The following is a 71,446-nucleotide window of genomic DNA, read 5'->3' as shown; positions in this document are numbered from 1 at the left end:
CACTTCTCTCTCACTCCTTCAAAAGAACAGGGGAAGAAAGCATGATGGAAAGAAAGAAAGACTCATAGGTTGAGATAAGAATGGTTTAATTAAAGGAAAAGAGAAAAACAAGTAAAGGCAGCTCAAAAGCAAAGGGAGAAAACAATTATTCTCTACCTGTGATCACCTAGTGTTAATCAACCATATCTTTGGAAGCAGGCCTTTGATACATGTAGTGGTTGCTCAGGAAGACAGATGTTTCTGTAATGAGAGCCTCTGTTTCTCCTGTCCCTTTCCCAGATTTTACAGCTGAGTGCAATGTCATACAGTAGGGATATACCTTTGGTTGGTTTAGGTCAGCTGTCCTGGCAATGTCCCCTCCCCTTACTGATTTTTAGGTGGGATGTTGGAGAGAGTTGTCATGTCGTGCTAACTCCGCTATAGACAAAACATTGGTGCAGTGTCAATGCTGCTCTAGCTACAAATGCAGAACACGGCCCTATATTGGCAGCTGTGGGGAAAGTTAGTGCCATCCCAGTCAGACCCAGTATAATAACAACTCCCTGTCCCCAGAGCTTTCAGCTTCAAACGTTAAAGCCCTGTTCAGTGAGATACGGAAATGAAGAGACATTACATTCCATTCTTTTGGGTTACAAATTATAATGATATAATTTCAGAAGTAATTGAGTTTTCCATCACACTAATTAAAACCAGGAAGATAGATTAAATGAAAGAAATCAGATTCTTTAGGGAGCTGAAAGTTTATTATGTGTAACATTTATAATCCAGTTCATGTAAGTAGAATCAATTACAGTTTTTGAGCAATGTGTCTTTGCTCTTGTGCCCTCTTTCTTCAGGACTTTATAAGTTGGGAAAATTGGAACTGGCTCAAAATACAATACATTTAGAACTGGATTCTTTGCAGTTTATTTGCTAATCTCATAACTGTATTAATTGTATCTTTGTAAAATGGATTGTTGTGGTTTAACTAGGCAGGTAGCTGAACACCACACGTTTGTTCACTCACCTCCTCCATCTCCCAGTGGGGTTTGGGAGAGAATTGGAAAAAAACAAACTATAACTTGTAGGTTGAAATAAAAACTATTTACTAAGACAAAAAAAAAAAAAAAAAGGAAGAGGAAAAAAGATAATAGTAATGATAATTAAATATGTATATATATACAAAACAAGTGATACACAAACAATTGCTTACCACCTGCCAGCTGATGCTCACCTAGCTCCCAGGCAGCCACAGCCTGCCCTGGCCTATTCCCCACAGTTTTTCAGGGTATTTTTGTTCACATGATGTCATATGGTATGGAATGTTCCTTTGGCCAGTTTAAGTCAGCTGTCCTGGTTCTATACCTGCCCAGCTCCTTACGCCTGCCCAGGTCCCCTCGTTAGCAGGACAGTACAAGAACATTAAATGTCTTTCCTTGGCTTTGTGCAGCACTGCTCAGCAACAACTAAAGCATCACTGTATTAACAACATTGTTTTTCTCCTGAAGTCAAAATGTAGTATCACTCCAGACTCTATGAAGAAAATTAACTCTGTCCCAGCTGAAACCAGGACAACATCCACCCCTTACTCCATACCATTTATGTCATACGCAGATCCCACATTTTCCCATATATCTCAATTAATTTCCACCACCTTTCTGGCCTTTTGATGTATACACACAGACAGTGTTCCTGTAGTCTATCAGCTATCTCTCTGAAATGTCTGTGGACTTCATTTAGTTCACAACTTTGGGCTCCATATTTCATAACACTCCTTCAGGGCAGGAGGGATGATGCACAGCGTTGTATTACTGCATGCTGAAGCCAGTTCTCATTCCTTCAGAATTCATTCTTCTTTAATCTGTGTGATACTTGCTGTAATACCATTCATAAAGGATATAGCAATCACAGTAGCGATGATATGCATTATTATGTAGCAACTAACATCATGTAGTTCAAATTATTGGCTGTTAAATCCTCTTGAGGTACACACCAAACTTATACACCAAGTGCACCCATGTCCCTGAGCAAAAGCAATCCCATGGATGGGCTTGCCTTTCCCTGAGGCAGGAATAACCCAGACCACACTACCCTTCATTTTTTCATGTGCATTACAGGGACTTTATCTCCTTCTACAGTATGTAAGAAGTTTGACTGGGCAGGATCAGCTTGACTGGCAGATCCCCAAGTGTTATCTAACCAGTTGCCTTTTACTAAATATCAGAGACAGCGTTTGAATGTCCCAGCACCCACTGATCTCAGTGTAGTCTTTAACAGCCCACTGAATCATTTGATTTTCCCAGAGGCTGGTGTGTGATATGTAATAGGGCATGTGATACAACCACTCAATGCCGTGCTGTTTGGCCCAGGTATCTCTGAGGTTATTTTGGAAATGAGTCCGGTTGTCTAACTCCATTCTTTCTAAGGTGTCATATCATCACAAGACTTGCTTTTCAAGGCCCAGGATAGTGTCTCAGGCAGTGGCATGTGGCATGGGATATGTTTCCAGCCATCAGTGGCCTGACTCTTGGGTGAGTGGGCATCTATGTGATGTACTTTTACAATCATATCCTCTACTCAGGCAGCAATATCTTTACACAATGCAGTGGCCCAAATGGGTTTGCCTCTGTGCTCCCAACTGTTCCTCTTTCATTGCTGTAACCAACCCCACAGGGCATTTGCCACCATCCATGAGTCAGTGTAGAGGTAGAGCACTGGCCACTATTCTCATTTAGCACGATCTGAAGAAAGCTAAGTGGCCTTCAATTCTGCAAATCCACTTCATTCACTTTGTGCTTCAACAGTTTGTGCAACTCGTCATGTTGGTCTCCGTTCAGCAGCCTTCCACCTCCAAAGCTTTCCCACAGTTCAATAGGACCCATCAGTGAACAAGACATATTTCTTCTCATTCTGTGGTAGTTTATTATACAGTGGGGCCTCTTCAGCATGCATCACTTCCTCTTCTGATGGTATTCCAAAATTTTTGCCTTTGAGTTATCTGATGGTCACTTCCAAGATTCCTGGATGACTATTCAAGCCCATTGTGCAATCAGTGTGATCTATTTACTCCACGGAGCATCAGTAGTATCAGATTCCCTGTGCAGCTTTATGGCACAGCCAGTTTTCAGAAGGACTTGGATTATTTTCTTCCCGATCTCAAAAACTTCTGCTGTGTTGCCCCACATGCAGATGTCCTCCATGTATTGCAGGCATTCAGAAGCTTCCCCCTGTTACAATGCAGTCCGGATCAGCCCCTGACAAATGGTAGGGCTGTTTCCACCTCTGGGGCAGTTGATTCCAGGTGTACTGGATGCCCCTTCAAGTAAAAGCAAGCTGTGACCTGCACTCTGCTGCCAGAGGGATTGAGAAAAATGTATTGGCAGTCTCAGTTGTGGCACGCCACTTGGCTGCTTTTGACTTCAGTTTATATTGATGTTCTTGCATGTCCCGCACATCAGCACTCAGCAGTGGTGTGACTTCATTCAGGCCACAACAGGCCACAGTTAGCCTCCACTCTGTATTGGACTTTCTCACTGGCCATGTGGGACTGTTAAAAGGTGAGAGAGTCTTGCTGATTCCTCCTGAGTTGATGAATCAGTTTATGGATGGGAATCAAGAAGTCTCGGTGCGATATTGCTGTAAGTGCACTGTTGCGGTAGTGATCGTCACCTGCTGTTCTAGAAACCCCACAACCAAAGGGTCCTCTGAGAGACGAGGCAACGTAGGCAGTTGCTTAATGTCTTCCATCTAAAATGAATTTGTGTTTCAAAGCACAGTAATTCCCAAAGATGTGAAATATAAGAGAAGTTTTTAAATTGAAAACTGATGTGGATGAGTAATTCACAGAGATTAATGTAATGAACCTTTCCACCCTAACATTCCCCCTGTAGTCAGAAAGAGGAAAATCAAGGAGAGAGATCTCCCTGAATAGAGTTTAAAAGGTCACGTTCAGCTTTCTGAATCACCTTGATGAGATCAGCCTCACCCTGTAGCCACAACAGAAGAGTCCTAAAGTGACTGGTATAAATAAACTAAAGTTATTAGCCATTTTGAGCAATCATCTTTCCCATATTCGTTTATCATCTCTACTTACCATTCTTGACCATTTTCAAAAATCAGTCTAAGCTTCCTAGCAACTAAGAGAGAATTTTTATTGTCTCTTTTATGTTCATATACATCATCTGTATCTACATATGCATACACATCTACATCTAGAAAAAAATCTGTGTGATAGAATGCTTAAAATATACTTTATCCATTTTAAGGAAAGTAGTATTTGAGCATGCAGTCAAAGGAAAATATATACAACATAAGATTTATGCCAGCATAAATTTTTGGATGTATATTAATTGTTTAAATAATCATCATCAATAATAAAAAATCAAATATTCAAAAAATACATAACAAATAATACGATATAGCAGAATATAATTCTGTCTTCCCATGTATTTCTCCTGTCCCTATGAAATCGATTTTCTGAACCATTTTGACTGTTACCCAGGGATGCCTTTTGCAAAGAGATGATAAATGAGAGAGTCTGCTAATGAACTGTTTCCCCACAGGAACTTTTAAGTCTGATTCAGGAGGGTCACTGCCTGATAAGTACTGAATTATTAAGTATGCTAATTAATTTAGTCAGATGTACCTATTTGAATATTTTGAACTTTGAGATTACCAGGCTTTAATAAACTGCACTTTGTTCAGCTGTAGGTGAAGATGAACATGAATTATTATAGGGTGATAAGATATTTAACTTAGGCCATGATAAGTGAGTTGATATTTTGGTGTTTTCACTACATCCAAGAAACAGTTTCATCTTTAATTTACTAAACCAGTTAAGGAGAGATGCGTGTCAGATGTTCTTTTCAGAGTTTATTATTTGTAAAAGAAATCCAACAAGAGATCCTGAATAGTTGTCATATTTCATTCTAGTTTGTAATTCCCCAAACATCGCAAAGCAAGGTTTTATGTCCCTCAATCCCCTGTCTTTCTTCTCCAAGTTCTTTAGATCCTGGAAGACACTGAGCAATTGTGTTGTTAAATTTGTAGAATTAAGGACTTTTGGGTAACAGTTTATTAATTTAAGAAATGCTAGATGATGAGCATTAGGGATTTTTAAGAGCACACTCCATTAAGACTTGTATAGGCCATTAATTTCCTTGGGGGTGCTATGAAGATTAATTAGTTAATGTTTCGGCAGTGCTTTGAAGATACAAAGTTGTTATTTAATTGCTGAGTTGTAATTACTATTTTCAAATGTTGTGGTTGCACAAAGTTTTATTGACAAACGTATGTTTTCAGAAAAGCTGGGGAGGGACATTTTATCAGGGCATGTAGCTACAGGACAAAGGGAAATGGTTTTAAACTGGAAGAGGGTAGATTTAGGCTAGATATTAGGATGAAATTCTTTACTGTGAGGGCAGTGAGACACTGGAACAGGTTGTCCAGTGAGGCTGTGGATGTTCCCACCCTGGAGGCATTCACGGCCAGGCTGGATGTGGCTGTGAGCAGCCTGGTCTGGTGGGAGGTGTCCCTGCCTGTAGCAGGGGGTTGGAACTAGATGGTCTTAAAGGCTCCTTCCAACCCAAACCATTGTATGAGTCTATGATTCTATCATATTTTGTTTCAGTCAATTTTCCAAGCACAGAAAAATAAAACAAACATCCCGCATTTCAAATAATCATTCCTTTATGTGTTGGATAAGCACAGTCAACTTAGAAAATAGAGTGTGTGCGAGATACGATAAATGCCTGTAAATTCTATTATAACTATCTATTAATAAATATTGAGGTAATACCTTATTGTTGGCCCTAATACATCCAGAAGCAGGTATAAAAACTTGAGGGTCTGAAAGCTGATGCTGCAATTCAAAAATAATTGCTTGAGATATAAATATTAATGAAGCATGGACAGAAAAGAGATCGAAAGGAACAAAAAAAACCGTAGAAAAATGATAACCTTTAATTGCCTTGAAGAAAAAGATATTTTTAATTTTCTAAAGTTGTATAAATATTAGAATATATAAAAGTTTTATTTTATATATGTAGAAAAAATTAGACTACAAAAATTATGTCTAAAATCTTGATATTTCCCACTGAAGTGGACAATAGATCTCCTGCTAAAACTACTGGAAGACCTAGCACCTACGTTTTTCCTCATAAGAAGATTCTTCTACCACCAGCCAGCTGTTTGTAGTAATAATATCTTATTTAAGGGTATTACTAGAGCCTCATTATTATGTATATAGAGGGACAGATGGATTCATGAAGTTCCATTGATATGCTTTTATGTGTTTGGAACATTCCACATAACAGTTTGACAAGTATTGAGAACTTTGCAAACCTCAAATTAATTTACTACATGATCCAACTTCTGAAAGATGGCTTCCAGAGGTCCCTTCCAACCTTGACCATTCTGTGATTCTACGCAATGCTTTTAGAATTTAAACTGATTCCTTTTTGCAGCCTATCATAACTTTTAAATATTTCATATGCTCAAATCTGAGTGAATTACTCACCCTGGATGACGAAAATGATTCAATTTTTTATTTCATTTCAAACAGTTGTCCCACAGTGAGTTCAACTCTTCCTAAGCAATGTTTATCAGAATATTTCCCATGTAAATGATATAGCAAGTGGACATACAGGATTTTTTACTCTCATTTAAATACTTTACAACATTTTTTTTTTCCAAGGCAATCAGCACCACTGCAGGAGCAGGAGGATCATCTCTGCATGGGGCAGAAGAAGCATCTCCCTTGCCCATGAAGTCCGCCTGACAAACAGATATGAAGCTCTGGGGCTGGAAAGAGAAGAATGTATGGATAGTGGTTCAGAACCAGAAAGGGACGTTGAGATGGTCCAGCTGAGGACCTGGCACAGAAGCAGTGCTGACAAAAAAAGATGAAGGTTCTCAAAACGAGGTGAAGTTCTTAGTAAATGGGAACTCTGCGCTGAGAGGCACAGAGGCCCCCATTTGCCACAGTATTTTTGGATACTACTTTTCACTATGAGAGAAAATTTAAATAAAAATGGCCTGAGGAGAAGACAGTATTTTCATGTGTGATGGTAGATGTAAAAAAAATACAGATACATTTAAAATACTTTTTTTTGTGTGTTGAGGTGCAATACAAGAATATTAGCATTGCCTATTAAAAGACTGTCCATTCCACAAGCAGCCTCCATTATAACAGCAGATAAAAAAGGAAAGATAAAAAAAAACCCTAAATCTGCCTTCGTATACATCCATTTTTGATAAAAACCTCTTTCAGAATTTCTGATCTGAAGACACCTCAGACAAGAAAGTACCAATAATTTGTCACATTCTCAAATACACATATGTAGATTTGAATTTTAAATGACTTACTGAAAACTTTTTGATGCTATTAATAGTGGCATCAAAAAGCATTTAATAAGCTGCTTATTTAACAAAATTATCAGAACAAATAATTTATTCTGTTTTAACAGCCCAGAATAAACACTATTCCACATTTCCCCCTGCAGCCCACAGTGTACCATGGCAGAGCAGATAATCAAGCTGCAGCCCATGGAGAGCCTACACCACTGCAGGTGGATGTAGCCTGAAGGAAGCCACAGCTCAAGGAGAATCCCCCAAGATCAGGCTTATTTCCACCCATGACATTTTTTATCATATTTTCTCCCCCTTTCCTGCGGAGAGGGAGTGAGGGAGCAGTGAGAGTGGTGCATGTAACATACAAAAGGAAAGTAAGATTGATAAAGTATAAAAAAACAACCATCAGCAAGATTGAACATTATTCAAGGTACTACAAACAGACTTTGAGAAAATGATTTTGTTTGAAAAGATACATAAAAGAAGCTTGAATAGTTGAGATCGAGGGGAGAAGCTTTGGATTGAGAAGTAGTGTAACAGGATAAGTCTTGACATCTGATTTGATATTTCCAGATATCACTAAACCAGTACCACTCCCCCTGCGTAGGCCAGGCAGAACATCCTCCTCGCTGGATGCTGGGAGTCACCATCACCCATCTTACACAATTTTCTTAGTATTTGTCAAAATTATGGCAATTACCTTTAAATTTGGATTAATCAAAAATGATTGTATATGCAGTTACGTTAGTAATATTCTTTTCCTGCCATTTGTGCTTGACTGAACTGTGAAATTCTCTGATAAACTGTCTGGTTTGGTAGATGAGAGAAGAGCAGTGGATACTTTTTACATTGACTTCAGTAAGGCTTCAGAAAGGCTTTTGACATTCTCCCATAAGATCCTATTAGAGAAGTCAACAAAGTACAGGCTGGATGAGCAGTTGGTGAGTGTTAAAGGATGCTGAGAATGTGGCTGCCTCCTCCAGATCCTCTTAGAGCCCTGGCTGGGATCTTTCTGCCAAGATGCTGGAGGCCAGCCTAGTGCCCAGGGAGCAGGGGTCTCAGCTGAGGCTGTTGGATGTCACTGCTACTTTCTTGTTTGAACGTTCGGCTGGTAGCAAAGCTGCACATGTATCCCACAGCGATGGGCACAAGCATGCAGGACATCAATGGCCAGTCACACAGACTGCCACAGACACAAAGCTGCTGTCATCAGCACCCATGCACAGGATCCACATCACACACACACACCAACAGCCACATCCTCCCCTACTCTGGGGCTGGCAGAAACAAGAGACTGGCCATGCAGGCGTATCCATTATGCTCTTGGGTCCCTCTTCCCTCCAGGGCCTTATTCCACATGACTGTACCAAACAGATCCTTAAAAAGACCGAAGTCTGCTTTCCTAATGTCCAAAATTTTGAGCTTTAGGTGCACATTCCTCACTGTTCTAAGGATCTTGAACTCCAGCACTTCATGGTCATTGCAGCAAAGGCTGCCTTTGACCTTCACATTCCCAGAAGCCCCTTTTTGTTGGTGAGTATGAGGTCCAGCACAGCAGCTCTCCTTGTTGTCTCCTCTATTACCTGGAGAAGGAAATTATCATCAGTGCATTTCAGAAATTTCCTGGTTTGCTTATGCCTTGCTCCGTTGTCCCTCCATCAGATAATGAGATAGTTGAAGTCCATCACAAGGGCCAGAGCCTGCAAACTTGAGGCTGCTCCTATTTGTCTGTAGAGGGCTCATTCTTCCAGGCCTGGTGGCCCCCACTATAATGTCACCTAACCCTGTACTCCCGTTAGTCTTATACCTTAAATTCTTGGTTGGCTCATTGTTCATCCCCAAGCAGATTTCCATGCACTTCAGGCAGTCCTTGACATAGAGGGCAACACCTCATCCTCATTTCCCCTGCCTGTCCTTCCTGAAGGGTTTGGATTTTTCAATGGTAACTCTCCAGTCACGAGATCCATCACACCATGTCTCCATGATCCCAATGCAGTCATAGCCCTGAAGAAGTACACACGTCTCAAACTCATATTGCTTATTCTCCATACTGTATGCATTAGTGTACTGGGACTTACAAGGAACACCTTAGCACGTAGGGTGCTGTCTCAGAACAGAAAAATATAAATACACAATAATTCTTCATATACATGATTTATTTACATGAAATGATATATTAGCAGTATGTTTTGTTATAGCAGAAAATAATACTAGTCATTCTAGATTAAAAGATATAACTTCAAGTACTTAAGTCCTTAATGAATTTAGCAATAGTACTGCTCTTTATAAATATTGATAAATAGTTTCCAAAGTATATAAGGTACTGAAGATTTCATGAATAAGAAAGCTTATTAAGTTAAATGATAATTCTTTCTCTGGATGTATTTTACAGAGAGAATGTGAGAAAAATCAGTAAGCTAATGGAGAGACAGACTAGATCCAGGTACATCAGTTGTAAGTAAATAGTAAAGACCATACCAAAATTAACAAACAAACACTTTCACTAGAGCTATTTATAGAGAAAGTTAAAATGATAAATAATTATGAACAGTACTCTACTTGGCTCAAACAAACTTTGTTGTAAATCATCTGGAATACCAAATTCCTTAAATTAAGTCACTCCTATGACATGCTCATTTTATAAGCTATTTAATGGACTTTTAAAAAGGTGAGAGGGGAGGGGGAAGAGTTAAAAAACAAACAAAAGAGGTTGACACCTTCATTCATTTTATCTGTAATACTTCCTAACCTGGGGGAAGATTTCTTTCCAAAATGTGTGACATTCAGTACACAATGAAACATTCTTTGGAGGAACTGAAAAAATACCACATTTACAAATAACATGTACCCTACAGTAAGGACTAACATTTAGGAGAGGGACAAACTGATCTCGAAGTCCAGAGCTGTCAATCAAAGATGAATAACAGCTTTTCTATTAAGGAAAAGGTTTACCTGTACTTACAGATGAAGGGGTAAGCCACAGGGAAAAGTAAAGGTACTATGCAGAATTCAGCTTGAAGGCTTAGACTGCTTGAGTTATTCTAATCTAAAGAAACAAAGAAAAAAAAAACTCAGTTTAGAACACAAATATTTCTTTAGTAGAACAATATGTATATGATATACTCAAATTTAATCAACATGTCAATTTTCTTTACTAAGAATTTTCTGATTTTGTAATAGGACAGAATAAAATAAGAGAAAAATCAAGACTATTACATAAGGACTGTTTCTGTGATAGTATGGCAGCCCTTAGAATATGCACAAAGAGACACAAGAGAAATGTTAACCTCTAGGTTTTTGAAGTCTTCAGTAAAATGTTCATAGCAAGAATAAGCAATCAAGCAATCACTGCAATCAAGCAAGCCAAGATGTTAAGTCCTCTGTGGTACAGAGGATGAGAGCTGAAATAGCATTATGGGTTGTTCTGGCAGACTGATTATATGACACTACCAACAACCTGCCAAGGCAAGACTCATGTCCTTATAATGGTGGAAGCAACCACCAGGCTGTAGGAAAAAGATCCTGTGCCCCATACCACCACCTGAAACAATATCCTGCAAAGAAAAAGAAAGGAAAAAAAGTCTTTTAGGTCTTATGGCAATATGACACTCCAGGAAGAGTTGAATCAGAAAGCAAGATTGTGTGTTTGACTTGCTTTTAGTTCTTAGTGCTCTAGTCTGATATTGGCTGGCAATAAAGTATATTAATCTTCCCTATTTTATTATTAATTTTCCCTGTTTTATCCATGAGAATAATCAGTGGGTGATCCTTATCTCAACCTAAGAGATCTTCATCACATTTTCTCCCCATGTTCTGTTGAAATGGGGGAATGATGAGAGAGTGGCTGTATTGTTCTTAGCTACTGGTGTTGAACCACATCGTCTGCACCAAGGGTAGACTTCTCCAGAGTCTCAGATATAAATATATCATTCTACTTCCTGCATAGGATGCATTGAAGCATGTCTCTGCACTTTCCTAGTCTTAGTGAAGTAGGTATAAACAGAGAAAAATATGTCAGAAGGAGGACGTTCAATGAATCTGAAGGGAGGCAGGGGAGAAATGAATGTACTGCAAAAGGAAAAAAAAATTCCTTAGAACATGTAGATATTACCCAAAATATGTAACTTCCAGCTCAAATTAAGACTCTCAAGCCTGTAAGACAGTATTTAATCTACTGATTTTCACTAATTACTTTGATTAAGGGAGGGGAAACTGGGTCCAAATCATAACAAGTCATTCTGTGAACCAAATTGTCACATTCAAAATAGAACCAGATGTTGAGAAAAACAAGACAGATAATTTGTCAATACGATCTTATATTTAATATAATGTATTCTACTTCAGCTACACTAGTCAATATACTTGGATCCTGCTCGACCACAATACTTGTGGCATTTTTGTAAATCATACAAAAGTAATTTTCTTGAGGTCAATTCTGTGTCTTGCATACCATGCCTTTAAAACAAAATTGATTATGATGACAATCTTTAAAGTTTCAGAGACAGAGACATAACGAAAGCATCTGCAAGAGCTGGCAGAAGGAGTTTTATGAATAAGCATGGCACAAAACAAAGTAACATCACTTTTACCCAATAAAAATGAAATCTGAGAATGCATGTCACAGTTCTAAAGCAGTACATGAATATTTTTCATTCACATCAGTCACAAATTGTGAGTTATTTGGGTAATTTACTAATTTCAAAGAAATAAATTCATTACATAGATCACAACATAGGAAGTTAATTACGGATGTGCGTTTAGCATGTTTTTGCCTTTCCTATTGCTGTATGATTTTTAACTGCATCAATAGGCTTATTAGATTGCAAATGAGTTTCCCAATCTCTCTTTCATGTCTTAGTCGGTAAATTGACCAGTCTTGTTTTGTTCTGTGAACTTAAGATTTATCAGTACACTAGATCTTACCTAACACATTTCAATAGTCTCTTAAATTGTATAAAACTTTACAATGTAACTGGAAATCCACAAGCTGTTCACCTTTAGATTTCCCATTCGTAGTTTTTATGCTACATAAAGCACGTCACTTTGCAGGATGTTTGGAATTCTTTAAGATCTTATGAATTCATTTGGTTTCAATTAATATTTTAAAATCAATTATCAAAAGTCTTTTCAAATACTTTCACGGACAACCACTTTGCAAAATACGTACTTTTTCAATTACTTGAATATTGTCGTCGTTCAATTCTTGAAGGCTATAAAGCAGTGAGCCCCCAGCGTGTTTAATAGGGAAAGGTCTGTTTGTGTTGAAGAACTGTCTCTTAGAGAGTTTGAGTGAGCAACTGTGTGAGGCACTGCTCCCTGCTGGGGTGGAACTGCAACACAGAGCCACACTTCATCCAAAACTGGTCAGAAGGAACTGCACTGTCTGCAGCTGTCCTCTTCTTTAAACCGGAGCAGAACACATCTGCTGAACAGTAGATGACCATTTCAGGATGGCCATTTAGAAAACAACATCCAAGAATTTCGTTTTCCTGCTTCTCAAGCATTATAAAAGAAAAAAACAGCAGCAAATTGGACGCTGACTGTAAACTCACAGCTTCTCAGTTACAGGACCAGGAGCTCTGCAGAAAAGACAAGAACACAATCTTGATCTCATGACCAAACATGTTAATTCACCTGGTCATCAGCATCACTTGTCTTCGCTCACTCCCAGACTGGTTTCTACTCTGCTCGGTTAAACACTGCTAATGTACTATGTACTATGCAGCAGCCACCAAAGACAAGCAGATGTAACAGATACAACTCAACAGAACAGCAACAACATTGTACCAAAACACTCTTATCAAAGTTCCTGCCAATGTTTCACGTACCTTTCGAGAAGGGTAAGTGTACATTCACAAGAAAACTCTCATGGCCAATACCATAGTACTGATAGCACCCTTGCAGTATCTCAGTGAAAGAAAATAAACACTGAAGAAATTCTTGGCTCTAAAAACTTCCAAAAGTCATCACGGCCTGACAGAAAGCACTTATGTGGAGGCAGTATGTGTAACATCGAAGATTTTTTCACAGAACAAAAATGTATCTTTTTATTATACACATACCTCAAGTAAAAAAGGATTAAGGAAATAAGAATATTCTGGATTCTGCCAAAGTTCTCTACCCTACTTTTATTTTTTCAGAACGAAATTTTAGAGTCCTCCCTGCATGAAGTCAATGCCGTTTCCACCAGAATGGGACACTTACAATCACCACAGTCTCAAATGTATTTATCTCTTCTTTTTTTTCTAGGGAGGAGAAACCCAAACTAACCACGCAGGTTATTTGCACAGTCATTCCATTGTTTTGCAATGCTAAACCTGAAAATTCAGTCATAAAATGAAGTATATTTCTGGTGCACTGATACAGCTCTTTGTTAACGTATATGGGAGAGATAAGCTCAGGGTTTTGAGTTCTGTGACCTCAGACACATCTTTGAGACACTGGGCATGTTGATGCCAGAAGGGACACCAATGACCAGGTGGGGCTGGAGTACTCTGGGCAGTAAGCTGTCTGTATTTATTAGCTGAGTTGCCTCTGAGAAACAGCCATGAAGAGGTTGAGAGCGTATGGGTAAAAATTAAGGACTGCGTTAATAAACGACATCTAATGATCACGGTCTAATAAAAGCTGCCTGATCAAGGGGAGTCTGCTGACGAGGCCTTCTTGATCCAAACTACAAGAAGCATCATGCCCTCAGGCTGTCAGCCTGATGGGGGATTTCAACCACTCATATGTCTCCTGGGAAAGGAATACAGGAAATTCCTGGAAGGTGTTGAGGATAACTTCCTGGTCCAGGTACTAGACAAGCCAAGGAGAGGTGAAGCATTACTGGACCTGGTGCTCACCACTGCAGATGGGCTCGTGGAGGCAGCATGGGCTGTACCAACCACGCTCTGGTTGAGTTCATGATCTTAAGGAACACAGGCCTGGCAAAGAGCAAAGGACACTGAACTTCAGGAGAGCAAAATGCCATCTGTTTAAAGGATCAGTGGGAGAGATTCCCTGGGAAACTCTCCTTTGGGACAAAGGAACAGAACAGAGCTGGCATTTTGTTAAGGAAGCCTTTCTGAGAGCACAAGAGTTCTCAATCCCATGTGTAAGAAACCAAGTGGGAGAAACAGAAAACCAGCATGGTCAAACTGAGGATTAAGAAGGAAATGCAACAGGTGCTGGAAGCAGGGATGTATGGTTAGGAAGGGTACAGGGATGCTGTCTGGATGTATGGAGATGGAAATACAAAATACAGATGGAACTAAACTTGGAAAGGGATGCAAATCCATCCCTCATACTACAGTTTATGATTTATTCAGACAAGTTTAGTGCTTCCATGCCCAAAGAGAATTCTTAAAGATACTAGTAACTACAACCTCCTCACAAAGACACAGATAGGAAAGGCTGTGGAAAAATAGATTATTCTGAACAAAAAATAATCTGTAATAAGTAGAGATTGCTTTTAATTTTTCAATGGCCATAACAGAGAGTGAATAATAAGTATATTTCTGGATGGTTTTGTTCACTTCCATGCAAGTATATTCTGCCAAAACTGAACTCTTATAAAGATACTGGCTCATTCACATGCAGATAAGGTCTCTTTTAGGAGTATGTGCTCTTTTTTTTGTGAATACTAAAAGCCAGGCTAGTATAATTTTTTTCCAGTATAAAGCTCAAGATCATTTTAATCACAGCAAGACTGTCTTTGCTCCATGTGAGAAAAATACAGCTCACTGTACCTACTAACCAATTCATGGAGTCAGCTGTCATTTTAACCTTTTAAACCTCCTGAATCCAAGTTACTGTGCAGTTCTTGTCAACCAAAGTACACAATAACTGATTTGGAGTAGCAGGTATAACGACCTGGACAATCAGTCTGAGTGCTTTACCATTGCTGAGGCTGGGCATCATGCCCATCCTCACCTCGCTTTAAAAAAACAAATTCCTTTCTATACTGAAAAGCTACCTCTACAGCTTACTGTTTGTGCATGCCTCACTGCTTCTTTGACATTATTTCTTCTTATAACTTAATCAAACTCAATGGGCCTTCTACAGTTTAGACCAGCTGACAGATATGGCCTTTCATGTTAGAGAACAGCTTCATTTATGCAGTGTGAGACATTACCCAATTTATTCTGACATCCTGTAGGAACGGTTGGTGTAAAAGAGCTCTTGACAGGCAACACGTAGTTTCAGAGCCCATGGAAGATCTTAAAGATTTGAGCTGCAAAGTTCTCTATTTATCTTTGAGGTCAAAGAACCCAACTTACCATGACATACATTGAATTACTTTGCCATAGCCAATACCATCTTTGGTTTCATTTTTAAAACCATTGCTAATATATATATATTGTGTTGATCTTACCATATAAAACATACACTTGCTGCCTTTTTATCCTCAGCCTACTTAATAGCCATCTAGCTTTGATAATCTACATTAATATCTAATTTCAGCAGCCAGGCAGCTAATCTAAGGTGAAATATTCCTCTCTGCTTTATTAGCTCCCTTTATCACAGTTCTTTATCACAAAATGTCCTGAAAGGTTACCTACAACACACAAACCCAACAGAGGAAGGAGGAACCAAAAGAGTTAAATGTGCTTAAGACCATCTGGCTGCCATCATCTCACATTAATAATAGTAGCTGAAAGGACAGAAGGTTATGAAATAAAGCAGTATGTCTCAGCTTGCAAAAAGCTAATGAGAAGAAGGCTGAAGTGTCCCAGAACGGCTTTGTTGCTGACAGCATTCACGCAGATAATCTTCATCCATTGTCAATGGGAAGCTGTAGTCATAAAGACAGAAAACATACACTGCAAAGCATACATCTTGTTAGCTGAACCCTTCATAAAGTAAGCGTACCAATGCTGATCTCTTGCGCTAATAAAAAAAAACCTTTAATCCATTGATTATGTACATTTATTACAGTAAGCTAAACCACATATGCATAACTGTAGTCCAGAGAATATAAGTTCTAATACTAATTTCAGACTTTATAGCTAGTTTTTTAGCCCGTTACAGCTGTAATAGAGGAAAAGATTCACTTGTAATCGAGGCAATTTCTCTTCCTCTTCTTTTATAAAAAAAGATTGTCATATAAAACAAGGTCTCTGAAACCAAATGCATAGTAAAACTGGGTCACTGAAGTGAACTGATTGGCTAACAACAGCTCCAGTTGTATCAATTTTCCTATTACAAATAGCCCTGGCTATACAGAATAAATGAAGTATTTACAAAGTCCTTTCCCTAATCTGTACTGAATAAGGATTTTCTGCAGGAGATATTTAATATATTAGTTGCTAGTAGTAAGACATGATTCCAAGTAGCAGCTGCCAACTGAGTGCACTGAGTGAAATAGCTGTTTTCCTCCTTCACTGCACTACTACTCTCATCAACACTGTTTTGCCACCATAAAGAAGCCTTTATGATCTGCTTTCTTGCTTTAAGCTATTCCTGTAAAGGCACAGTGACATGGACAAAAACTGCACTCCTACACAGTTGAGCTGTTGCCCAGTTGAAATCCACACTGGAGTGAAAAAGTACTTATCTCACCAGAAAACCACTGATATACAAAAAATGTACAACGTAATTAAAATAGGCCTTCTTGCATCCTGTTATTTCTTCATGATTAGATCAGAAAACACTGGTTTATAGTTTTTTGTTGATGTATGTAATATGCTGCTTGTCTGGCTAGACAGTGACTATTGATTAACCTTTGTGGAAAGTCAAAACAAACCAAAGCAAACCAAAACAAAGCAAAATGACTAAGACCCATCCAAATTTCTGTAATAAATCTTTGTGGACAATTAAAGCAATTTATAGAGAATATATATATACATATCTGAATTCTTTAGTTCAAATACTAAATTGCATGTCCTATCTCATTTTTTACTTAACAAAGCTTTTTATAAGAGACCATTTGAAAAGCTATATTCTTAAAGACAGTATTTTTTTCCGTATAAATATCCATTCTAGTTTATTCTCTAAGTGCTAGTTAGGAAGCTAAAGAAATCATGGTGGAAGTCTAAAGTACCCTGAGTACGTCCACCACCTCAAAACAGGTTCAGAGTAATGTAAATGAAAACACAAAAAAAAGCCCAAACTAATAAATTAAAATTAGAAGTTTCTACTTTTTTTTTTTTTAACAGAATTTATTTAAAAGAGAAGTTTATTTCCCATACCCACCCATAATTGCTTAAAACCTTGTCTCGAGACCCTACAAGCTATGAGTTTTCTCATCTTCTCCATTATTATTTTTTTTCTCTCCCAGGTTTGGGACACCCTCCTAACAATAGTTTGCTGGTGTGCTGATTGCCATATTTCTGAAGATTCAATAGCTTTCTATTTTAATTAATGCATAAAAATTTACACAAGCATCATTTTCCTTACCTGAGTTAGGTTCAGTTGTAAATTAGGCCTCGTGGAGTTGTTCTTTGTCTTTGGATACGTTACAGTTTTCTAGCACCTCCCTGTTCAGAAATGGTGACAAAAGACACCTCTCCAAAAACCAGTTATACTTCCAGTTGGGGCTGTAATATTAGTAAGGACTAAACTGCTGCTTTGAGCATCCCAGACAAGTCCTACAAACTTTACCGAATTCTTGATCCTTGAAAATATTCCATACCCCAATTGCAACAAACAATAAAATGCTGTCTTTATAAACACTTAAAAAGGTGAAATTCTGGAGAGAAGGAAAAAAAAAAAAGAAAAGAAAAGAAAAAGGAAAGATTGTTATATGCAGAATAAAGGAAGGCTTTTGTAAGAGGGAATTGCTGAAGAAGACTGCGGTACAAGCATCTGCTGGAGCAATTTTGTTCAGTAGATTGACACTGACATCTACTGGCAGAATTCTGAAAGAGGAATTTTGTGTCTGAACTGAAATGAGTGAAGAAACTTTTTTTCTCAATATTCTGATACGTGCTGGCCTGATTCGCTTACGTCTATTTCCAGCAGATAATAATCTGATTCTTAATCCATAAAATTATAAAGTACAATCTTTCCAACATTTGCAAGCTCTCATAGTCTTGTGCATTCATGTTACAGACACACTAAGTGCTGAAGAAATACAAGAAACATCTCAAGCTACACAGCTTTAAAGTCATGTAAATACAAAGGAAAATAGCCCAAATCCATTCATCGTGTTTAGTAGCAGAGCATCATCAGAGGATGCTCTGCTACTGACAAAGCATGTTTGAACTTTCTTCTGTGAAGGAATTCTGATGACCTTTTCCGCCATTTTTACGTTCTCTCCATCCAGACATCTTATTTCATCGAACTTTCCAGGAAAAGCTAAGACTTTTCACTGACGTATGAAAGCTCAAAGTTTTCTATCCAAAGATCAGTTTTTGCTGTTGCACCTCACAGCTGTCACTCTCTTTTCTCCAGCAAAATAAGGAAGAAAAATGGGAAGTTACAAAGCGAGCAACATGGTGGGTTGGGATAAAGACAGCATGACACTCTATGGCAATGGAATAACCATTTGCCCAGCTGAGTTCCACTGTTCTACCGGTGTCCTCTCCAGACTTCTCATGCACCCCTGGTGGTGGGACAGCGTGGTAAATAGAAAAGGCCTCAATGCCTTGCAGGCTCTGTTCCACAATAACTAAAACACCATCAGAAATCCAAATCAAAGCCCCACGGGCTATAATGGACAAAATAAATTCTAATGCAGCTAAACCCAGTACAATCTGCACCCCTTATTCCATACTTTCTATGCCATGATCAGGTGCTCAAAAATCCAATACATTATAATTAATCACCACCCTGTTCCTTTTGATATGTACACAGATACAGTTCCCCTAGCCTGGGGGCTACCCCTGTGAAAGTCTCTCAATGCCCACTGAGTTTGTACAGTCCATGACATGGGTTCTGTCTGTTACGGCTGTGTCTCAGGTCAGAAAAGGCAATGCATTACACACAGAATCACAGTCGCAGAGACTGGAAGGGACCTCTAGAGGTCATCAAGCCCAACCCCTCAGCTAAAGCAGGTTAGCTACAATAGGTTGCACAAGAAAGTGTCTGGGGCATCTTGAACATCTCCAGAGAAGGAGACTCTGCAACTTCTCCGGGCAGCCTGTTCCACTACTCTCTCACCCACACAGCAACGAAGTTCTTCCTTATGTTGGTGTGGAACTTCCTGTGTTCCAGTTTGTGCCCATTTCCCCTTGTTCTCTTACTGCATACCACTGAAAACAGCCTGGAACCACCCATGTAACTCCCACACTTCAGATATTTATATACAGTGTTGAGATCACCTCTCAGTCTCCTCCAGGCTGAAGAGTTCCAGGTCTCTCAGTCTTTCCTCATAAGGGGACCCCTAATCATCTTCGTGGCTCGCTGCTGGACTCTCTTCAGAAGGTCCCTGTCTTTTTTAGAATTTTATTTTTAAAATTTTCAATTTTATTGAATTTAGAATATTGAATCAACAAAGTCAGCTCAAATCAGGTCACAGCTTCACTTGCACCACTTCTTGTGATGTTCATCCTCCATCACAGAATCATAGAATCATGGCTTGGGTTGGAAGGGATCTTAAAGGTCATCTAGTTCCAGCCTTCTGCCATGGACAGGGGTGCCACTGGCATCAGTTGGAGTTGAGTTTAATATTAAACCCATTGGGTAATGAATTCCAGCCTTTGTCCCTGCTCCGGAGTGGACTTATCCATGGGCTACAGTCCCTTAGGGGTGTACCTGCAGCAGCATGAACTTTTCCATAAGGCACAATGCCTTCAGATTTGTACCTGCTATGGCAAGGACTTATCCATGGTTAACAGCCACGCAGAGGTGTACAGGGGTTTACAAGGGGAATGTCCTTTTTAACAAACTTAATTTCCAGTTATGACAAGGTTACCCATCCGGTTGACCAAGTGAAGACAACTAAGGTAAGCTTTACGGATTTCAGCAAAGCTTTCAGTACTGTTTTTCACTGTGTTCTTCAGGACAAAGAGCCCAGCACATAGGCAGACAAGTACATAATACATTATTATATAATGTATCATCAAACATATTATCAAATATGTTAGGCTCAAAGGGTTACTGTAAACTGGGTTACATCAGACTATAAGCTCTTCAGGGGTTTACCTGCTGTTTTATGTGAACCTATCCACGTCCACAGATGCTTCTAGATGTACTTGCTCCCACACTAAATAATCCACAGGACGCAATCAGTTTGATCTGGGCTCACACTGGAGTTCTAGCCTATCCAGAACAGCAGCAGCAGAAGAGCAGTGCCCTGCTCATCCATCAGCCCAGGCATACGGGCATTTTTGTTATCAAAACATTCCCTGGCACAGCAGAGTGAGACAATAAGGAGAAGAGCAAAAACAAAAAGCAGACACTAACAAGCACTGAACTTTAATATAGAACATGACAAGTAAGCTCCTTGGCAAGCACAGGAGCCTGCCAATCTGTAGCTAACAGCTAACAGCTATAAATTTGGTCCAGGATCATCCAAAATCTGTTGTTATCTTAAATCCTTCGAGGCCCATGTTGGTTTAACCCTGGTAGGCAGCTAAGCACCAGACAGCTACTCACTGACTTCTATGCACATGCACAGTGGGATGGGAGAAGAGAAAAGGAAGAGTAAAAGCAAGACACTTTGTACACAAAGATAAGAAAACAAACAAAAGCAGTGATGGAAAGGCAATTACTCACCCCCTCTCATGGGTAGATGAATGCACAGCTAGCTGCCAAGCAAAAGATGACTAACTTCTGTAAACCTTCTCCACTCCCTTTCCACTCTCATGCTATTGCTGAGCATAAATTACAAGGAATATCTCTCTGGTTAATTTGAGACGCCTGCCCAGGCTGTATCTTTTCCCATACTTTCACACACCAGTTTATTCACTGGAGAGCAGATCAAAAATCAAAGGCCTTGATACTGTGTAAATGCTGTTAAGCAACAGCTATAAGGTTTGTTATCAACACTGTTTTGGTCACAAATCACAACAGCATTCAAGTTGTCATGAAGAAAATTAACTCCAACCCAGTCATACTGAGTACATCTGTGGAAAGCCAACAGTTTTCATATGCTCAGAAAAATCTTTCATCAAATCTCATCAACAATAGTTGAAAGAATTTCAGTCCACAAATTCCAGCTGTTTAAGAGACAACATTAACAGGTAGGAGTAATACCTTTTATTAGATCAACTCTTACATTTGAAAAACGTACACAAGCTTTTCAACATGCGTGTATGAAAGCACTGGAAGATGTAACCCACTTCCAGCAAATTACTGCAGTTGTTTTGGGGGAGTCCTCTCCCCTTTCAAATTAAAATTGTTATTATGTTTTTTTTGTTTGTTTGTTCTATTATTGTTAGATTAGTCATTTTCCCGATAATATTCTTCAGTTACTTTGTAATGCAGGTTTGTGTTTGTAGAGTACTCAGAATATCTTAACTGCACAGCATATTATTCAGTGATGGAATCCTCTGATGGCTGTTTTGTGTATTTCTGTGAAGTGTAATGTAATGAGATTCTGTTCCAAGTTCCTGGAGAGCTGGCATCTATTCTGTTAATTCATAGTCAAAAATAATCTTTGGCTGGCAATCAGACAAGGCCAAGGCCTGAATGGGCCATGTAGTCTACACTAACATCTTCACACCAGGGACATTTATCCAAATACAGGCTGAAGGATGCTGCAGTCTGACAAATTAAACAGGAAAGCGGTCACAATTCTTGCCATACTCTTCTGCGAGCAGATAAGAGGGATTTACTTAATGGAGCTGTCAATCAAGCACTAGTATCTATTGATAAGTATCCCATAAAATGCAAGAGCAGTGTGATTACACATTCCCCGTTACTCTGTGTGCTATACAGAAAGCTCATGTTTATTAGCACACTTATATGGCTGCTACAGTGATTTAGTACGCAATTAATTTCACAGTGGAATAGCATTAATGATGCTTATAGTATTTCAAACTGTGGAAGGCATGTGTTGAAAAAAGAAACCAGCATGCAGTGAGAAGCATTAACCCCCAGAAATCCTTAAAGGACGTGCTTAGACAGTTAGGCACGTGGGTAATTTTTTTATATTTCAAGTAATCAGGAAAACTATTTTTAGGAATTTATGCACGTTGAAAGTCCCTAAGGAGCAGTTATAGCTCTATCATTCAGACACCATGCAATTAGAAGCTTTTAAAATAGATACCTATCACGGTATTTGGAACATTTTAGTTTTTAGCCTGTATCATGCTAAATTCACAGCTGTTCTGGGCTGACTGAGGAGAGAGGCAAGGATGCAAAGTATAGAGTACAACAGTAAATGTTAGTTCATGCGATGGCGTGGTGCTTTTGGTGGGCACACCAATGGGGTTTTGGTACCTTTCAGGTGTGTGCTTAGAATATGAATTTACCAGTCACTAATTAACACATGCTGCTGAGTAGAACTTAAGGAAACATCTTCTAATCTATTTCTCCATGCATCCTTTGAGTCGTTCTTGCAATAGTTACTTTGACAAGTAGACTCTGAGGGGTTTTCAAAGATACGTAAAAGAGCCTAGGATACCAGAATTACACAGTTTGTCTGCAAGGCTAATTCTCTGATCATCCAAGGAGCAAAGTCCTTGTCTCCAGGGTTGGGCTGCCCTGTACTACTACTATAAATAAACTACCCTGTAGTTTATTTACTCATGAACTAACAAGAACAGGTCTACAGAGAAATTCCTCAAATCAGTGTATAGTGTAATCTAATACATACATTAACAAAGTTAATACACTTGCATACTATAAGGACTGATTTGTAAAACAGTTCAGGAGATCAATTTTTGCCATAATGGCCAGATTTACATCATCCTTCTGCACCTGAAGAGCTTCACAGAATTTAACAGGACTGCTCTGATGTGCAATGTCTATGCAAGTAGGCAAAAGCTGGTGGGATTAATCTATAAATATATTAATCACTAAACTAATGCCAATAGTAGTAGAACAAGCATACTCCTAGTAATTAATGTATGAAATACACTTCATATGCTGAAGGAACTCGGTAGAAGAGTAGTCCTTTGTGTAACTGAAACATAAATGTATTGCTTTCCAATGGCCATCACCCAGCTATTTTGCCCTATTTTTTATTTTTTTTTACAAAGGAAAATATGTTTTGATCAGTTGTCCTGTTGATTATATATCTACACATCTCCAGGTTTGCACGGCTTGTTATGGACAAATGTCTATCTTAAGAATTAGGCTGTCTCACCAAATAGAAACTGAAATGATGCAGTTTTGAAACACAAAAATGATTAAAGTTATAACGAGCTATCTGGAAATGTGAGATTTATTGAATAAAGACCATGCTGCAGTTTATGGAAAGGATAGTTTTCTGATGTTTCAGTAGAAGGCATCAGGTGCTGTACAGCAAGAATTATAGGACATGCTCAAAGATGTCAAACTCAAAGATGTCAAACTGGTTAACTTATAATTAGAATGCCTACATGGGAAAACAGTACTAGTAGCAGGATTAGACATACTGCTAGATATCCAGACAAGTGAATGGAAATAGAGAAGAAAGAAGAGAGAAAAAAAGAAAATAGAAAATGGAGAAGAAGTATTTCTTGATAAATTTATTGTCATTTCCTTATGACTGCCTTTGGAATTTCAGTGCCTATTTTGAACTGCTCCTCATCTTTAACTGTTTGTGCAGTAAGAAAGGACTTAAATGTTATCCCTTACTTAGACACGTAACTGGAAGACACACAAGGGCTGCTCTGAAAGTAGTGCCTTCTTTTGTTCTGTTGGCCCGTGACATCAGAATTGGATGTTGATGGTATAGCAGTAGAAGTTGAACCTTCTTGCCAATATTCCATTATAATTTGTTGCCATACAACAGAAAGCAGCAGAGGAGCAGTCTGACAGAATGGTGTCTGAATTGCTTTCCCAAGAGGTCCAGCAATTTGATGGGAATATACCTTTCTCTCCACCTGCATGGACAAGACTCTCACCTACACTATATACAGTGGGCACACACTGCTTGCCACCCTGTGGTTCTGCTTGTGTGACAATGGGAACACAATGAAGCAGTGGGATAGAAAATCCACCTTGACCCTAGAGGCATGGTATGAAAAGTACAAGGAAAAACAATCACAAAAGGGAATTCTTCCAGAAAAAAAACAATGGGTCCAGTTTCCTGTGCACATTCCACAGGCAGAAAATATGGCTTGATCTTATTTCTGAGGTCGATAATGAGCATTTTGGTTCACACTCAAAACAAGCGAGTAACGATTAAAAAACAGTACAAGAGTGGCCCTGCCTCGAGTCAGCTTGAGGAAAGGGAAAATTGGATTTATTGGACTGCATTGATTAGATGGTCTGGCATGTCAGAAACACAGGGACATAATGCCATTGGGGACACTGGTGCACAGGATACCCCGATGCCATCAAGACAGAAAGGGGCCGAGTCCATCTGAATCACTGCAGTGATGGAGGGATCCCAAGAGCTAACTGGAAAAGTCATAAGTACCTCAAAAAATTGAGAAAATAAAAATAATTGCAAAGCCTCAGCAAGAAAAAGTACAGCCTTAGAGTATACAAGAAAAAAGAAAACATTTTATTAATTTTTTCTTCTTAATATAGCATAAGACTATTCAGTTATGCTGTCAATCAGGTCAGAGAGTTCCTGAAGGAGCTCATCCACATCCTTCCCTGGCTCCAAGTCCATTGCTCCTTCCAGTTCTCCGCCTGCGATGTCCAGCATTAGCTTCTCCAAGTCATCCTCTGCAGAGAAGGGCGCTGTCCCTGCCCCAGTGCAGCACAGCTCTTGTGTCTTTGCTGCTGTTTGTAGAGAAGCTGAAGCAGTGCTCGAGTCCTCTGACTGTGCCCAGCATCCCAGGTGCAGGTCGGGACATGGGAGAACAAGTAAGAAAAAAATCAATAACTGACCATTCTTGACTGGAGACACATTTACTTCAGCTCTAAAAACTGAAGTTAACCCCTCCTGCAACTCCTACCAATACAGAGGTTGTTATTACTTAAACCTGAGGCTACAACTGGGGTCCAATCCAAAAGCAGGCACGATTTTCAGTGTGGGGATTGATCAGTGAAGACAGAGCAGTTGGGGCCTAGCAAGCATGGTCCCATTTTTGTAGCCAGAAGCCCTTTGGCACCTTCGTTAGTTTGACTGCAGTAACATTCAGAAGTCAACCTCCACAGATATCTGTTCCCTACTGCAGTTCTCTTTCCCATGGCATGCTCAGCAGAGTTTGATTGTTGGTCCAGGAGTCTGATCTCCATCCATACCCTCTTGTTGTTTTCCTAGCAGTGTGGCCACAGTCTCTGCTTCTTGAGGTGGCATTCTTGAGCACCAAAAAGCATAGCTGGCCACTCCTCATTTAACACTTCACAAGGAACTGGAAGGACTTCGCCTCACCTTCATTCAGGTGTTCAGAGAACCCAAGAAGTCTCTGGAATGCTGTATCAACTTGTGGCACATTAAGAAAACAATCTAAATAAGCATTCCTGCTCACTGCTAGGACAGAATTTCTGATGACAAATTTGACAGTTCTTGGCACAAATTACATCAAATCCCTCAGTTTTCCTAGGCATGGAAGAACTTAGGGTTCATGGAAAACATCATGACTAAGAAAAAAAACAAGTTATGCACACCACCTCTTTGGAGGTTTTTCTGCTTCAGGTATGGTGACCAGTGTGTCCTCTGACCAGGCTGCAACAACAGCCTAGGAAGAAACAAGACAGCACAAATGATGCACAGGGAAACATTCCTGAGCACCTTCTTCCTCCATGCTGCCTCCCCCCTAGCACTGCTGGGCCTTAACCCAAATACAGAGCCCTAGTGCTCCTGAACAGACTTCATATCCATCTGAAGCTTACTAAGGACCTTGCGTGTTGTAGAGAACACAGCACTCATGGACAAAATCCTTCACACCACAGAGAAATCCCAGAAGGGCGGAATCACAGAGCACTATGTGAACGCTGCCATTCCTCTCATAAGCTGGGGAAGGTTACTGCAAGCATCCTGCAGGCAGCTCCTGGCTTCCAGAGACAGAGAAGGCCTGGAGAACGTTTGAGCCTTCCACTGTTTCCCCATGAGAAATGTAACACGTCCGTATCACTATGACTAGGGATCCACGGCTGCTTCGGCCACTGTCCTTACCACAGCCGCAGTTTTAGCTGCAGGCTCCTCCGTGGCATCAGTGCTGCTGGGACGCACAGTGCAGCGACACATCTCAGCTCCTTTATGCTTCCGTGCAGGAGCACAGACAGCTTCTGGAACAGATGTGCTCAATTCCACATTTTTCTTTTCTTCTTTTCCGGGTGCTTTAAGAGAACCAGACAAAAATTCTCATTTTTCAGCAGCAAAACAGAAGAACCCTGACTACCTCTGTTTCCTCCATGTGTCTATTTCCTCATGTCCAGTGCTGAGAGAAAGGCTACAATGTGCAATCCACACAGCATTTGAGCTCTTCTCATCCATTATGCAATTGTCTTTAACAAAGCTGATCTGATCTTAACAATGAGATGTTCCGTTCCCTGCTCTTTTGTACAGAAACTGGCCTCCACATTAAGGAAGGTGATGTATGATTTACAAGTACGTACATATATATAGCTAAGCAAAGAGGAAGGTCAACCTATACACAGCAGAGGAACGATTCCCCATCACAAGTAGATAGCAGAAAACAGAGAAGATAAATTGGAGTGTAGAGACGCTCATGGAATGCATTTTCCAGTGGGAAATTCCAAAGCCCATCATAATTTCATAGGAGAAGGACGTGTTTGCATGCATTGGCGCTTTCTTGCTCTGTAGCCTTAAACTTTTTCATCCTCTACAGAAGAAGCAAACCCAATGCAAACTCAATTTGGGGATAACAATAGTATTTCCCCAGGGCAAGTACTACAGCAACATAGTACCTATTAGCTTTGGGGTCTGTATTAATTTCCTCCGTGCTGGGGCAGGTGCAGGTGGTGCTGGAGGAGCTGACACGCTTTCTTCCCTCTGCTGCAGCCGCAGAGCCTTCTCCCTCTTGATTTCTTCCAAGGTTTTAATATGGATTTCTTCGAGGGCCTTGATTTTTTCTGCTGGCTCTTCCAACTTCACTTTGGCAGACACAGACAGAGGAAGTGTGCTCTGTGTCTTGTTTTCAGCCCTGTAGACTGCCAGGGAAGGCCCTGCCTCTGAGCTGCGCCCTTCAGTTTTACACTGCCCTGCAGCTCGGAGCTGAGCTGGAGTTCTGCCCTGTCGATCAGCTTTCTCCTGACGGATTTCCTCCAGTGTTTTCACTCGGATGTCTCCTGTACAGTTCGCAGCCATCATCAAGAAATGAGAAGCACCAAAATGTAAAGAGAGTCCAACAATATTTTCAGTCTCCAAAATTTGTCACAATACAAAGGAAAACTAGACTGTCCAGTTATTATCTCTCTGCGTGCTAGTCTGTACTGAGGGCAACCCTAGTCACTCCTTCTGAGAGCTGGGGACTTGAACTACAAAACGGATTGGAACAAAGGAGGGAGGCTGCATCAATGTCAGCTTGGGGGTCGCATTTCAAGACAGAACTGGAGAGGGAACTTCAAATCCCAGGGATTAAGAGCACAAGCAACGTGCAGGAGAACTATCACCAGAAAGAAGAAACAGCCTGAGTAGAAAATCTGAGCATCAAATCCTGATGTCCACTGAGCACCTGTACCACTCTTTGGTGCTTTGTCAACCTCCCCCTTCTTCCCCAGTCTTTCAGCGAGGCTGCGCTTCACTGGGATGCCCCTCCTGTCAGCTTCAGGCAGAGAGAAAACAAGGAATACTTGAAGAACATCTCTTTGGAGGAAGATGTCAGAACAGGCAACCACAATCTTTAAATTCTCAAGCATGTTTTCTTACATTTGCCCCTCAGCTGCTGATTATTTTTCTGCCAGTTTTGCAGCCAACACAGAACTGCAATTTTCCTCTCTCAAACATCAAAAATACCTTTTATGCAGTCATATTTAGAGGAAGGCTCCCCAGCAGTAGCTTACAAGTAGTTCTTACCTTCGAAGGCTTTCCATTTTCCCCATGTCTCATCATGATTCAATCGAATCTTAAAAAAAAATAACACAGAAGAGTTCAGCCTGAGAATTGTCCATGCTATTATGTCTCGTTCTTAGAACCGAACGCAGAACCTAAGAGGTTACTCAGTGAACCAAAGAGCAGTAGGCCTCCTCCTACTCAACCCCTCCCTCTTTAACACTAAAGAGAAGCAAGAAAAACAAAGCAGCAGACACCCAAGCATACCTTGCGAGGTGCGGAGTGGAAACGGGAATAGGAACCATCTCCCTGGTTGGCCATGCTGGAGAAATTCCTAGAACAAGCTCAGGTTCTCAGAGATCTCTCCATGGGGACTTCTGCCATTCCTGGAAAGAGCTGCCTTCACTCTTTCTTGGACTGGAGGTCTTCTCCTGGCTTGATCAGGGAAATAAACTAACCCTAAAGAAAGTATCGAGAGGTGAAAAATGATGAGGAATAAGCATTTTCCCTGCTTTCTTCTGTTACTCAAATTAGTTTCTTGAGGGGGGAAATGAATCAGCTGCGTACAGAAACTATCCCAGCACTAAAGCAACCTTCTGTGGAACATGGAAGAGTGAGCTGGGAACACGTGTCAAACTCCCACTGCCAACAGCGCTCCCTGAGCAGAGGGCTGGCGCAGCCACGGGAAAGGCATGTCCACTGAGCTGCACAGCGCTTCTGTGGCTGTAAGGCTCACGTGTGTCACCAGGGCTCACAGCGCTGTGCTTGGTGGTGTCACAGAAGAGTCAGTGTGACTGTGGAATGCTCAGGTGGAAGCCGGTCCCAAGTCATTAATAGTTCATTTTTAGGTATCCCCTGTTTACAATGGGATGCCTTTCCCTTAATCCTTAATTCCTTCTTTCCTATATTTGTACCGGGAGGACCTGCTCTCCTGTTCTCTCTGTCATTTTCTTCCTTGGTGGCTGACAAGGCACAGGGAGTCCCTGCTAGAGGAAGGCTACTGCTACAGCTGCTATGTCTGCTCTTGGAGCAGAGACGCATACCAGGAGAATACGCTCTCATTCTTTATTTCTGAAATCAGTGCTCTTACATAATCTGAAATGGAATCAAATACCCCTGGCAACAATCATTGGGAAGGGTGTGGTGTGCGATGGCAAAGGGCAGCGCAAGGACCTTTACCCAGCCTGGCTTTTCTCCTGAAACACCTTCCAGCATCCATCCAGCAACCAATTCAACTCACCTGTTCAGCCCGCTCAGTCTAAGGTGCATCCAGGTCACATACACAGCACAGTGCTGGTTCTGACGTGATCTCACAGTGTTATCTTCTCCAGGGAAGGCCCAGAGCTCAATCTGCGAGTGCAGCACAGACAGCAGAGCACCAGCTCTGGCCACAAGCTGTAGGCCAGGCCTTCCCATCCAGCAACCATGGTGACCCAGGCAACCGCACGCATCCCTTCTGTGCTTTCATCATAAGCTAAGGAAAAACGCACCTACTTGATCCAAATTTGAAGAAAGAAACAGAAAGAACACCCAACTGCGTTATTTTAAGCTGACCAGAGGAGAAATTAAGATGACTCTGGTGCAGTCAGATCGGGTCACCCTCTCACTCTGGCACTGCACGATCAGACCTATGAGGTCTTCCCTTCTTGCTGCCTCCAGCCGGGAAGTGCTCAGGAGGTGGAAGGATTTTGGCTTTGGAAAAATCAGTGACATTTAGTTGAGTCAGTCCTGTGGTTCTTTTGAGGACAGACAAGTGCTTCTTGGGGAGCCAGCTGGGCAAAGGCAGAAGAGCCTTGGTGCTCTGTCTACCTGCTGGCAATGCCGAGGAGCTCTCTTCTTGGGCAAGAGCGCTCCGTTGGCAGGAGCTGGTCAGCCACTGGGGCTGTACTTCCTGCAGCTGTTGTGGTTTCCTGCTGCTGTCTTGACTGCAAAACAGCAGGCCAAGTTGTCACTGGCCCTTTGTTGAATGGAAAGCGCTGGATCCCTTCCTCTAAGAAAAGAACAGCAAATTCCAGTTAGAAACACTCTGTAGAGCAGTGATATTGCTGGCTTTTAACATGACCTATCTGGAACACAGAGAAAGGAAATGGTTGAATAGCAAGATCCCAGATTTGGTAAATAACCTCACTTTTCCATGTACTAATTCATCATGGCAGAGGATTCTTGAAAGTACACATTCCTGCCTGTGCTGACAAGGCTGACACGGTTTGCACCTCCTTCCCTGCTGGCCACCCCATGGGGCTGTGAGCATCACAGGGCATCTTCTTTCAGGAGCTGCTGCTTGGGAACTTGGCACCAGAGGGCTGATGACCCAACAAGACAAGCCTCTGCACTATTTCCCGTCATTCTTCTCTTCCTGTGTGGTTAATGAGAGAGATTTCACGAGTGTGGCCTAACTGAGAAAATTTTGAGAATAAATTACATCAAATTAAGATTTCTCCCTTTCCCAATTTTCTTAATTTTTCTGCTTCCAGCATAAGCAATATCCGCAGTCTCTAATTCATAGTGATCCAGAGCTATTTCTAATGAAATCTGAATATGCAGTAACAGCCTTTTCTTTCAGAGAGTTAATGGCAGTCTTCATCTCAGCCCCTCCCATCTGCTGTTCTTCTCATCACTCACCTGGGACTTCCATTGCTCCTCCTACACTCTCAGCTTTTCCCACACGAGCGTAGCACTGTATGTTTCTGCACTGGTGAAGCGCGCCGGTGTTTTGTGTGGTGATGAAGATGGGAATGAGTGGCAGGTTGGAAACTACGAGAAAACAGAGACGATTCAAGGAAACACCAGAGAAAGAAAACTCTGCCATGGAAGTTTATTAAAAATAAAAAAAATGTCACTTCCACTGCTCCAAAGACGTAGCAGTCCCAGGCAATTTTCATCTGGCAACCTGAGCATATGACACCCTCATGACATCAGGAAAGCCCTTTCCAGAGCTGCTCCAGGGGCCTGGCAGGACACCTGGAGCCATGACAGCAGAGCCAGGAGCTCCAGAGAGCTGGGCCATGGGCTGCAAGGGAGGGATGCAGCCAAAAGGCAGCATCCAGCCCCAAAGATGACAGTGAGCTGCCCACAGCATTACCTCTGGGGACTGGATGCAATACTGGGTTGGGATCAAAGGCTTATAGTAAATGGGGTTACATCAGGCTGGCAGCTGGTCACTAGTGGGGTTTCTCAGAGCTCCCTCTTAGGGCCTGTTCTCTTTGATGTCTTCATAAATGACTTGGACTTAGGACTAGAAGGTGCTTTGAATAAGTTTGCTGGTAATACTAAACTGGGAGGAGCTGTTGACTCCATTGAGGGTAGAAAGGCCTTGCTAAGAGATCCAGACAAATTAGAAAGCTAGGCAGAATCCAGACGCATGAAGCTTAACAAGAGCAAGAGTTGGATTCTAAACTGGGGAAGGGGAACCCCGGCTATACATGCAGCCTGGGGGATGAGGTGCAGGAGAGCAGCCCTGCTGAAAGGGATCCTGGAGTCTTTGTGCCCAAATCACACGTATGCCAAGAGCATATCCATTTAATACATGCCAGCAGATCCAGCACTTGTGAGAAAATACAGGCAGCAATTAAAGCACTCAGTCTGGAAGACCAGAGATCAGTTCCTGACTTGGCTACACATACCCTGCATTGCTTCACCTTCACATCTTGGTATACATCCCAGTAGCCGCAAAACAAATGGAAGGACGTTTCTGGAGGCTGTGCCGGGGCACAGCTACTCTGGCAACAGGGCACCAAGAGATCCTAACATCAGAGGCGCTGCAGCGGCTCTCCTCTGCTTCCATTCCACTGCATCATCCTATAGACAGCTAACAATAACCTTCACTTCACTTAGCAGCAACTCTTGTACTTCCCACAATAGGAGAGAAAGGAAAGTTGCCATAAAGATAATTACCTTATAGCCATGTTTCACTTACGCCTTCCTGAGTCTTTTTTTCATGCTTGTAAATTGCTGTCAGCATTGTTCCTATTCTCAAAGAAGTACAGCAGTGGGATCTGATATAGCCTGTTATTGCCACAAGGAGATCCCTCCCCTACTCCCACACAAGAATGAAGGCATCCTTTCCTGGGAAACTTATTTACTCAGTTACCTCTTGCTATCATGAGAACTCTTCTGTAAACCCAGCTTGCTGAGGACACATTTCTGCTCAGAGACTTCTTGCCTCCTTCCACATGGGAAAATGAGTAAACAGTTAGTACAAACCAAGTCAAATCATTTGTGATTTTCCAGAAGAGCAGCAGCAAGTCCTGCAGTTGTCAAGATGCTGTTCCAGTGGTACAATTTGTCCAAATCCCTATTTTTGCTGAAAAAAAAAATCAATTTCAAAGGAAGCAGCTTCCAGTCTCAATGCAAGTGTGCAGCACCTTATCAGTTCTGACCCCCTATTAGCCATGATTAATGCAGGTGCAGAAGCTTGTAAGGCAGCAAGTGCTAAACTCATACTGGATTCCAGTCTGTCTTCAGCACATTTATAACTCACCACTTGCTCTCTTCAACCACTGACAGCTCCTGCACAAAGGGGAGATGGCCCATGGCACAACAAAAACACTGTGGGAGTACCTGTTCTTCTTAAATCCAAAATGTCACTGCCGGGATGGCAGCTGGAGGTTACTAACACATTCATATTTAGCTGTTAGAACTCTCCTGCAAGATCTGAGTTGGATGCTTTAAGCAGGTCAGCACTCTGCTACAATCCTGCAAGTAGACAGAGTAATGCAAAATGCAGCACCCAGAACATGGCACTTACTCAGCGCCTCACAAGTGGTTTGAGCTCAGAGCAGCACACGTGGCTCAGGGCACTCCTGCCACACATGCACATCCCATCATCTCCTTAAGCACATCTCTGATTTCTGACAACATCCTTCTCGATGCTTCCACTGCCCCGGGTCTCAGTCATCACAGACATCCACCTCCTAGCTTCAGTTTGATGCGTTTTTGGTGGAGTTTTTTGTGGGATTTTGTTGTTGTTGTTTCGGTTTGGGTTTTTTTTTTGTAAACACACAGGTAGAAACAAATAGTAGCATCCAATGTGATTGCACTGTTTTGGTTTCTTTCCAGAAAGCAAGCAGTCAGGCAGCAGCCTGACTCACCGCACCCCCAATGCACTAAGCAGAGCCTTTGCCTGGAGACGGAGCTGTCATGGCAGCAGCTGGCGCTGCCGCAAGGCATCCTGGGAGTCGTAGTTCCTGCCGGTGCTGCCTCGCCCCTCCCCACCAGGGCGGGGACTACAGCTCCCAGCAGGCAATGCGGCCCCCATGAGGGCAAGGGCAGAGGTGAGGCCTTCGTGGCAGTGACTGGAAGTGCGGCCTGACTCGAAGCTGTTCCCCGAGGACATGCAGGCACCAGGTGTTTGCCTGCTTCTCTTTTCCCTCTCCTCCCTGGGCTGCTCTCTGGGTGCTCCGTTGCCTTCAGGACATGGTGCGTGGCATGCTCTGCACACACCCAGACCTCACTTGCTGCAGCTGAGCAGCGGGCACACGGGTTGTGAGACTGAGCCTCAGAGTTGGCATTAAATCCTTCCACCATCTTTATTCTCAGCTGTTCTTGCTCTACATCCTGACCCTGCAGAGCCCAAAGGCCTCCTTGACTACTGTCATTCATCCAGGGTTTGTAGGGTGCTGTGGAGTGCTTCTTACCTGTACCTGATTCCCAAGTGTCATTTGCAAGACACTGTAGGTCCGCCTGGTTGGAACTGAAGCCAGCTAACACAAGAATGAAAGGAGTATGAATGTAATCCTTTTTTTATTCACAGGCTTTAATCTTCATTAAACCTTGTTCTGCTGTGGTTTGGGTCTATATGATATGTTGCCAGTTGCAAAATATTCACTTACTCAAATCTGTGAAACCTCCCTCGATGTCTATCGAGATTGAGGTAAAATACCCCATGCAAAAAGAGTGCTATAATCCATGATTTCTGGGAATCTGCAGAACTGAAGAATTTTTTTTTTAAAAAAAGAGCATTTCTCTACAGCAGAGGGAAATTAGTCATTTCAAGATAAAAATCTGCCATGCAGAAAGCCTACACATGCACTGCTGAACATCCTCACTGGGCACTGAGAACCATTTTTTGTTGCAGATGCTGATCACGTTCTTAACTCCAGAAATCACAAAACTCAGCTGCACTGCTGCAGTCCCCGTGACCTTTGCAGGGATCAGAGACAACTGTGCTAGAAAGCTTTAAGTTAAAAAGATGATCACTGATTGGCAGCAGAGATGTGGGCTAGCACTTCTGCTGGATAAGCCTGCAGCAACACCAGTGTGCTCACAGACTTCCTCTACTGAACAAATATATATATATATATATATATATCATTCTGACTAATACTGTCCTAAGACCAAAATTTAGCTCTTAAAATCCCATGATGTTTGTTTAAAAATATTGGAGTCCTGATAGTGTGTTCAGCAGAGCTACTTGCCAGTATGTTGTCTCTCCGATGCCTCATTTCTCCATACTGCTAACAAATGCATTCAAATCCCCAGGAGGAAGCACATTTAGGTGCTGTAGGACTCCATCCTACTTGTGTACCTACTGAAGTAAGAACTGTGGCTAAAGCAGTCACGGATCCCTAGTCCAATTAATACATACATTTTACATTTCTTTTGGAGAAAAGGTGGAAGGCACAAACATTCTGTGCACAGCGGACTGGAAAGCCACTGCTTATCGCTCCAGAGCACAACTTCCCACCCTTGGTCTGGGCTGCCATGTTCAGTCAATACCCAGGAGACCTTGGAGCTCTGTTCCGGTGGCTCCAACAAGGGATGGGGAGGATCTCTGTCAATGGGCTGGGGAGGTGCGTGCAGCACGGAGCATCGCTGTGGGCTTCCTGTGCATGTATGTGCCTGTCAAGGCGGCCTCGCTGTGGGAGCTGCAGCCGTGTCTGAGAGGCCTCACGCTGCGCTTTGGCAGGAAACTCATGACCTCCACTGTGTCCCTGTGTGGCCCAGAGCTCTGCTGTCAGTGGGACTGCTGGGATGCCGGTGCTACATGAGGGAGGACAGGAGGACAGCCCCGCGGCCACCCCCAGCCCCACAGCCTCCCATCAGGGGCCTCCTGCATCTGGCCCAGGCCGCTCCACCTGCCCTATGGGCCCCAGCGCCCAGGAGCTCCCCACAGTCCTTTGTAGGGTTCCCAGGCACTCCACCACTGCCACTGTGTTCTCAGAGGAGTCACAGGAGAAACCGGGGCAGGCGGCGGCTGTGGGCCTCTCCACCCAGGGCAGGGACTGCTCGCCTGGGGGTCCTGGCACCCCCTCAATAGGAGGGACTCCAGCTGCCCTTGAGCTTGTCCCTCTCCTGCAAGAGGCACACCAAATGATGGTTTGAGGCTGTCAGCACATTGCTGGACAGAGCACGCTGATAAACTAACAGGAGAGATCCACATGAAAACACTGGGGGAAATCTGTCAGGAGAAAGCTGATCGACAAGGAGGAACTCCAGCTCAACTTCAAGCTGCCGGGCAACGTAAAACCGAAGGGCGCAGCAGAGGCAAGACCTTCCCTGGCAGTTCGCATCTCAACTTTCTCCCAAATCCTGCCTGTAAGAAAATGTAGGCAACCGGACGAAGAGAAGCAAAATGCAGATGAGTTGCCCACCAGGAAAAGGGTTCCGGGTGAAAACAAGACACAAAGCATAGTCGCTCCATCTGAGAATGGCGAAGTGCGTAATGGATGAGAAGAGCTCAAATGCTGTGTGGATTGCACACTGTAGCCTTTCTCTCAGCACTGGACGTGAGGAAATAGACACATGGAGGAAAAACAGAGGTAGTCAGGGTTCTTCTGGTTTGCTGCTGAAAAATGAGAATTTTTGTCTGGTTCTCTTAAAGCAGCACTGCAGGAATTGCAAATCACTGCACCAAAAACAACAGCTTTCTGCGCAGAGTTCAGGCTGTGGTGGTGCTCAGGATGAACTCTCATTCCATGTTGCTGGCCAGGACCAATGCACGTGCGTGTCAGTAACATCTGCGCGCCCCTTCGTGAAATACAAATGCAGTAGCACTGAACACTCACAAACAAAACTTGGCCAAAAGGTTTCTTTTACAGTTTAAAAGAGGAAGCAGCACTGGAATTTAGTCCAGTTCGTTCATAACATTTTGGCTTTTATTGTTAGTTTGTAAGAGGAATGTCATCACGACTGTGGTTGGATACTAGAGCTTATCCATACCTAACACGTCACGTACGTGGGGGGAAAAAAAAGAAAAAACAACACAAAAATCCACCATGGCTTAACAAGGTGGAGTAGCAAAGCCATTTAGAAAATAAAATAGTTGATACCACTAGTGAGTCACAGTGCAATCAACGGTTTAATCAAACAACGACATTATAGAGAATATTTAGAGAACATAAATATTCCGTAAATTCACTACAACATGAACAGGAAAATAAAAGCTTCACGTTCTCCCACACGATCTAAAGAACCGGGGACAAAGCGACAGATTGTTCCTAAACAGACCGCTCAGCTTCACTAACAGCTCTCCTGCTTAAGGGACTGGATGTTCCCTTCGCTGGCACCCTGGGAAGGTGTGCTGCAACCAATCTAGAACTTCCTCCTCAAATTTTCAAGCACTTGAATCACAGCACGCCCAGCCGCTCTGTGTTATATTCAGTGGACGTGCACTAACAGTCTGTGCAACGCAACACTTCAGCAGAAGGTAATGATTAAAGTTATTTAATTAAATTTAACCCCTGGCCTTCTGGGGCCCGAATACTTCCATTCTACAGTCATGAAGACACATGCGCTTCCAGTAAGAGCAAATAATTACTCAGAGAAGTCTGTGTAGCTTTCACGTAGGGATGAAGCTGATCTGAAGCAGCAGTCAGAACAGACACGTATTTACAAGTGTGAGCCTTGAAAGACTGAAGCAATAAAAGGGTCCTTCCCTCCCAGGAGAGTCCCCAAGCAGCTGAATGCTTACGTACCACACGCCACATCTTCAGTCTGACTGCAGGCGGTGAGCAGCAGCCATGCCGGGCAAGGTCGAGCACGTTGCTTCTCATCTATTAGAGCAACTCTTTTGCTTCTAGCTTCAGGTGCAAATGTGTGGAGGCTTCCTCAGGAAGTCTTACAGTACAGGCAATCTCCCGTAACACATTTCCCATCAGACAGAATGCTAAAGGCAAAGCAACCCCCATGACGTGACATGACAACAACGTGCAGTGCCAGGGAAGAGAAGTTTAACATGCACATGAACAGCAGCTACTGGCCTTCACGCAACAGCCTACTGCCAAGTTTTAAAACTTGAACCTAAATTTAAGACACTAAATGGTAAACTTTGTCAAGTACTAAAATTTCCTTCCAAAGTGCTATGCCGCATTTGTTAAAGCTATGCCAAAAAAAAAAGTAATCTCAGAGCAGCTCATGGTTGAAGTCCTCCCTACTCAAACTGAAGCCTAGTAAAGCTCACAGCTGGGTGCAAGAATCCTCTAAAGCAAAATATTTTCATTTGCATTATGTCAGTGCACTGGAATTTAGGGGATTTGCTTTCAAAAGATGTTTAAGACGATTCTTTACAGCAAGTTCTGATACATTCTCAACAAAAATCTGTTATTATATGGAACAGGGTAGGGCTGTAAACCTTCCATAAGATTTTGTTCAACTAAGTTTGTGAGGACAGGATTACCACTGCAACAGGAGCCGGATGGGAAACTGCAGTGTGGACCAAGATTGGGATTTCTTCACAGGGAAGGGTTTGGGGTTTGTTTGGTTTTGGTTTTGTTTTGACTGAAGCAAACCAACCTCAGGAATCACCTTGCACTGAAGCTCAGTAAGGAGCAAGGTTTTTAAAGTGTCAGTTTTCTCACTATAGCTGTATTTGTTCAAAAAAAAAAAAAAAAAAGACTGAATAATACGTATTTTCTAGGGAATGAGATCTCCTCTAGTTGCAAGACTATCAGAAATCAATTCTCTACCATCTTTTATATGGATAACCATTAGCAAATTACAACATTTAACACATTCCTTGGCATACGTTACTATTGAATAGACTTACTTAGCCATCCAATGCTCAATACTTCACAGAGGCTACTATAACTGTGTCAAATGTATTAGAAATCCAGATTTACCTGGATAAAATTAAGACATTCCAAACTGGAACACTCATTCAGTTATCACACACTGGGGACAAAAAAAGCATGTCAAGCACTAGAGAAAAACAACAAAAAAAAGTCTAAATTAAATACAATCAAGAATACTGTCTAATCATATTAATAAGTATACTGAGAGCCTGAAGGCATCACATATGTATTGTCCATGAAGATAATGATGGTGCCTTCTTTTAATATTAAAGAAGTCATAGCTATAAAAAGAGAGTTAGTCCCATCTCAGTTGTCCAGCACAGCTTATTTATGTTCCTTCGTTGGTGCATAGTACAGTTCCATGGGTTTGTTCACCTTCCAGTACTTCTCACTGACCAGTTCCAAGGAGAACGACCCATTTAATACCTAAAAGAAAACACCAGAACAGATGTGAGAAGATCTGATAGTGTGCACAGGCAGCAGTCTGTCAACAACTACTTACACTGGAGCATGCACTGACTTAAAGTCCTCATTGATAATGTGGAACGAGTTACTGGCTAAACACTCAGGGTCAAAAAGCAGTAACACAAGCTATTATGGACTCCTGTCCATCTCACTAAGGCTCACAGTAGCCTTTTTGTACTGGAGCATAAGAAGATTATACTGCAGTGGAGAAATCCTCCATGCAATGGATGTTCCCTGCTTCTAGGCAGTGCTCTTCAAAGAGGGTTCTCAGATGAAGCCGCATTTTTCCTCTTCAATTTTAACTGTAAGATGAAAGGTCAGGTCCTCACCTGAAGGAAGTCAGCTAATAGTTGCTGGCATCAATGTTTTTTTTCCCCCAATTAATTTGTATGCCTTCTTTTTCTATTAACCAAGCTTTTGCTACATACATTTTCCTACAAAACAAGTTATCTGCTTCTGAAAGAGCAACCTGGTGCCACGAATTTTATCCCTAGGTCAACTCAGGAGAAGTCCAACTGCATGGATTCTAATCACATCTGTATCAGAGACATACTGATGCTCAGTTTTCCTCTTAGAGCTTCCACTTACAGTGAACTGCCCATTGGCAGTAGCTATGTAAATAGTATACTGCTTCTCACTGGCCGTGTCAAGATTCATCTGGTTTGATTCTCCTTTGCTCCGAAGCTCTTCCAGAGCCAATCTCACAGCTAGGTACTTGGACAAGTGATCAACAGTGGCATTGCCTGAGGTCTTGATGTATCTGCAACAGCAACCACATAGAAAATCAGATGTTCATATTAGGGGTATAGGACAAAGACACCTGGAACGCTCCCAAACATTAAACATCACATGTGAAAAGGCCTGCAAAAACAGTTTGCAAATAACAATGCTGATTGCTTCCACCCTAGACACACACACAGCTTAACAAATTACACTGTTCCAAAGAGTTCTTACAGGTTTTTCCTCTCCTCCCACAGGCCCTCCTGCTCTTTTGTAGAGCGAAGACAGCGCTGCCTGGCCACGTGCTTGAAATGAAAAGCCGGCTAACAGGCTGCCAGGGGGCTTGGGGAACCACTCACAATGGCTGAAATCTTCTGAGCCCGTATGCAGTACAAAGTTCTGGGACAGAAATCCATAAGGATCCATAAAGATCTGCTCCTTGCTAAAGGTATTCTTCCTTACTGCCTTATTACCTGCTCCTCTTTAAATCTTCATGCAGGAATTCCAATCTGACACACATGCTGCAGAGGCCTGTGCCAGAAGCTTTGCTTTCTCTTTGTCTTTCAGAATAATTCCCAGAAATCCCTTGGAATTCCAAACCAAAAAAAGAAAAGCTGGATGAAGCTTATACGTAGTAATATATTCACTGACACTACAGAGAGATGTCTCATCAGAAGGGAAAGCCAGGAAGAGATCTGGGGAAACTCCACAAGATTGCTTATTGCTGCGATCCAAAATTTGCAGTCTGTGCTCACAATGGATGAGGGAAAAACGCCAGGCAAAGCTTCCAGCCTACAAATCACACTGACACGAGGCTGCTCCAAAAACTGCTGACACTTGCACAAGATTTGTTTATTCCCAGAGAATCTTATTCTAAGTAGATCTTATACCATCATTCTGCTCTCCACCCTGAACTGCCAGAAACTCTTAAAACCACTTTCATCTCTGACCAAAGGCTTAAAAAAGTTTGTTACTGTAACACTGTATAGAGGATAGTTCAGCAGCACCATCTATCTGACCTGCAATGAGAAGGGTGACTTTGTTTAAACAAGAGGTGGTTCAACCAAAGCAAGCTGATTTTTAAAAGCCCCAAGAAGTTATAAATAGAAAATAAAAACAGCAGGAGTTAAATCAGAATACACAAAGAAGAATAAAGCCAATTTACCTCGTCTGTGCACTGTCATCGTTCTCCATGAGGGTAGGATGAGGCCTGAAGACTAATTCTATTTCACTGGCACCATCCAGTACGGGGTCTATGGCCACAGCTGTGTTGTTATTGTCCAGTTCTAGCCCAGAATCATCTGATGTTTTGGTCCTCTTGTTACTAGGCCCTGCTTCCTGATTGCTGTGTGTTGAGGCATTGCTACAGTGCGAACTGTCACCGTTATCTTCTGCTCCACTGCCGTTCTCAATCTGTTGTTTCTTGCCCCTCTGCAACCTGGTGACAAATAGGTAGAAATAAACACTAATCCTCACTCAGAACTCACCCAACCTGTACAACTCATCTCTCTTCTCCTCTCAGTCAGGCCAGAAGCTTGACATAACATGAACCATGCATTCACAAGCACTAAACATTTCAGAGAGTTAAAAAAAATAATAATAATAATAACACACATTGTATCTTACAAAAAGATACCCATATACAAAACTGCATATTTTTCCCTATCCCTCAAACGCATTTTAGGCATGTTGTGAGATCATTTTAAGCTTCGTTCAGTTAATTTTACCCTTTACACAAAACAGACCAGTAGTTTAATCAAAATATGAATCCATTTGGGATTCAGAACAAACAAAAAGAAAGGCTGGGGTCTCCTTCCCAACTCCTCCCTGGAGCCTTCTCCTATCCCCAGGCTGAACAAGCCTAACTTCTCCAGCCTTTCTTCACAGCAGAGGTGCTCCAGCCCACTGAGCATCTTCGTGGCCCTCCAACAGCTCCACATCCTTGTGGTGCTGGGGGCCCCTGGCAGTACTCCAGATGGGGCCTAAGGAATGATACCAGTAAATTAGTAGCACACATCTGGCTGCCAGAGAAGTTGTGGGGAGTGACAGAAAGTTTTCTATTTACTAATAAAACTAATAACACGTTTATTTATTTATTTATTTAAAACAGAAGTTAGAAGTTACTTCGGCAGCCTTCAGAGGGGAAGAGGAGAATCTCTTGCTACACAGAGAGTGAGGAGGTGGTGTATTTCTAGCATGAAGGCAGACATGCAAACAAATTAGGTGACTACATACCTGTTCATAGCCTGAATCTTTAGTCCTTCCTCAATGCTGTGACTTAAAGCTTGCTGGTTATTGTGTTTACTGATTCTTGCTAGCACTCTCTCCTGATGAGCTTCATATTCATCCCGGCTTGGATAAATTTTACTGATGAGAGCATCAAAATTGGGATCTGGTCGCAGCGATCTTTTCGACACCAGCTTTTTACGACACGTGGGACATTCTTTGTTGCTAGACATAAGGAGAAGGAACAATATTAAGCCTATGGCAATGACTGAAGTCAGTCCTAAAGCCGCAGTTGTTAGAGAAAACACTCACCAGGACTCAATTTTACAGTAAATCTGGAATGGAATGGGGCTTCTATATTTTGACAAATCGGATAGCTCAAGATACTTAAACAAAACAGAAACAAAATAATAAAAAAAAAGAAACACATCCCCTTGTTATAATTTTTAAAGTGTATTTATTTAAGGTATGTTTAAGCAAAATTTATTTTGACTGAAGAATCATGGAGTTCTGTGCTAGAATTCTTTTCCCCTTAATCTTCTAAGGCTTTATTTTTACTTAGAAATTTTTCCATTTCTAGTGGAAATTATACTGAAAGGTATAGGCCTTCATAGGACCTGCAGGATGAAACAAAGATTAAGGAACCCATTTTGGAGTTCAAGCACTAATTACTGGGAAAACTAAAACTCAGTCTTGTCCTTCCCAACATTTTGTTCTAATTTAATTAATATATCAGGTTCACGTGTTTTTTGTTTTTCTTGTAAAAGGAAGAGGCTTCAGTAACAGAAATATCGTTGATTTATTGAGGACAGTTTTCTTGTTTCTCTTTAATGAGAAGAGTATTTTTGCTAGTCATCAGAATTTCCACAGGCACGGTGAATTCAGTGTGAACACTGAAGTGATGGCCATTATCAGAAACAGCAACACCCAGGGCTTAGAGGATTTCTTGATCCCATTTCCATCTGAAGGGAATTCCCTTTTCCCTGTACTGCTATTTCCATACCCGCTCCTGAGGGCTGTAATGATACAGTCAGCACAGAAACGATGCAGACACTCTTTTGTCGTCATGGTATTTTTTAACATGTCCAAACAAATGGGACACATGAGTTCGCTGTGCAGGCTCCTGGGTGACACCACGATTTCCAAGCCATCCGTGATCGCTTCCTGGTGTAAAACAAAGAAAAAGTTCTTTAAGGAAATTTCACAGAAATTGCACGCACTACTACCTTTAGACCAAGACATAACAATACAGCAAGGGACATATTCAGCCACATCAGGAAAGGAAAGCCTTAGACCTCAAGTTCCAACAGGTATAAAATAAAGACCAAACCCTGCCCGAAGGCCAGCTCTTCAGCACACATTACCTGAGGTGTTCTTTGCAACTCATACAAACTGAGCTCCCAGGTCTTGCTTAAAGGCTGCGTCCCGTTGGTCTGCACGGCTTGAGACATGGCTGGAAGCAGAAGAGAACAGAACGGTATGGTCAGGTGTGCCTGGCTCCAGAAGCAGCTCCCCTCTTCCCAAGCAGGACTTCTCCAAGTGAGTTGTTCCCCAGGGCCTCCAGCCCCAGCAGTCTCAGTGCCCACAGTACAGAAACATGGCAAGAATCCACTGAGGCACAGGAATCCCTGGCACTGCCTCGCTCCAGAGACACTGAGGGAACTCCCCAGCCAGCAGCACTTTGCAAAACTCCACTCAGGCTGTTAAGCAAAAGTGAGATGGAACTGAAGGGCCCAGAGCTGGGCTTGGCACAGGGGTGGCACTGGCAGCCTGCACAGGATACGTTCTCACAACACACAACCCGGGTGGAATAAGTTTCTTTACTGCCCTTTTATTTAAACCTAGGTTTGTATTTCCAGACCCTTAGAATCATCATTTGGCTGCTGATTTGATTTGCATCTACCAGGCACGTTATAATCTAGTTTCAAATTCATCAAGTTCTACAGGAAAAGGGTCAACCTCCCTGGAGAACAAGGTTACTTTATAAGGTTTAATTAAGAGCAAGGGAAGCAGCTCCATGAAGATTATTATATCAGTTCTTCTCCAAGCCCCATAAACTAGCTTTCCCACCTTACTAAAAAAAATCCAAACCAGAAATAAAGCCTGACATAAAGTAGGCACGATCACTACTATGCATAGTAAGTAACAAGGGTCTGAAGTTGTCAAAAAATAAATAAATTAGGAGATGTCAGCCCCTCAACTCCAGTTTTACTACAGAAATACTATGCCCCAAATTGCCATTTACCTGTCACAAGACACACTCCTCTGCATGGGTCAGAAGAATGAGGCCTGCAGCGCATCACTTACCCCAGCAGCAGAGACAAGCCACTGTGACCCAGCTGCAGAGCATCAGCCCCACTTCTGGCAGGGCACTGCGCGGTTCTCTCAAAGGTTCTGGGACTTTTATGTAAAATACTCAGAGACATGAATGTAATTATGGAGTAAGCAACACGTGTCAGCGAAGAAGCACTGCTGAAAATTGTACCAGTGGCAAAGGAAGGAAATATTTCTCAGTGACTTGATTTCTGCTGTTATTCAGAGTAATTTCACGTATGCAACAGGTCGAGTCCTTCAGAGTAAGGGCTGCTGTTATGTGTTGTTGTCAGTCAGCTCTTCCCACAGAGATCCAACAACATTATCCTGTGTTTGCACTGAATTAAGGACTCTGGAGTGCTCTTAAAGCTGAGATATTTACTTAACTGTCTCCCATGTACCGACACTCATCAACCTGCAGAACATTCAGACTCCTCCCAGAATGGGAAGCGCACGTGGGAGTGCAGCTGGACACCCCAGAGAAGTGCTGGGGCATCCCAGAAAAGCCTGCTTCGGACATTACGCAGCTCTGCAGCAGCAAAGAACTCCTTGCAGTGGCCCACAGCAGAGATCACCAAATGCACAAGCACACCTTGCCTAAACATCTGTGCTCACGCTTGTTAGCACGATGGCAGCTGTTCCAGTGCCAGGCTGCCAGCCAGAACACCAGCCTGGAGAACAAGTACGTTAACATTACTGCAACACACAGGAGGCCACGCTGCAGGAGACACAGCGCAAGTGTCCTGACATATAATCAATCGGCTTTATTCTAAAAGCTTCTCATTTGAGATGCAGCATACTTAATTCTCAACATAAGGTATGCAGCGACAGCACTTTGGGATTGCAAGAGGAAAAATACCGGCCTTAAAGCTGGCTGAAAACAAAGAGATCCACGCGGCCCTCTTGGACACTAGTGAACACCTCCTCCGCCTCTGGTACACACAGAGTCGAGATCAGAGCACAGTGGAAACAAGGGTTAACTCACAGAGGCTGAAAAGAGAAAGAAAGAATAACTAATCTCACACCGCATGGGTAAGCAGATGAGACTCGGTAGCGTTCTTCCTGCTCCCATACTTCTTATAATCTGTTTCCAAATCCATACCAACCCTGACAAATTCATCTGAATGAGGTTTGACTTCTTTCCTTGATGACACTGTTGTACATCAGACTGGATCACACTGCTTCTCACTGTAGCAGCACCAACAACTGGCACCAATGTCAAGGATCAAGCTTCACCAACTCCACATTCTGACCCCAAATCACCTTGACAATGCAAGCACCACCTGGCAGGCTCATAACCACAACCACCAAGCTCTCCTTTAGATTTGCTCATGACTGGCCCATCTCTGACTACTGACCACAGAAGAGAGGGATGCCATCCAAAGGGACCTGGATAGGCTTGAAAAGTGGGCCCACGTGAACCAAGTGAGGTTCAACACAGCCAAGTGCAAGGTGCTGTGCTTGTGTTGGGGCAATCCCAGATAGGTGTACCAGACTGGGAGAAGAACTCTTGGAGAGCAGCCCTGTGCAGAAGGATTTGGGGCTCCTGGTGGGCAAAAAAAGCGGGCATGAGCCAGCAGTGTGCGCTTGCAGCCTGGATGGCCAATGGTATCCTGGGCTGCATCAATAGAGGGGTGGCAACAGGGAGGGGATTGTTCCCCTCTGCTCTGCCCTTGTGAGCCCCATCTGGAGCACTGTGTCCAGGCCTGGGGCCCTCAGCACAAGAAGGATGCAGAGCTGTTGGAGCGGGACCAGAGAGGAGGGCCATGAAGAGATCAGATGGCTGGAGCACCTCTCCTATGGAGAAAGGCTGAAGAAGCTGGGCTTGTTTAGCTTGGAGCAGAGGAGGCACAGGTGAGAAATCATTGCGGCCTTCCAGCACTTGAAGGGAGCTTGTAAGCAGGAGGGGGGAGCAACTTTTTACAGAGCCTTATAGTGACAGGACAAGGACTTTAAACTAGAAGAGGGGAGATTCAGTTTATATACTAGGAAAAAATTCTTCACTCCTCAGAGGGTGGTGAGGTGCTGGCACTGCCGCCCAGAGAGGCTGTCGATGCCCTGTGCCTGAAGATGTTCAAGGCCAGGCTGGATGGGGCCCTGGACAGCCTGCTCTAGTTATTGGCAACTCTGGCCAAGGAAGGAGGTTGGACCTCAATGATCTTTAAGGTCCCTTCCAACTCAAGCCATTCTATGACTATGATCTCCTCCTCTTGTGTTAGAACAAGGGCAGAAAAGCCTCTCTGCCAGTTGACCCACAAGACAGCACTAACATTCATATTTGTGTCTAAATGAACCCCAGAACACTGTACAAACATAGTCCAAGAATACAGTTTCTCTCCCCTGCACACACATTTCAAGTGGCCAGTAGGGTCCAAGAATGCCTTCAGTTTTGACCAGAGCAGCCCTCTTCTTGAGGGCTTAGACTGTCTGCCAGAATCTCAGTTTTGTAACTCTTAGAACGAGCTGTAGATGCTGATGGATTAGCAGTCAATCTGCAAATTCATGAGGATGAAAATTTGAGAAGTGAGACATAAAGGCATCTACAGAATACAAAAGGAATGTTATCAGGTGAATCCTTTCAGCTGCTCTCACAGAACGCTGGAAAGAGATATTCATAAGCTAATTTCAGAGCTGTCACCAGACACCGATCAATTAATCTGCCCCAGTAACGTAAGTGAGCTCCTTTGCAGATGCCTACAACATGTAAAAAATGAGAGTTTTGCAACACTTACGCAAAGCCGGAGTTTAAAATACTTTGGTACACTAACTAGAACTCTATCACCTGGAAAGCATAAATCAGAGCCAATTAAAAGGCTATTAAAGATGCCAAATTAATACAAACCACGAAGCTGAAACTTCAAACAGCAATTACATGCTTCATGTAGAAGTCATATCTGATAAGAAATAACAACCATGCTTTCCACCCTTATGATGCGCCAGCTTGCAAACAACCATGTCTTTGCACTCTGCTTGTGGGGCAGAAACTATGAATTAGAACAAGAAATGGCTGCATTTTGTGGTTACATGCTCCACGAAAGAGACAAGGGCACCATGTGAGTAACTCCACGGGCAACAGCACTGCTGGGAAATAAGAAAGCAATCAGATTTTTCTCACAGCACCATCCCTGGATCCCGCACTGGACTTTGGAAACACATCTCCACTGCCACCTGTAGGCTGCCAGCCTGCAGGGAACAGCCAGCAGGCACACCACCTCATTTCTGCCATACAGAACTACCATCCAAGAGAAAGGAACGAGTTGTATAATTGATTCAAGACCATGGACTCAAAGGCATCCCAAAGTAGCCACAAAGCTGAGGAAGGCAGAGAAACCCAAGGCACGGCACAGCACTACAGAAGGTTTCCCATTGTGACCGTTCCCCACAACCACACTACTTCTCAGTTTTTAGTTTTCTCAGTAACCAGTCCCAAATCCCCATTTTCCCACCACCAACCCTACAAACTCAATAGGCACTTCTCATCAGTATAAGAAAATCCTACTAGCAATGCCTGAAAGTGTCATTAAGAAACCTGCAGCAGGCTCCCTGTCAGATGACATGTGAGAAATATCAGCATTTCTGAAATACACAGCTTGCTAGCAGAGGGCATTTCACAGCTTCTTTGCTGTATTCATTCTCCTAAGGAAGAAAGTGATTTGCCTGGTACATGGTATCTTCCAGTTAGTTGCCATTCACTATTTACTGGCACTGAAATGAACTGATCCATGGAGCACAGCAGCATCTCCAATCTGGTCATCAAGCTGCTCATCCTGGCCTTAGGAAACATTTGTGCTACAACCCCATACAAACCAGCTGCTATCTACTTTTACACCTAAGGAATAATCCTCAATCCTTAGTGTTACTATTATTTTCGTCTGTGTTATACCCTCTTGAACAACTGCTGAGGTATAAACACCAGAGTACACAAGATGATCACTTTCAGAGCGCTCTCAGCACTGTATCAGTTGCCTTCAGGTAGTGCAGAACTCACCAGGACACCCATCTCTCTCTGGCTGCCATACCCACCTGTGCTTAAATTCATCACATTGCAAAACCAGGCTATTTATAAACTAAAAAGCTTGGGTCTTCCCTATTTTGAAGGGATTAAGTCAAAAGCTTTTCATTTTGTGGTACAAAAAAATAAAAATAAAAAACACCAAAATCTACATTGCCAATGCCTTCTGCAAGGACCGAAAAATGGAACAGTTCCTTTCACTGCTGATGTGAGCCAACAAATCAGACCTCAAAGACACCAAGCATGCCAAAGACCTTCGCCAACAGCTGATATAAGAAGAAAAACGGTCATTACCAAGGTGTAATTCAGCACCTCACTATTCCCACACTGAAGCAGTGATAAGAACATGTATTTTTTATGCTGCTAACAGCCACAGTGCAGGGACCCTCAAGAGTCTGCAGCAGAAGACAGCCTTTACATGCATGCAACTATCAAAACAGCACGCATCCTGCTATGGTGGATGTACCCCTGCTGCAAAACTGTGCTTCAGAGCTTTCATTTCTATGGTGCTTTCTAACCCTTGCAGCACTGCTGGCACATTTTCTGAGGTTAACTGATTTCTTGTTCACTCCCTGAAATAACAGCTGCAGAAAGGGAGAACTGGCCACCCCCTTCACTAACTTTCCCACCTCCGTAAGCAAGGTCTCCAGAAAGCCACTCAGCTGTTTTCTGCTCAATAAGTGAACCAAGTTCTGTCGATGATAACAAACATGGATTGAATTTCACCTCGCGGACTGCACAGCTTCAGTGCAGCCCCACAGACCACACCTCCTGCCTGAGAGAAGCAAGGCCAGAGCTTCCAGACTCCTTCCTCACCATCGGGGCCCTCAGCATCAAGACCTGAACAGCTGCAAACACGAGGAAAACCTTTAAAGGACATGATACATTACTTCCACATTTCATTTGTTAGAGAACTCCTGCTCCCCTGCACCGCAGCAGCTGCCCGGGCCATTGCAGGAGCCAAGGCACAAGGCTCACGCACCAGCAAGGTGCTCACACCTGCAAATGACCACACCAGACTCCGACTGCAGTGATTTAGAAGCCAATCACAACTAACAGCGATCTAATTTTCTGGGTAACAACAAAAGATGGCTTCCTCTGCTGGGTTGTTAATAAACAGAAAATAAACCACCCACAACCTTTGAGAGACAAAACAAGACTCCAGTAATCCCACACATGATTGACTGAACACCTACAATAGCTGCACAGAAACCACATTGTTAGGCTGGCATGCAGCTTTCCTCGGAAGCTGGGTGACAGCTAACAAGTTCTGTCTCTCTCAAATAAAGCTCTGTATTTTATAAATAGTAGTACAGGAGCAATACTTACACAATTTAAATCCTGTTATCATCCAGAACAGTTTAATTTTATCCCTGAGCGGTGCAGAGTAAGGAACAGATCAGATTTTCAGTTAGTTGGCAGAATGCTGCTGTCAGCTCCCCACTGCTTGGGAGAACTCCACAACTCAGAAGAGGGGGAAGGCAGACAGTAATTCCTAAAATACTTCCCCGCTGCAACAAGTCTGAACAGCTCCGTAATACTGAACTCTGCTCATTCCTCAGGAAATGAAGAATTTGAGGCCACTTATCCTCACCAACAAACAGAACCAAATTTAGGCTCAGCCACGTCCATTCTCTTTCTTCTCTGTATCACCACTAAACTGCTGTTCTAGTCAGTAAAAATAGGTAAAGGGCATTTAAGTAACAACAAAAAAGCAAGGGAGAAAGAAAGAGAAACCTTTAAGAGAAGCTGGAGAAATTCAAGCATCCCGACAGCTACATCATGTTTAAAACAGACAGCTGTGCTACACATGCCCACCACACTCCTGTTTCATGATAGAACAGACTCAAAAGCACCAGAACACTCTGCACTGGTCACCAAAGATGCCCAAGCATCTGCCCCTGGGGCCCCGTGGGGCTCCCTCTGCCCCACGTATTGCCAGACATGCCCCCTGGAACACACAGGGGCACTGATGAAGCACACCCCACTGCATCCCACTGTTACGAAGGTGAATGCAGAAAACGAGGCATTTCTCAAACATCACTCCCAGAGCCAGTGACCTCTAAGGAAGCCCTAGGGTTACTCGAATCCCATCTGAAGCCTGATGAAGACACAAAGCTTGGTAACAACAGCATGGATACAGCCAACATCTGTGCAGTGATAATTCCTCCCACCTTGGAGAACTGGCAGCGCTGATCCCTCAGGTGGGATATTTCCAATGTAAACAGATTTTGCTCAGCCGTATCCTCAAACCGAGCACCTGTGTCGCAGCTGACAAGCTGAACGCCAGCTCTGATGCGGAGGAATGTCATATCACCTCATTACAAAAGTTTCTTAGTGACAACACAGGTGAATACAAATGACAGTACCTCTTACGGGAACTCTCATGACAAATCAATTCCTCATCACCGAATGAATGACACATTTGCTTAAAGAGTTTTCCCCAAGCAAAAATGATTTCAACCACACACCAACCGGTTTTTCACATGCAAGCAATTCCCTTTAATCCTTAAAAGCCCGCATGCAATGCATAGCTATCACACAGATGGAGCCACGGCCACTTCCAACCAGGGCTGCGTTATCATTTATCAGACTGAAAATCCGCATTTCAGAGAGTTGGTCACTTGATCCAATTACGTTCCAAAAGCAAACAGCTTATGTCCAACGTTCCCCACGCACAGCGCGGCTCCGCGCCCGTTCCACACACACAGCGCGCTGCGGGGCAGCCCCAGAGGGCCCGGGGCTCGGAGCGTTACGGCCGAGCAGGTCCCGCAGGCTTCGTGAAGACAAAAGGGCGGCAGGCAGAGCCGCACGGCACGCGTGCACCTTGCGCACAGCGCGTTGATAACGCGCTCCCAGGGCCGGGGGCTGCTCCGCGCGCCGGCGTGACGCCGTGACACGGCCCGGGCAGCCCTGCCCGGCTCCGTGCGCGGGCGCCGGGACGCGGAGCCGCCGGGGACCCGTCCCAGCCGCGCCGAGCCCCGCCCTGCCTCTGCCCCGTGTCACGTAGGGCAGTGCGGCGAGGCTGAGCATGACTGCGGGCGGCCCCCAGCGCAGCCCGCTGCGGGATCCCCGCGGGTGAGAGCTGGGGCAGCTCCCAGCCGCCCCCCGCAGCCCCGCTGGGGGCGCAGCCCCGTGCCCGGCGCCAGCCAGCGTCCCTCCCTCCCTTCCTCCCGCCCGCCCCGCGCTCACCGCTGCCGGCCTCCCGCCTCGGGCCGCCGCCGCTCGCTCCCGCCGGCGGAGAAGCCGCAGCCCCGGCAGCACAATATGGCGAGCGGCAGCTCCGCAATGGAGCTCGGGAAATAGAGGGGAGTTACATATTCATGGCCGGGGCTGGGCAGGGGGAGCGCGGCCGGGGCCGCCGGCACGGGGCCGCTCGTTGCTGTCCTCGCCCGGCGGGGCGCCGCTTTCCCCGCCTCCCGCGCCGTGGCCCCGCTCCCACCCCCGCCTCCCCCCGCTCCGGGCGATGCGAGGTGCCCACCGCCGCCCTCTGCGTGCCCGCTCAGCCCTCAGCCTCGGGCTGCCGCCGCTCTCCCGGCGGGGCGCTCCCTGAGGCGAAGCCGCGCTGCCGGCCGCGGGGCGCTCCCGGTGCCGCTGCCCCGTGAGGAGGACGAGCGCGGCGGGTCCCTGCCCGGCTGAGGGAACGCCCGCCGGCCCGCGGTGTTTTAAACGTGAAAGCGCCCCTTCACTGTCCCCGAGTGCTTCAGACCCGCTGGGCGGCAGTGAGACGAAATAAGCGTCTGTCCTTGTGCTGTGGTGTTCTGTACGCTGAGAAGACGGCTGCTGGCACCTCAGGGCGCGTTACCGTGCCTTGGCCGCTCAGCCTGCACTGCTCGGTGTGATTCATCCCGGTGATGATCGAACTGAACGTGAACAGAGATCGCCGCGTCAGACGAAAATTGAATTGCGTCTTCAGTGATGCTACAAAATCATTGAAATGTACTCAATGATAAGTTTTTTTCTGGAGTTGTACCGTTAACTTTTGCACGGCTGGAATACCAGCGGGTTGCTCTGGTTTGGCTTTCGTCTCTCCTTGCAACACGTCTGATACTTTTAAGGAGCGCTGGCACGTACCAGCTTCCCTCTCGTGGTTCTGTGTCGCTGTTTTTGCCCAGTGGCTGGTGCCGCCCACTCCAGTGACCCACACAGCGCCGTGTTTGGAGATCCCCACAGGAATGCAGTCGGGAGTCAGCAGTGCCACTGCTGTTCTCTCAGGGTGGGCGGATCTCCCCCCTAAACCTCAGGAGTCAGACAGGAACTGGGTTCAACGCTCCTCTTTGTTCCCATCAAGTTTGAGGTTTGTTTTTCCTTCCCAAGCGGGTTAGGTTGGGCTTTTTCAATGTTGGCGTTCAAAGATGGCATAGAAAGATTTAAAAAGAACTTCTGATCCGTTCTAGTCAGAATGAAACGAGTCAGAATTAATGACTGAAATTTTCCTGCTTTCAGCTGCTCATCAGCAACCAAGAAGGGAAGGCTTCTGCCAAGCTGCCAGCAAGCACCCTGCGGGGAAAGCTGCCTCGCTGTGGGCCTGCAGCTCGGGGGAGAGTGAAGCAGTTCACGTGCATCCATAGTAAAGCTGTTGTGAGGTTAAAACAGCCCCACGTATTGAATGATGTAAAAATAAGATGTGCAAAATAAAAGCAGAGTTGTAAGGAAAGCAGATCTTCTAAGGAGGATGGAGTGGTGGGAGGTGCCTTGGAAGCATCTAGTGAAATCCAGAAGTACACAGTGGCACACGGACTAACAAATGGATATGTGTTGGCACACAGCTGGCACAAAGGGACACAAAAAGAAATTCAGCGCCAATGATGTTAGGCCAGTGGTATCCAAGTCACCATATTTATGAGAATATTTATTTGATTTTGTTTTATATTTATCATATTTACCATTCAAGGAATCATAGAATATTTCAAGTTGGAAGAGACCCATAAGGATCATCGAGTCCAACTCCATTCAGTAACAGCACCGTGGGTCTTCACTGCAATGTAGTGTTCTCAATAATTTTATGATTGTCAAAAAAAAAAAAAAAGAAGACCACAAAAAACTTTTCAAGTGCAGGCTGACAGTCTGCCAAGACATCACTGTGGAGATTTCCTGTTCCAGGGAAAAATGTGGTGCACGTGCATGGTTCTGCTCCATACCAAATACCCTGCTCACTGCAGGACTGGGCCCACAGAGCCCTGGCAATGCTGAGGGAAGCAGCATCAGGGCAGCACAGAGGCACAACCAGGAGATGGACTCTTTAAGTTACATCCAGGTACTATGTCTGGTTTTGGGTCCCCAGTGTGAGAAAGGCATCAGCAAACTGGGGTGTCCATGCAAATTAAAACAAGAAAGGTTGGACAGAATATCAGAAGAGCAGTGGCACAGGTTGCCCAGGGAGGATGTCCTGTCCCCAGCCTTGGAGGTTTCCAAGGCTCAGCTGGCTCAAGCTCTGAGCAACCTGGTCTGACCCCAGAGCTGAGCCGCAGGAGAGTGGGCAGGGAGCTCCTGAGGTCCCCTCTGGCCCACATTATCCCATCATTCTGTAATTCTGCACTCGGAGTGCAGATAAGAAAGGCTAGGATGTGGATAATATTGTATTTCAAGCCTTTGCGAGCATTTTTTTTCTTTGCAGCTTTCTCTGCAGAAGGTAGAAAAAAAACATGCTGCGTGATAGCTGAGATAGCTTTCATCAGCTTGTGGCTTCCAGTGTTCCTTGTGTAATGGAAACTTTTATCCTGCTCCTTGTGGCAGCAAAAGAATTGTAAAGAAAATTACTCCGGTCAACTGAGACGTGCTGTTTCCACGTCCTCCTTCCAGGTAAAATATTTATTACCTGTTAAAGTGATTGAAGGTCACCCATTCACTGCCTTTTAGAAACTAGTATAAATAGAGAAGAAAATGGAAAATAAAGTGCTCCCATTTTCGCAGTCTGTAGGCAGAGAACAGTAAATAACATAAAATGTGAAGGAAGGTAGAAAATGTCCATATTGGTGTGTTACTCTGTTAGGTAATGAGGGAAAATAAGTGGGCAGTGGATTGGTAAGAGGAGGTAAGGTCATTGGTGGTGCCCCAGGGTACACTGAGAGACTTGTCTGCCCTATACTGAGTGGTGTGACATTGCTGCAGTGTGGCTGTAACTGCCATGCACCCTTTGCTGGATCATGAGAGCATCACAAAGGTATGGTGAAGGCAGGGATTAAGCCCTTTCATTAAGTGACTGTTCACTCTCATGCAGACATCATGTTTGAAGTAGGGCTCTCTGGCTGTAGGTAGGTTTATTATACCCAAAGTTTTATTATACCTCCAGATGACTGGAGGCATAGCAAGGCTGAAGTTATGTCACTTTATGCAACATTCAAGTGGACATCTTGAAGATAAGTGATGTGCCACACATTCTGGACTCTTGCTTGTGTATGCATTGAAAACAGTATGTCAGAAGAGATCTGTTCTTCTGTAATCTAGATCATCTTTGAAGACAGTGGCTTTATTTGAAACTTGCACGCAAAAATAAATGGGAAGGATAAAACCATGGCATATTAACTACTCAGAAAAGTAATGAGTATAAATGGGAATTGTAGCAGAATCTATGTTACTCAAGGATCAAAATTCACAAAATAGAGATTCTGTCTGTCTTATTCCTTTGGAAAAGTTGGCACGGGGCATTGCAGGATCTTCAGTACTCATGGATCATCAGGGGATCGTCAATAATTCACTATTTTAAAGCTCTTGCTTTCAAAAAAGTCACTCAAGACCAATATGTAGCCCCCATTTGGGCACTCAGTGTTGAACCAAAAATAGTCCTGGATAAGCTAAGAACAGCAGAGTTGGGAGCAGGTAGTAACAGAGTGGATCTTGTTTACAAAGATCCCTCTAAATATTTTGATGTATCCGACCCTAATATAGCCTTAATTAACTCAGGACTACAATGCACTTCATAAGCAGTGTGCAGAATGGAAGCACACTTTGAGTAGTCAGTAGCATAATGTCTTTCACCAGCTTTGATGGTGAATATCAGGCCACGTTCTCTAACACCTTCTATAATAAGGCAAAGGTGAGAGAGGATGTTGGAAAAAATATTTCAATTCTGAACAGGCACTCTAGTCTAACACCTTTTGTAGTTGAATGGATCATAACTAAATGGACTGAAGCTGTTCATCTGCCCAAAGCAGCACCTTTCTGACAGTATTTACAGTCATCCAGGTGCCCTAACACAGGTGTGACTGTTGCTGGTTTATGATGTGCTGGTGCAGACGCACAAGTGAAGGGAGCTGCCTGGTCCTTCTTCCTTCTCCTTTTAGCTGTTCGTTCAGAGTACAGTGAACTTTTTGGCTTTGATTCACTAGCAGTTTCATCTCTGATAGGGCCGTATTTATTCCTCTTGTCCAGCTTATTTCCACTCTGTGTTGTAACTGCTCTAAGACTTAATACTTCTAGGCTGGGAGAGTCCTTCACTTTCCCACTGAGCATTTTTGTTCCCTTTGTGGGAGATTAGAGAATGTGTGTGGCTGACACACTACTTGTGCTACGTGAATGATGAGGAGGCCAGAAAGCAGCAGCAGTGAGTTAGTTTCCAAATGAGGGCAGAACAGGAGAAAAACACCCCCACAAGCGAAAGAATTATAGTGGGGGCACAGCAGTAGGAATTTCTCTACTCCTACTCTTGGACGGAATGACTCAGGCCCGCTATATTTTCCATGGTGCCAAATTACTAGGTCTGTACTCCACGGTGTGAGTTGGCAGCAAAGGGAAAACCCACAGCTGAAGCACTGGAGTTTGGTGGTGGTCTTACAAAGAAGTTCCCCTATGTCACTAGTAATAAATCCAAGCAGTTCTGGAGTGTGCCAGAACCTCTTACTGAGACTTGGATCTCCAACCACACTCATGTTTCTCTTTTTCAGACGCAAATGTTGTTTTTTTTGATTCTCTTTATTGTGCTATGCAGGGGCTTCTGCAATTAAGCAGTTATTTCAAAATAATTGCAAATGAATCTTGTGCCTTTGCTTTAAAGACTTAATGTTTCACTGTTAGATTTGCAAAGGACGACCTTTTGAAATGTTTTGCTGAAACTGTAGCTATTCCTGCAGTCACCTTTCTCTTATTCTGTTGCAAAAAGGGCAGTAAGGAGGATAGAAGTCAGGCTAAGCATCCAGCGCTGTTTCTCCTGTAACTCTTTTTTGACTATTTAACCTACCGTTTGGATTATAACAAGCGTATTGAAAGAGGTTTTTTTTTTATTTAGTTTGTTTTTATCTTCTCACTCCCTCAGAATAATTGAGGAACATTTGCACATACTTTCAGAAGGATCTAAGTAGTCTCAGAGCAGACAGAAATGCAAAATATTTTGGCCTCAGAGCCTAGCATAGGTAATTTGAACAGAAATAGGGGCATCATAAAGCCATTTTTACAACTTTTTAATTTGTTATTCAGCAAACATGTTTATAGTGTCTTATCCCCCCCAGGAGGGAATCATATGTGATTGATACCTATCCTATGTGGTTTCCCATATGGGCAATTCTGCACAAAATGTTCTGAAATAGTTTTTTTTTACAGTAACTATCTACACTTTGCAAAGATGAGGGCAAAGTCCTGTGAAGCATGGAAGGTGGAGGTGTTTGGGGAAAGAGCTGTGCGGGCTGAGATTATCCTGTAATAAAGCCATCTCACACAGATCAGCCACAAGTCAACACAGCAGTAAGAAGTGGGGCAACATTTGCAGGTAGAAGCAATGCCTGCATGCTTGAGATCTGAAGCAGAAGGAACAAACATCAAACTAAGTGAAATGGAAACATGGATCTTCCCATTTGGTGTTTGCACACTGAAGGCCTGGCTGGCAGCTGGTTACTCTGCTGCTGATCTCTAGGAGCTAAGAGCTGCTTTTTTGCAGTAGCCTCCTGGGTGTTATCTTAGAAGATCCCGCTGTCTGGTGCCCTCTCGTGGGATTTTTTCACACCGCACAGCAGTAGGAGTGAGGTGCCTTAAAGGCATCAGCAAAGATCTCATTGAAGGAGAGGAGAGCACAAATAAGGTTAGTTGCGTTTGTAATTGCAGCCACGTTAAACAGATGAAATCAAATGTAGACAATTCAGAGCGTTTCCTGCAATTCTGCCAGTGAATGCCTCAATTGAGAGCACATTTTCTGGAGTAGTTGAAGTTTTCTGCTTACACTGAAAATAAGAGGTAGATGAGTATGAAGGCACCTTGGCCTGTTGTGTTTATGAGGCAATTTAAAAAGTGGTGAGTGTGGGGACATTTTAAAACAGACAGCCCAGGACAAGGACAGAAGTAGGCAAAGAAGATGAGAAGGGGGAAAATTCTGAAAAAACATCAGGCTTAGTCAGACCTGCCTTCACCATCAGTTACAGCAAATGAATGACTCCTTATTCACTCTATACCTTATTTTAAAGTACTTCTGATAGCACAGATTTATGTTGCTTTGTTGCTGGTCAAAGCGTGTGACCCTCGTAGGATTGTATCAAGTGTGGGCTAATAGCTGTCATTGCAGAAGCTTGGCAGATTATACCATGCTCTTCAGAGGATGGGTACATTTTTGCTAGACTGTCACTGAGCTGTGTGTTTCCATTCTAAAGCAGTTTCCCTTTAACTCATCTGTTCTTTCCATTATTTGAACTTCCGCAGTGACCTCATGAAACTGTGAAAAATAGGTGTGTGTCAGCTGTGGTCCTGATCCTGTGAACATGTCACTTAGCAAAGCAATCTGCCCACTTATTCATAACGCAACATTTTTCTCATAAATGTCAAGAGTTACTTAACTCAAAGACAGGCCTGCTGCTATGCTCTGGACAACACTTGAGTTTGGAGCACATGGGTCTGAGATGGAAGTTATTTTGGGATGGTAGTGCGTATTGCTCACCTTTACCTTTCAGTTCAGCATAGCAAATAGGATTTTGCTGTTAGAGAGTCACCATGCAAGGAGGCCCAGATCAATTTCCACTTGTACTACTGACACCAGTGTGAACCTTGTCAGGTCACTTAGGGTGAACAGGTTCCTGCACCTGAAGATGACAACAGCTGCTGCCCGGTAGTCTTCTAAACACCATTATGAGTTAGTGATCTGTGGTCATATTTGATAGATGCTGCAGGCATTAGGTTAGAGTAGAGGTCTGAAGGAGAAATCCTTTCCTTTTTTAGGTTCCGTTTCCACTCTTCTTTTGTTATTTTCAGGTTAAGGTATGGAAGAGAGATCTTCACTGTGTATTGTTACTTGTTTTTAAAGCCACTACTGGGAACATTTTTGATTTCCAGATGACCAATAAGAACAGAGGGTAGAGAAAAATAGCTGACCTCTCTTCCCTGCAGCCTCACACATCTGGTTCACATTTGCAGTAAGAAGAGAAATGAGATGAATAATACAGGTTTACAAATAAAGCATATTGTGCCCGTACATGTGCACACAAGCGTGCATGCTGGATGCAGAAGACTCAAACCTTTTGGATTCAGTTAAATGAGGCATAAAGCTAATGAGAAGTACCTGACTCCTCGTAATGGTTTCCATGTCATCTGTAAGGAACCTGTATTTATGAAGCCCATCCTACAAAGTCTGATAATGAGAGGTGCCTTCTTGCTGTACGTCTTCATGCAGTAGGTCAAGAAAGACAACTCAGCACTTACTCTTCCATTGTTCTTTTTTTCCTCAGATGACATCTGCCAGGATATGGATTTAAGTCAGCAGTCTGGAAGTGAAATCCCATAGAACTGGGTATGGAAACAAGCAGTGGAAAGGCTAAAACCTCTTAAGGGCAAGGTAAACAAATAGGAGGGAAAAAAGAGTAAGACAGTCTTTTCAGACAAAGGAACAGGTGAGTATTAATGTACAGTCATTTAAAATTTCTGACAGGATAAAAACAGACGGTATTAGTTGCATGTTAAGCAAGTTAAAATTTATTCTGTTTCCAATATCTTCTTCATGATTAGTTAAATGGAAAGATGGATAATGTGCCTCAGGTTCCCGGTCATTCCAAATCTATTTTTCTGTATTGATTATTGCAATGTTTACGAGCAACTATGGTCAGAACAGAACATTTACATCACATAACAGTGTGGTCTGTGGGGACAGCAAGTTTACAAAGCCATTGAAAGTGGATTTGCAGAGAGCTGACAGATAACTACAATGATTATCATTGTGACAGTCTCAGTGGGAATCTGTTTTAATCTAATTAACATAACAGTGGCAACACAATGGCAATCAAAATTAGAAGGACTAAAGAACTCTTCTATTATGTAGCCAGTGTGACTGACTGGAAAAGAGAGACCATGGGATGAATGCAGAAAAGGAGTATTCTTGAGGGTGATTAACGGATCAAAGAAGCTTTTTTTCTTTTGTACCCATAAAGTTAAGCTGGGACTTCATTTTTTTTTTCACACCATGTACTCTAAGCACCAGTTTAAGGTATTCTGAGTTGCCTTCTCTATATCTACATGCCCTTGCGTTGACTGCACTACCAAGATAGCTTTGGTTCTCTGAACTGTACATAAGTTAGATGTACAGAGTGAGCAAAAGCTGAAGTTTCTGCCCAGGTTCAAATTTGTAAAAGGAAGCTACACTGCAATTTTGAGATGAGCTTAGAAAGTTAAGCAAGAGGAACTGTGGAAGGTAGGAATTGACAGATAAAATCAGAAAGACAAAAACCTGTCTGGAAGTTATTAAAAGTTCTTCATTGCTTTGTGGGGGAGCAAGAGGGTTGTTTTGTTTTGTTTGAGATTTAATGGCTTCAAACACAACTTTGGAATATAATAATTGAAGAGAATGGAAGAAGGAAAGGAAGGAAGAAAAGAGAATATTGTGATTCTCTTCATCTGCATGACTAGGGTACATAAGTCATGCGTACTTTAAAAAGAAGTTGCTTTGAAAACTACATTTTCTCAAAGGTCAAAGCTAGAGATTTTGAAAACCTTGAAGTTAGCAGAAGCAGGTAGGAGAAAGCAGGCATCTGTTTTTCCATAAACCACAAAAATCAGGTTTTTTGGTTGTAATTTAGCAGCAAATGGAGAACACTTTATAAGGAAAAGTTAGAACAAGCCTACTTCTAACCCTGGAAACAATTAAAAGAATTGGCTTCAAACAGAATGCAGTTTGAAAGGAGTTCCATGCATCACTAGGGATAAGTATCAGTGAAAGGAAACTGTCAATAGATACCAAAACATTTACTTCCATAAAAGAGTAAGCATTACTGGAAGCTTTGTTACATTCTTTTGTGTTCTTTACAGCATTGCCTACTGTGTTTTAGGAACAGAGTTACTGAAGTAAATCATACAGTAGGTGGTTTCAATTTGTAAAACTTTGTGGGTTCCTTTTCCCACTACTTTTGATGGTTTATTTTGCAGAAGTCGAGTGGGTTGGTATGCATCAGGAGGTCTTGAGGGGAGGGATGACCTAAATCCACAACACAATTACAGAAAGAGCTTTCACAAGCTTCCAGGCTCTGTACATGCCCTGGCTCTAAACGCTTAGCACCAACCAGCAGGAGCAGTTGGAGCCACACAACCTTCTTTCCCTAGAAGGTATAACATCATATCACATCGTAGCTTAGTCGGACAAGCAGGAATTTACAAGTGCCTTTTTAGGAGGCTTCATCCTGTCCCTCACCAGGGGCCTACGAAATCTACAGAAAAATCTGAGTCTGGAAAAGTCAGAGATACTGAGTTCCTGGACAATTAAACTGCAGACCAGTTTTTCCCCAAAAATAGCTGAAAACAAGTTTTTAATGTGCTTTCTTGTAAAAAGAATTTATTGTAGTATCATGCAGCCATTGATCAGAGAATAATGAAAGGGCCATCCTGCAGAAGTATTTTTCTAAGGTGCCTGGAGGAAATGAATGACCAGTTATCTATGATTTTTTACTGAAGGCAGGCATCTACTTCTCATCGCAAGCCTACCTTGAAAAAGCCTTCAAAAATGATTAGATTAAATACAGTAAGCAGTATAGCAGAACATAACAAAAACTCAAAGTGTTCTTTGTGGCATTCTCTGCTTTCTACTTTCTGGCAGGTTTTTTTTTTTGGTTTTTTTTTTTGGGGGGGGGGAGGGGGAAGAGAAAAAAAAACAGAAAAAAACTATAAAGAGAACATTTGGAGCACTCAACAGAGAGATGAGGAAGCAGTGTGAGCAACTTGGCAGAGTGTAAAAAAGGTAAGAGGGAGGAAGGAAATGGAAGAGAAAGAGGTTTGGCAATTTTCCCATGAGAGGAGGATATAAAAATGTGATGAAGTTTCCTCTTACATGAATTCATAAACTCTGCAGGGTTTGTGCCCTACCTTGCCTTTTGTGGGGGTTGGGACCATACATTTTTATCTCCAGATAAGAAGGTGGATTCATTCTTGCTTATACCAGTGGCAGAGGACCCATTCATGGAGCAAATTTTCCATCTCAGAGCTATTGTTTCAGGTTGTTACCATCTCAACTGGATGATCAGATAACCTCCTATGAGGAAAGAGGCAGAAGTCACAGAATCGTGGGGGTTGGAAGGGACCTCTGGAGGTCATCTAGTCCAATGCTCCTGCTAACGGAGGTTCCCTAGAGTAGGTTACAAGTCACAAATCACATCTCTCTGAATATCTTCTACTGCAGATAAAAAAAAATTTGTGCAAAGGTATTTTTTCAGTTGGAACAGCAGCACAAGATGTCTGCTTGCTTTTTGTTGCCTCTGTGAGTGCAGGGACAATTACTGCTGCACAGCTCTTGCTGCCTTACCACAGAGATTGGAGTAGCAGGAAGGCTGAAGGCAGGGTGACGGTGGTGAGGTGGTGGTAAGACACAAATCTATTGGCTTCATCTTCAGGGGAAGGTGATTCTAAGGGAAAAGGTAGAAGAGGAAGAGGAATAAAGACTAATATCTGGGCACGGCATTTTGTGACAAAGGTAATTATTGTCAATAAACCAGAGACAGCCAGCAAGGAGGATCATGGTAAGTCAAAGATGCTAGGGCTAATTTTGCTTTGTAAAGAAAACTAAGTGCTTGGTAACTGTTCATTAACAAAACCAAGGTTGCCTGGGAGCCTTGCAGATAGTAATGAGAAGGCACAATTGAAGTATCTGTGAAAAACAGGACGGTAGGGTTTGCTGGGTCGGGAGAGGCGTTACAAGAGGAGGATGTGTGCAGATTCTCTCCAACAGGCTACACAAGTAAACGAGCAGGAGAGGGCACCAGATAGCAAGGAGTAACTTTAGTGCAGTGACTTCAGGAAAGGGAACGGAGTAGCTAGTTCGGAGTCTTGGCTGTGGTTATATTTTGTATGGGGTAGGGTGGACAATTGAGTATGCACACCTTTGGGAGTTACTGCATTCAACACTCATTACAACAGTCAGGATAAATGAACATTGACTAAAAATGTCATTTCTGCCATTCATGTCATTCTGTCATTCATGTAGCCTTCATTCAATTAAAAGTATGGTCTTTATCACTCCACTGTCACTAGACGTGTGAGAGCAAACTCAGTAGGAACTGTACAGCTTCCTTTATTGTTAGTCACATCATACTTCAGTTACAGCCACATGATGCCAGTCTCTACCCTGAATTGATTCCTTGTTAAACTAGAAAAATCACTTGCAAAGACTTAAATCAATACATTTCAGGTTGGCTCAGTGCTCCCAGAATATTGAATCAGGCTGTATGCAGCTAGATTACAGCTTCAGCACTGTTTATTTTCATGCCCGTGCTCAGCAGACAGCAGAACCATTCAGGACACAGGACACTGGAGCACTGTCACACAGGATCTACCAATTCCTTTTGCAATGACGAATCTAGAATTGACAGGAACTGGCTGAGTGGCAGCTACTTGTACCTGTCTTGTCCTCAAGCACAACATGCTTCCAAAAACATCTTCGTGCTTGGTCAGCTTTCACAGCCCTTCAGCTATTTTTGTAGGTTTCATTTGATGCCAGCTTTTCACTGAGCAATCTTTTATATTCAAACATCTCTCCTATTTCACTGCCGTGGAAACCTATTGGCAAGAAGACTTTTGTGTACCACTAGTAAAAGCCCTCAGAATTAGTTTCTTTGAGTCCTTACTCCATCCCTGTCAGTTGCAGTTACAGGCTTGCCAAGCGAATACAGTGCTTTACCTTACCATCCTTTGCATGTGCACCTAAACACAGCCAAAACAGCTGTCATTTGTGGAGCTCACAAATAATTCCACACAACAGCAACGGCAATTAAGGTTCTCTAGCAGGTTCTTCAGTTTCTGTTTCCTTGTTTTCAAAGAATTTTCATTCTGCACAACACAAATCTCTGGAACGGCTCAAGGCATCACCAGGGACCCATGAAATCTTTTCTTGTCGTTTATTGTTTTTGTCCATGGACTAACAATGCACCCAGTCCCCTCAGCTGGAGCCAGCAGCAAAGTGGCCAGCAGCGATAAAGAGAAGGAAGGAGGAACAAGTGAGAGTCTGACCTCACAACTTTTGTTTAGATTGCTGCTCCTTTTTAGTATTTCCTCTAGTTATTCTTTCACGTATTTTGGGAAGAGAAGGGAACTGTAGCCAAACCATTATGCATGCTCATTCCATAATCTGAACATTTTTATCGTCTCTCCTGTTTTTTTTGTTTTGTTTTTTTTTTTTTTCAATTGTTTAGACAGCTATAATAATATACCAGGGCAATGGAGGCTAGAGTCTAAAATTTTGCAGGGTTTTATTCTGGGCAGGGCACCAAGTAACAGGTAATTGTTGGCAGGACTACAAGTTTAGATTTGCATACTGCTTTGTATCTACAGCAGTGCACAAAATGGGAGTTTATAAATAGAGGCCTTCAGGCAGCAGCTGGGACCCTTACAGCACAGTTATACTGTGTAGACAAAGTCCTTGAAAAACTTAAAATGGGGTGGCCGTGGTAGAACAGGGATGCCCTAAATTTTAACCTCCTGCCTACTGCCCAGTTCTATCCAGTACTTAGGCTGTGCAAAAGGGCAAGAACAGGGTTTATGGCTGCACTTCTGTATTGTTATTATTTGGACAAAAGCTAGCCTTGAGGTAGTTCAGTGATTAAGTATTCAAAGTGACATCGTCGGAAATAAAACAAAGCCACTGCTGTTTCTTTTGTTTATTAAGACTTGCAAGTGCTAGTTATTTGCGTTAAGTCTGAGACAAGTCGCTTCTAGAAGAAATTCTGTCTGGATATAAGTAGAACAAAACTTCATGGTGAGAACAGTTAAACACTGGAATAGGTTGTCCAGGCAAGTGGTAGAATTTTCTCATTGGAAATATTCAAGATTTGGCTTGACAGGAACTTGGACAACTGAACACAACAGCCCAGTTTCCAGCAGAAGGTCGGACCAGATGGTCTCCAGAAGTCCCTTCTAACCTAGACTTTTCTGTGATCTATGATAATACTCCTAGTCATCACGTTTCAAAGAAAGTTGAATAACAGAAGAATGTTTTTTTCTTTCATGTCAGGAAAGAGAGGATTTCAGTGCCTACGGAAATACTAACTTTATTATGAAACAGAAAAGGAAGGAAAACTAAAAGTTGCATTGCACTTACTTACAAACATTATTGCAACTGACTGTGGTCAGAACCAATCTGGTAAATCTGCACTACCTGGATAGTGAGAAGAACAGAAATTTCTGCTAAAATTCATTCTAAAAAGTCATGATTTTTTTTTTCTGCAGGGGGTTGTTTTATAGCAATAAACGTGCCAGTATGTTCAATGCAGTACAGCAAAAATACTGGAGTTACAATGATGGATGTGTGTATATGAAAGCAAGCAATTTTTTTGAGTAATATTCCTTTCTATGAAAGCAGGATAAATGCTGACATTTAAATTGCCTTACAAAAGACAGCCTTACTAGTGATTTGATAGAGCTTATCAATTGTAAGTAGATTGCTGTCATATAGAAGTGCACAAAAGAAGCGCACTAAATGGAGATATTAGATGCTTTCTAAATTGTACAGATCAAGACTGTATGTTGCACTGCTACTGCAGCAAACTCTAGTGCTTGATGTTACACAAATTAGCATTAATCATTATAAGAGGCATAACAGACACTGCTAGCTTGGCCAAGCACTTGGCAAGCGTATATGAGTTGCTCGGCAGTAATGCAGAAGTATATTAAAAAAAAAATGTTTTAGTGTTTAACATAGAAGAATATAAAGCAAAACAAAGCTAATGCAACAGACAGACATATGTTTTGTAAGATACAGCAACTGCTGTAATGATAGCTACAGCAAACACGAGCCAGATAAGCTAAATAACAGATTACTTGTTGCCCACATTAACAACTAGAAGAGCAGCAGAGTTAGTGTAAGAAAATCAGTGCAGAGGAAAGTAATGTACTCTGCCACTACATTTTTTTCTCCTAGGAGACAATGAAGAACTCCATGTCTAAGTATTGTTACCTAAATAAGTTTTGGTTATAATAAATGGCGAAGATTCTTGGTTCTTGCTTCGGCATAAGATGCTTCTTGCAATTTATATACCAGTTAGCATTACTGCACCAGATCCAACAAACAAATTGTGCCATTCACAAACTAATCATGTCACACTGAGTGCTGGAGCATCTCTTGCATGGGCGAATTCTTGCATGCCTGCAGATGAGCTGGAGAGGAGCACAAAGCTAACAGGATTACAAGGATCAGCAGGTACCTCACCCTCTGACATGATTAGTATGTTGTGCCCTTTGTTGAGCAAGCTTATCGCTGTGTGGCTTTCCCATGTCAGAAGCTACGTTTGGATGGATGGATTTATGAGAAAGTAAACTTCATGAACAGAACTTGTAAACACGTTAGAATCTATTTACTATAGTTAGAAACCTACGAGTGCTAAGGTTTTCATAAACAATCTAGAAAGAAAATTAAGCAGAGAAGGCAATCGCTTCTGCAAGACAGAAAAAAAAAGCCAAACAGTTCAGCTCTCCTTTGTGTGCTGGCAATGCTTTTGAACTCTTGTAATGCGTTCAGTGTGCAAGACAGTTTAGCAAATCCCATTTCAATTGCTGCATATGCCTTCTTGGATAGGTTCCCAATAGAAGCTTCTCCACGGAAAATGGAGGCTTGGAACAGGAAGACTGCATTTAAACCCCGTGTTTAGACTTAATGAATATACTGTGGAAAAAAAAAAGCGACCCAAACCATCTGTGCCCAGAAGACACAAACCCAGATGTCATGGGGAATATAGTCCTCTCCTTTGTTAATCATGTATGCATGATCATCCCGCTTCTGCAGCATATGCCTACTGTATTTCTGAAAGGCAGTTAATAATACATGAGCATCTCCTTGCTTGGGAAGAAAGTTTTGGTCACATCGTTGTTAATCTCAGCCTATCTCCATCAACACAACAGCCCCCTGCTTGACGCTCCTTCTATCCCCTGTGCTGAAAGCCTCCTGCAAATCCCACCCTATAAATGAATTTTCACCACTTATGTTGCTGTTTGTTTTGTCTTCCCAAGCGGGTGTGGGTGCTCTTTGAAGGAAATAAAGAGTCCATTGAATCTGTCTTTACTGTGAAATTTCTGCTGACTCAGCAGATTGAGCTGCCTCTCTTAGTCTGCTCTTCTGTAGCTGTAGAAAGTGCAGTCAGTTGTGGTTTTATGTACTAGTTTCTATGCAGTATCTCTGTTTCAAGGTAAGGGAGAAAATCAATGCATCATGTGTGATAGTGAGGAAGCTTGCATCAACAATGAATTTGCAAAGGCCTGTGTGTTAGCTGCATTCTGCATTAGGATGTCGTAACTAATTAAAATACAGACTCTGTTGCGAGCTGAGCAGGAAGGATCACCTCCAGTGTTGTCGTTTAACAGATTTCATAACCTAGTGACTAAGAAGAGAAGGAAATGGTGTTTGAATTTACCAAATATGATTTATGTATTTAGTAAACAAGAACATTTCAACACATATAATGTATTTTAATTTGTGCATATACAAAAAGCCATAATTACGTAGCCACTGGGACAGGCAAATGGAGTAGACAACTGCCAGAGGCAGTTCTCATCTCCAGAATTCTCTAATTTATGGTAAAGAAAATCAAGAATGCCAGGTTAAGGATTCTGAATTTCACATCCCTATTCAGAGACTTCATTCCTTTCCCAGATACACTTATTTCAGTGTCGTGTCCTAACAAACTGAGTTTCCTCCTTACTGATTCCCATTTGTATTTGGTTTGCTGAACCTCTTCACTTTTCCTGTTCTTCTAGATACAGCATTGCCTCTCCAGCCTTCCAAAGGCATTCTCCAGCTTCAAAGAGTCACAAGGCTGGTATCAAAAGGACAAGATTAAAACAACGATCTCGTTAAGTTCTGAGATGGAAGGGGTCAAGGCTAGCAACTCCAGCAGTAAGAACTGAGAGAGAAGGAAGAGAAGAACAGAGAAACTGTTCACCACAGGGCTAGGGATAAATTATTTCAAAGTTAAGGTAAGGTGCAGTCTCTTTTTGTTGTGAGGTTACTGGTTTCACAGGATTTCTCTATGTAAGTCCCTATGGTGTCCAGACTGTGCATCCTTCTCTATGACCACAGTGTCTAGAGCAGTACTCCAGATAATCTGTTTATTTATAATAGGCCAATTTTAGAATATGTTTTTAAAAAACCAGTGACAATATGCAAGTTAGTAATATGCCATGCATACAAAGAACTTGGGTATCTGATTATAAAAAGTATAACATACTCAGAATACGTTCACAATCCTTTGTATTCCGAGTGAACTGGGAACCAAAGACACAGTGAAGGACCTTTACAGATGGGAAAGAAAAGAATATACCTTGTCTCAGATGTATACAGTTAGCCAGGTGCCTCTCTCTCCTAATTTTGGAGTAGTGATTCTATTTAAGCAGCATTCTCAAGTTTTGCTTTACTTAATGTCTTTAAGACCGAAGTGCTTAAGTGTTCCTACTCAAGAATTTCAGGTATCAAAACCCAGACAACTTATAGCCATCGTTTACAATGTAGCATTCACAACCTATTTCACTCTTTAATGACTGAGAAAAAAGAAATTTTTTACTCCAGACTTTCTACCGTTCCATTCTAAGTATGTATCCTTGAGGAACAAGATGTATGCTGTTTGGATACTAAGACTGGAAACTCTAGATCTGTTGCAAGACTAATGTCTACCTGAGCCTCACTGTGAGCTAGGTATATGTATTTAAATGTGAGCAGAGAACAACTGAACTCTGACACATCTCCATTGTACATTATAAGAAAGTTTAATTCTTAAAAAGTTTTAAAAATCTCTTGAATTATGGATCAGGTTCAATTGTGTGGACTAAATTGACATCATAGAATCATAGAATTGTTAAGGTTGGAAAAGACCTCTAAGATCATGAAGTCCAACTGTCAACTCATCACCACCTTTCCCACCAAACCATATCCCTCAGTGCCACATCTGTATTGTTCTTCAACACCTCCAGATTCAGTGACTCCACCACCTCCTGGGCAGCCTGTTCCAATGTTTCACCACTCTTTCGGGGAAGAAATTTTTCCTAATATCCCACCTGAACCTCCCCCAGCGCATTTCCTCTCATCTGTTAACTAGAAGAGACCAACCTCCACCTTGCTACAACCTAGAGAGAGCAACAAGGTCTCCTATGAGCTTCCTTGTCTCCATTCTCCAAACAATCCCAGTTCCCTCAGCCAATCCTCATAAGGCTTGTGCTCCAAACCCCTCACCAGCTTCGTTGCCCTTCTCTGGACACGCTCCAGTGAGGGGCCCAAAACTGATTACAGCACTTGAGGTGTGGCCTCACCAGTGCCAAGTACAGAGGGATGATCACCTCCTGCTCCTGCTGGCTGCAATACTGCTGACCCAAGCCAGGATGCCATTGGTCTTCTTGGCCGCTTGGGACACACTGGTGGCTCATATTCAGCTGGCTGTTGACTAACACCCCCAGATCCTTTTCTACCACGCAGCTTGCCAGTCACTCTGCCTCAAAACTGTAGTGTTGCAAGCGGTTGTTGTGACCAAAGTGTTGAACCTCATACTATTGGCCCCAGCCTATCAGTCGATGAATGATTTTCAACCAAGCAGGGTAAAATGACTGTTATCTATAATTTGGTATTTTATGAGCCCTGGTATTCAGTGATATTCAAATGAATGTTGTTTGCATGTTGAATGGCAAGAAGACAGAACTGGGAAGAAAATAAGGAATGAGGGAGGAAGGTAACAAAGCCTACCAGTGCATTAGATCATGCGCTTGTTAGCCTGGTCACATTTTGTCCTGCATCACCTTGTACACTATGTTCTCTCACAATACTACTGAAAGATAGAGATTCTCTTACCAATGATAAAATCTCACTACCAAGATATCTTCTGCTACTGAAATACACGTTTGCCTTGCTTTTCCTCCTTGCTGAGTATTTCAGACTGTCATCCGTATCTTCTGAAGTAACAAAAATAGCGGGTTTTATCTGTATTCTTTCTTTGCATTATTACCACAGACACCATTTTTCTGTCTCCCCTACAAGATAGTAGCACTTCATATGCTATCTTCCTGTCACGCCTTTCCGTTAAGAATCAGTCAGAATCTACTCTTCCCCTGCCTGTGGGTTTTCAGTACCCCGTGTCAGTCTCTCACAGTAGTTAAAGCACAGCCAACTCTTACTTTTTTAAAGGCTATTTTATCAAAATACTGTTGTTGTTTTTTTCCTCCCCAGAACAATTGTGATTCTGTTAGAGTATCTTCCCCAGCTACATCCTGGGACCTCCTTCTAGCCTTCTGAAGATAGCTCGTAACAGCAACATTTTTCTGTGTTACTGAGATGTAACGGAGTCGGAATATGTTTCACCCAACAGCCTGTCCTGAGAAAAGGGCTACTTTTGTCTTTTGGTATGTCTTCCCATCACTCTCTGCAAGCTAGTTATGACTTTTGGACAATAATGTTTAACAGTTTCCTCTGGCAATACACAATTATTATGTGTCCTTAATGGTTTTATTGTTACTGCAGCTGCCTTTGTCAAGAGTACCTTGTTATTCTGCTTACAGAAGTCAGCTGTCTTAAATGGCTGCTTTCTCTTGGAGAAATCTTATACAGTAGTTTCGAGTAATTACTCTTCTCTCCCAATGGATGTCATATGCATCTCACTTAAATGCTTCTGCTGATAAGGCTGTGCTTATCAGCAGAAGCATTTAAACTTATCAAAACTGTGCTTACGAGGCAAATAAGAAAGCTGTGGAAGAGTACATGTAAGATGAACCTTGCAGTTCCCTCTTAAGCAAAGGCTGCAATCAAGTGCTGTTTTGCACTACGTCAAAGCAAGTGGCTCCTTGCACACCTTACAATTAGACAAGCGTTGGTACACAGGGGAAGTGGCCCACAGCCTGGCACAGATTTTATCAGTGTCTCCGATGAGTTGTCTGCAGCTGAACAGCCTTGCGGTCATGGTAAGGGCTGTGCGTTTGGCTAACAACTGCTGCAAGTTTCTCTCTTGTACGGCGTGGCTGCTTGTGTTGAGAATGGATCTTGTTGTCAAGTTTGTGTCTTAGTCAAGTCAGGGTTAAATTACAGTGAGATGATAAAGTGAGTGTGAAGGCAATCTCCTTCTGCCTCCGCTCCCAAAATAAAGTGGGAGGCTGATAGAAAATACAGCAGCATAGTGATTACACAGTGCACTAGCGTAGCATAGTTTGGGTGTGAGCGAGCCCAGGACATTCATTGGCTGCCTCATGGATCCAGACCATGCCGTGCACCTTGGGCTCCAGTGGTGCAGAAACCACCTCCCTCCCGGTGTCACGCTGCCACATGGAGTGAAGCCACACCACCACCAGAGATGGATCTTCTCCTCTTTGTTGGGAGGAGGTGCTGGCAGGGCGTTCTTCACCCGGTTCAGGCGCTCACATTCTCCGGAATACGGAAGAACTCCATCACGTTGCCCTTTAGGACATAATACAAACCAGCTATTTAGAGAAGTAGCTATTCAGGAGAGGAGTGAAGCTTTTTTTCACCCTCAAGACCAGAACTTCACAGAGAAAACCAAACTTGTTTTGTCGTTGCTAGGGGTGTTTTTGTTTTGAAGTGTCACTTTATCATCGACAGTTGCAGTGTGGTTACGCTACATCAGATTAAAATCTAATAGGGCCCATTTCTTATCTTGGAGAAGGATGGGTTTGTTATTAAACAGAAAGAAGATCGTTTGTATCTGGCCTTGCTCACATTTCTCATGGAATCTTTTTCAATAGGCTGAACGTACAAACTTTGATATTAAAATACAGCATTTCCTTACCTTAAAAGGAAAATTACGTTCTTAAATTACCTAGCACTTCTGAAATGCTTGGGCATCGTGGGAATCAGATTCTACTAACGCTTAAAATGTTATAAATAAAAATCCCCGAAAGTTTTTAACCTGTGGCCATCCTAAAGTACTTCCCACAGGACCATCCCGCAGCCCGGGCCCGGCCGTGGGGCGGCGCCGCGCTCCGGGCCCTGCCCGGTGAGGAGCGGGACGGCGGGGCCCGTCATCCCAGCGGCGGGGCGGTGCCTGCAGGCGCGGGGCGGGCGGCGGCCTCGCTCCCCGGCTGCGC

At 42.9% G+C, this 71,446-nt stretch overlaps 3 protein-coding genes across 11 annotated transcripts in view; 1 reads left to right on the top strand and 2 right to left on the bottom strand.

Moving 5' to 3' along the window:
• Positions 24,847-34,057, bottom strand: LOC110402904 (zinc finger CCCH domain-containing protein 11A-like). 6 transcript variants are annotated; one of them, XM_021405505.1, is made up of 9 exons: positions 32,150-34,057; positions 30,878-31,009; positions 29,496-30,611; positions 28,523-28,714; positions 28,280-28,328; positions 27,921-28,028; positions 27,172-27,552; positions 26,417-26,580; positions 24,847-25,117 (listed from the first exon to the last, which is right to left on the bottom strand). In XM_021405505.1, the coding sequence occupies exons 4-9, from the start codon at positions 28,574-28,576 to the stop codon at positions 24,887-24,889; spliced, it is 987 nt and encodes a 328-aa protein (XP_021261180.1). In that variant the 5' UTR covers positions 28,577-28,714; positions 29,496-30,611; positions 30,878-31,009; positions 32,150-34,057; the 3' UTR covers positions 24,847-24,886. The 6 variants fall into 6 exon arrangements, with proteins under 6 accessions (XP_021261180.1, XP_021261181.1, XP_021261177.1 ...); XM_021405506.1 differs by lacking the exon at positions 32,150-34,057 and having other exon boundaries at positions 30,878-31,024; XM_021405507.1 differs by lacking the exons at positions 29,496-30,611; positions 30,878-31,009; positions 32,150-34,057 and adding exons at positions 25,912-25,979; positions 28,823-29,480 and having other exon boundaries at positions 24,903-25,117.
• Positions 36,330-51,614, bottom strand: RNF2 (ring finger protein 2). Of its 4 annotated transcripts, XM_021405111.1 has the most exons (8): positions 51,194-51,420; positions 43,922-44,979; positions 43,041-43,129; positions 42,680-42,840; positions 41,686-41,901; positions 40,616-40,888; positions 39,319-39,490; positions 36,330-38,691 (listed from the first exon to the last, which is right to left on the bottom strand). In XM_021405111.1, exons 2-8 carry the CDS (start codon positions 43,974-43,976, stop codon positions 38,590-38,592), a joined length of 1,068 nt encoding a protein of 355 aa, XP_021260786.1. In that variant the 5' UTR covers positions 43,977-44,979; positions 51,194-51,420; the 3' UTR covers positions 36,330-38,589. The 4 variants fall into 4 exon arrangements, with proteins under 4 accessions (XP_021260786.1, XP_021260788.1, XP_021260787.1 ...); XM_021405113.1 differs by lacking the exons at positions 43,922-44,979; positions 51,194-51,420 and adding an exon at positions 51,483-51,614; XM_021405112.1 differs by lacking the exon at positions 43,922-44,979.
• Positions 71,402-71,446, top strand: part of FAM129A (family with sequence similarity 129 member A) — a 57,565-nt gene continuing 57,520 nt past the window's right edge. The window contains exon 1 of the mRNA XM_021405557.1: positions 71,402-71,446. This exon is cut by the window's right edge and continues 94 nt beyond it. The gene's annotated coding sequence lies outside the window, so the exon portion shown is untranslated.

The sequence above is a fragment of the Numida meleagris genome, chromosome 7 (genome assembly GCF_002078875.1).
Source record: "Numida meleagris isolate 19003 breed g44 Domestic line chromosome 7, NumMel1.0, whole genome shotgun sequence".
NCBI classification, from domain to species: domain Eukaryota; kingdom Metazoa; phylum Chordata; class Aves; order Galliformes; family Numididae; genus Numida; species Numida meleagris.
The sequence above is the reverse complement of the archived record's forward strand: the minus strand, read 5'-3'. Positions and strand labels throughout refer to the sequence as shown.

Excerpts from the sequence above, each read along its gene's own strand:
- LOC110402904 (XM_021405505.1), bottom strand. The coding sequence starts at position 28,576 with ATGGCCAACCAGGGAGATGGTTCCTATTCCCGTTTCCACTCCGCACCT. Across the intron at positions 28,029-28,279 it reads AAAATGGAAAGCCTTCGAAG|CTGACAGGAGGGGCATCCCA; the intron begins GTAAGAACTACT and ends CTCTGCCTGAAG. Across the intron at positions 27,553-27,920 it reads AGGTGCTCAGTGGACATCAG|GAGACATCCGAGTGAAAACA; the intron begins GATTTGATGCTC and ends CGAACTGTACAG.
- RNF2 (XM_021405111.1), bottom strand. The coding sequence starts at position 43,976 with ATGCGCTGCAGGCCTCATTCTTCTGACCCATGCAGAGGAGTGTGTCTT. Across the intron at positions 42,841-43,040 it reads AGTTGCAAAGAACACCTCAG|GAAGCGATCACGGATGGCTT; the intron begins GTAATGTGTGCT and ends GTTTTACACCAG. Across the intron at positions 38,692-39,318 it reads CTGCCAATGGGCAGTTCACT|GTATTAAATGGGTCGTTCTC; the intron begins GTAAGTGGAAGC and ends GTTTTCTTTTAG.